Here is a 72,089-nt window from a genome sequence, read left to right on the forward strand (position 1 = left end):
TCAACATTTCACAACATAGACTCCACGAATTTATTTATCACAATTGGATACAATAGGCCAATCACCAATTACACTTACATCATAAAAATCAACCATTTTTTACATACTGCAACAGTGTTAACCGGTTAACGCTATAGGTTAACCGGTTAACGCAGGAAAATTTACACTTCCAGGCAAAACGCAACAGTGTTAACCGGTTAACGCTATAGGTTAACCGGTTAACGCAGGCAAAACTCAACATTTTTCACAATTTATAACAGTGTTAACCGGTTAACACCCTGGGTTAACCGGTTAACGCAGGCGAAACAGCAGTTCCTGCGCTAACACAAGGCAGAATGCAGAGTTTCCGCATTTTCCGCCGTTGGAGGACTTCCGGACCTCCGATTCAACTTCCGTAAAAAGCTATACGCTCAGAAATTCACAATACACTCAAACACAAATTCAATTTCAGCTTTAATACAACTTATTCAACATAATTTCTCAGCATTCTAAATCCCAATTAGGGTCAATCGACGGCTTATCACTACCCATTACATGTTAATCGATAATACCCATTAAACGACGATAAACCCCCCTTACCTTAACAATCCGGCAACTCTTCGAGCTTCAAGCTTTTCCGTTCTCCAACCTTTGCTCTACAGCTCCTTCTCTTGCCCTTTTCCTCTTTCACGATGCTTCTCTGCTTTTTCACGTAAAACCCTTCTGTTCCAAAATGAGACTCTTTCTCTTATTTCCAACTTATATATTTTCCAAATAATTATTACTCCAAATAATAATAATAATAATCCAATAATTCAACTTTATTTAATTAAATTAATAAAATAATATTAACTCAATTAAATAATTCTCTTATTTTAATCGGGGTGTTACAACTCTCCCCCACTAAAAGAGTTTTCGTCCTCGAAAACATACCTCAAGCAAATAACTCCGGATAAGACTCCTTCATCTGACTCTCCGGTTCCCAAGTCACATTGCCACCTGCTGGTCCTCCCCAAGCTACCTTCACCAAGGCAATCTCTTTACCCCGCAACTGCTTCAACTCTCGATCCTCGATCCTCATAGGTGATGTTTCAACAGTCAGGTTATCTCTCACCTGTACATCATCTACTTGGACTACATGCGACGGGTCATGAATGTACCTCCTCAACTGAGACACATGAAAAACCTCATGCAAATTCGCAAGTGACGGCGGTAAAGCGACACGATAGGCTACCTCTCCTATCCTCTCTAAAACCTGATAAGGACCAATAAATCGAGGTGTCAACTTCTTCGACTTCAAAGCCCGACCAACACCTGTTATCGGAGTAACACGAAGAAACACATGATCTCCCTCTTGAAACTCAAGTGACTTCCTCCTCTTATCATGATAACTCTTCTGACGACTCTGAGCAATTCTCATCTTCTCCTGAATCATCTTAATCTTTTCCGTAGTTTGTTGAACAATTTCCGGTCCGACCACAGCACTCTCACCGGACTCATACCAACATAAAGGTGTCCGACATCTCCTACCATACAAAGCTTCAAACGGCGCCATACCAATGCTCGAATGAAAACTATTGTTGTAGGTAAACTCAATCAAAGGTAAATAACAATCCCAACTACCTCCCTTTTCCAAAACACAAGCTCTCAAAAGATCCTCTAATGACTGAATCGTCCTCTCAGTCTGACCATCAGTCTGCGGATGATATGCAGAACTCAATCTCAGCTTAGTTCCCAAAGCCTTCTGCAAACCTTCCCAGAACTTCGATGTAAATCTAGGATCTCTGTCCGAAACAATACTCGACGGAATACCATGCAAACTTACAATCTTCTCAATATACAACTCAGCCAATTTTTCTAACGGATAATCCATTCTAATCGGAATGAAATAAGCCGATTTTGTCAACCTGTCAACAATCACCCAAATGGCTTCAAAATTCTTACTTGTCCTCGGTAAACCAGAAACAAAATCCATACTGATACTATCCCACTTCCACTCTGGAATAGCCAACGGTTGCATTAGCCCAGACGGCTTCTGATGCTCAATCTTTGACTTCTGACAAGTCAAACAGGAATAAACAAAACTCGCAATTTCTCTTTTCATTCCCGGCCACCAAAATAACTTTTTCAAATCATGATACATCTTCGTAGCTCCAGGATGAATACTCAACCCACTACGATGTCCTTCTTCAAGAATATCCTTCTTAAGTTCGGTAACATCCGGAATGCACACCCGATTACCAAATCTCAAAACACCATTCTCATCAATTCTGAATTCGCCACTTCGACCCTGATTCACCAGAGTCAACTTGTCAACCAAAAGCATATCAGATTTCTGACCCTCTCTGATCTCATCCAGAATACCACTTGTCAACTTCAACATTCCCAATTTAACACTATTGTGAGTACTCTCACACACCAAACTCAAGTCTCTAAACTGCTCAATTAAATCCAATTCCTTAACCATTAACATAGACATATGTAATGATTTCCGACTCAATGCATCAGCCACTACGTTTGCTTTACCCGGATGGTAATTCAACCCAAAGTCATAATCCTTCAGAAACTCTAACCATCTTCTCTGCCTCATATTCAGCTCTTTCTGATCAAACAAATACTTTAAACTTTTATGGTCACTGAAAACCTCAAATCTTGACCCGTACAAGTAATGTCTCCATAACTTCAGAACAAACACCACAGCTGCCAACTCTAAATCGTGCGTCGGATAGTTCCTCTCATGAACCCTCAGCTGTCTTGAAGCATAAGCTATAACCTGCTTATTCTGCATCAACACGCCACCCAAACCCAACAATGAAGCATCGCAATAAACTTCAAATGATTCCGACGAACTCGGTAATATCAGAATAGGAGCAGTAGTCAACCTCCTCTTTAACTCTTGGAAACCTCCTTCACATTTTGAGTCCCAAACAAACGCTTGCCCCTTTCTAGTCAACATCGTCAATGGTAACGCCAACTTAGAAAATCCCTCAATGAACTTCCTATAATAACCAGCCAAACCAAGAAAACTTCGAATCTCAGCAACAGACTTCGGAGCTTCCCACTTAGATACCGCTTCTATCTTAGAAGGATCAACAGCAACGCCACCTCTTGAAATCACATGACCAAGAAAACTCACCTCTTCTAACCAAAATTCACATTTAGACAGTTTAGCAAATAACTTCTTTTCTCGTAGAACTTCTAAAACCACTTTCAAATGCTCAGCATGCTCTTCTTCAGATTTCGAATACACCAAAATGTCATCAATAAACACCACAACAAACTTGTCTAGATACGGATGGAAAATCCTATTCATATACTCCATAAATACTCCAGGCGCATTAGTCACACCAAAAGGCATTACAGAATACTCATAATGTCCATACCTTGTCCTGAAAGCAGTCTTCTGAATATCTTCAGTTTTCACACGTATCTGATGATACCCAGATCTCAAATCTATTTTACTGAACACACTTGCACCAACCAACTGATCCATCAAATCATCAATCCTCGGCAAAGGATACCGATTCTTGATCGTCACTTTATTCAGTTGCCTGTAGTCCACACACAACCTCATAGTACCTTCTTTCTTCTTAACCAATAGCACTGGTGCACCCCACGGTGACACACTCGGACGAATAAATTTCTTATCCAACAGATCTTCCAACTGACTCTTCAATTCAGTTAACTCAACAGCAGACATACGATACGGAGCCATCGATATCGGTCTAGTACCAGGTACCAAATCAATCGAGAACTCCACTTCACGTTCTGGTGGTAATTCATTCACTTCTTCTGGAAACACATCAGGAAAATCACACACCACGGCTAGATTGCCAATCACCAGTTTATCCTTAGCCTCCAAAGTCGCTAACAGCATAAACAACTCTGCCCCCTCAGCTACTGCCTCATTCACTTGCCTTGCTGATAGAAACAAACTCTTTCCCTCCTCAATCTCAGGAAAGATCACAGTCTTATCAAAACAATTGATAGAAACTCGGTTAAACACCAACCAGTTCATACCCAGAATAACATCAATCTGCACTAGTGGAAGACACACTAGGTCCATCCCAAAGTCTCTACCAAAAATGCTCAAAGGACAATTTAAACAAACCGAAGTAGTAGTCACTGAACCCTTCGCAGGAGTATCAATTACCATACTACCAAACATCTCAGATATCTCTAACTTAAGTTTCACAGCACAATCCAAAGATATAAAGGAATGAGTCGCACCTGTGTCAATAATAGCTACAAGAGGAAAGCCATTAATATAACACGTACCTCGGATCAAACGATCATCTGCAGAAGTCTCAGAACTCGATAAAGCAAAGACCTTGCCTCCTGACTGATTCCCTTTCTTCGGCTTCTGACACTGACTTCCAATATGCCCTTCTTCGCCACAATTAAAACAAATCACTTCTTTGTGCTTGCAATCAGCTACTGCATGACCAATCTTACCACAGCGAAAACACCTCTTTACTTCAGCAGTGCATACATTACTCTTATGACCAGCTTGACCACATTTGAAGCAAACTATACCAGCAGGAGCACCTCCCCCACTAGCTCTCTGAGCCGGAGCAGCTCTTTGTCTCCCTTTTCCAGCTAGAACATCATACGGCTTGCCACGGTTTTGATGTTGCTTGCCTCTGCGATCACTGACAATCTTGTAATGAGCATTATTGTCTTCTTCAAATATCCTGCAGCTATCAACCAAATCAGTAAAAATGCGTATCTTCTGATACCCAACAGCCTTCTTAATTTCAGAGTGCAATCCGTTCTCAAACTTGATGCACTTCGAAAATTCAGCACCACCACCAGTGTAATGAGGATAAAATTTGGACAGCTCCACAAATTTCGCAGCATAATCAGTGACAGACATGTTCCCTTGCTTCAGCTCAAGGAACTCAATTTCCTTCTTACCACGGACATCTTCCGGATAATACTTTCTCAGGAATTCCCTACGGAATACATCCCAAGTAATGACTTCACCTGCCGCGGTCAATCTCTCGTGAGTCTCTAGCCACCAGTCATCAGCTTCGACTGCTAGCATGTGAGTACCATACCGAACCTTCTGAGCTGGAGTGCAATCCATAACACGGAAGATTCTCTCAATCTCTTTCAACCATCCCAAGGCTGCATCAGGATCATGCTTCCCTTTAAACACCGGCGGATTCTCTCTCTGAAAAGTCGCCAAGCTACGTGATCCAGCATCTCCACCAGCGTTTGGCAAGTTCTGCACAGCTTGTGCCATCGCTTGCATTGCGGCAGCCATCGCAGCGTCATTCCTTCCAGCCATTTCAACTTATCAATACAACACAACTTAACGTTAGATTAATAACAATTACACAATTGTTAGACAGTAACGACACGACAACTGGCCGGAAAGACCGACCTGCTCTGATACCACTAATGTAACACCCTTCTAAATACCCCAAATATTTAATTAAAACAACAGCATATAAATCAATATCAGAGTAATCATGCACCAAGGGTGTCACATAATACTTCACATAATTCACCGTAAAAATCAGTCATGCTCATTATTTAATTCAACATAAACACTTCTTTAAAAATTCGCAGCGGACAGAAACATTCAACATCTGTAATATCTTAAAATTAACATTTATTCAACAATTAAAACATCCCGTCCCGATGTTACATCTATCAGAGCATGACCCACTAAAACCACTCTAGACTTCAAGCACTAGCTTCTACTCAACTCACTGCTCGTTACCTGAAAAATATAACTGTAAGGGTGAGTTCCTCAATCGATATAACAAATATTATAAATCATCATGTTATGTTAAGTAACTTTACACGTTAATCACCCACATCATATCATGCATTCGGTCGCAGCATATTCAACTCAACATCATATTCAAACACAACGTAAATGCAACTCAAATGAGACTCGACTCTTCATGCATGTGGTACCATTTGGAGTAAAACTCCCAACTTAAAATCATTGCCAGTTTAGTGGGCATCAAGGCATAAGCCTTCAACTTTCAACTTAAAATTTTTTTTGCCAATCCAGGCCAACGTGGTGTGAGCAAAAGCCCCGACTTAATGCATATGAATGTATATGGCATGTACGACTTGAAAGTTCAACAACATAATAACAACGACAACATAACAGCTTTTTCAGCAACAACAACTTAAAAATCAACTTTGGCTCATCAGCCTACAACTCAGCATTTTCAACAAAACAACTTGTATTCAACTTTGGCTCATCAGCCTACAACTTAATATTTTCCACAAAAACAACTTATCAACATATTTGCATCAACATTTCACAACATAGACTCCACGAATTTATTTATCACAATTGGATACAATAGGCCAATCACCAATTACACTTACATCATAAAAATCAACCATTTTTTACATACTGCAACAGTGTTAACCGGTTAACGCTATAGGTTAACCGGTTAACGCAGGAAAATTTACACTTCCAGGCAAAACGCAACAGTGTTAACCGGTTAACGCTATAGGTTAACCGGTTAACGCAGGCAAAACTCAACATTTTTCACAATTTATAACAGTGTTAACCGGTTAACACCCTGGGTTAACCGGTTAACGCAGGCGAAACAGCAGTTCCTGCGCTAACACAAGGCAGAATGCAGAGTTTCCGCATTTTCCGCCGTTGGAGGACTTCCGGACCTCCGATTCAACTTCCGTAAAAAGCTATACGCTCAGAAATTCACAATACACTCAAACACAAATTCAATTTCAGCTTTAATACAACTTATTCAACATAATTTCTCAGCATTCTAAATCCCAATTAGGGTCAATCGACGGCTTATCACTACCCATTACATGTTAATCGATAATACCCATTAAACGACGATAAACCCCCCTTACCTTAACAATCCGGCAACTCTTCGAGCTTCAAGCTTTTCCGTTCTCCAACCTTTGCTCTACAGCTCCTTCTCTTGCCCTTTTCCTCTTTCACGATGCTTCTCTGCTTTTTCACGTAAAACCCTTCTGTTCCAAAATGAGACTCTTTCTCTTATTTCCAACTTATATATTTTCCAAATAATTATTACTCCAAATAATAATAATAATAATCCAATAATTCAACTTTATTTAATTAAATTAATAAAATAATATTAACTCAATTAAATAATTCTCTTATTTTAATCGGGGTGTTACAGTTGTCAAGAGGGATATCTAGAAATTGATGGATGAGAATGTGATCTAGATTCAACAGTCGAGAGATATAGATGATGTGAATGTGAGCATGCATGTATTCAAGACCCCTGAGCGGGTAGTTATCCAGTTTAATAGTAGCAACAACAACAATGTTAATAGATCGGTATTGTCGTTGGTTATACGGTTAGCGGGTCCTGTTCTGTACGCATCCGATAAAGCTGTGCCATATTAATACAACGCCACTATGATTGAGAATGGTTAAGAGGTTCCTCTACCAATTGCAGACCTAGTGGTAAATATTGCAGATATTGGGAAGGTGACCTATAGCGGTTGTGTGTTCGGTCCGGTATTTCCATTAGAAGTAGAAGATGTCACAACAAGTAAGAAGGCAGAGATTCCATTAGTGAATTCAGTTAGTGCTTCAATGTGTCAGTCTGGTGAATCCAGCAAACTGAAGGCTAACGATGATGATGAAGTTTTAAAGTTGATCAAAAGAAGTGAATTCAATGTGGTAGAGTAGCTGCTCCAGACTCCGTCAAAGATCTTCGTGCTGTCACTGTTGATGAATTCTGAAGCACATAGGGAAGCATTGAAGAAAGTGTTGGAACAGGATTACGTTGAGCATGGTGTGACCGTGGATCAGTTTGACCACATAGTTGCAAACATTACTTCTTGTAATAATCTGAGTTTTTGTGATGAAGAGCTTCTTGAGGAAGGCAAAAATCATAATTTGGCGTTGCACATTTGAATGAACTGTAAGGAGGACACTATGTTCAATGTGTTGGTTGACACTGGGTCATCTTTGAATGTGCTGCCAAATTCAACTTTATCTAGACTCTCCTATCAAGGGGCCCCAATGAGGTACATCAGCGTGATTGTCAAAGCGTTCGACGGTTCGCGTAAAACTGGCATCGGTGAAATGGACCTTCCAATAAATATAGGTCCGAGTGATTTCCATATTACTTTCCAGGTAATGGATATCCACCCGGCCTACAGTTGCTTGTTGGGAAGGTCATGGATTCATGAAGTTAGAGCAGTGACGTCTACTCTACACCAAAAGCTGAAATTTGTGAAGAATGGAAAGCTTGTCGTTGTTGGTGGAGAGAAGGCATTGTTGGTGAGCCATCTGTCATCTTTTACATATGTTGATTCCGAGGAGGTTGGAACTCCGTTCCAAGCCTTATCTATTGCTAACGAAATAAAGAAAATTGGGGCACCTGTGTCTTCTTTGAAAGATGCACAAGAGGCAATTCAGACTGGTAGCGTTGATCAAATGGGGTCGTATGGTAGAGATTGCCAAGAACAAGAATAAAGATGGGTTGGGATTTCAACCAGGGCCGCTCAGCACCAAAACCGAAGTTGTGCAACCAAGTTTCCACAGTGGAGGGTTCATTCATGGGAATGATCAACACTCAGTTGCCGTGATTGAAGATGATGGTGATGAAGATGAAGCTTGCGACAACTTTGTGACGCATGGCCAAACTTGCAACAATTGGGTTGTTGTTGATATTCTTGTTGTCATTCACTGTTCTAAGTAATTTGTTTTTCATTATTTAAAAAAAAATCCTTCTCCTGTGCCCAAGGGAGAAGTGAACATTGTTGGGCGTTTTCCTGATTATCATAAATAAAAGACAATTTTAGGCATCCATATCTATGATATTTTATTTTTGCTTTTTGCTTTTTCTGAAAATGGTAATCACAAAAAACATAAATAAATAATAATCTTCCATCTGCATAATATTTGGTCGCACTCCACTTCTCTAAAATCAAAATATCAAACCATTATGCGGGTTGGTTCTCAAACCCATTGAATACAATGGTCCTACTCCCTCTCCAAAATTTGATTTTCCTATGTTTAAAGCTGAGGAAGAGATTGATGATGAAGAAGTATCTGATGAATTATCTTGTTTGCTTGAGCACGAGGAGAAAACCGTTCAGCCATTTGAAGAGCAGTTTGAACTGGTCAACTTGGGTTCCGATGATGATGTGAAGGAAGTCAAGATTGGGTCTCAACTGTGTCCAGAAGCCAAGAAGGGGTTGATTGATCTTCTTTGAGAATATTCTGATGTGTTTGCTTGGTCCTATCAAGACATGACTGGGTGGGATTCTAAGATTGTGGAGCATATGTTGCCATTGAAGCCAGAATGCCCGCCGATACAGCAGAAGTTGAGAAGAACTCATCCTGATATGGCAATAAATATCAAAGAGGAAGTGCAGAAGCAGATTGACGCTGGTTTTCTTGTAACCGCCGAGTATCCGCAGTGGGTGGCCAATGTTGTGCTTGTTCCGAAGAAGGATGGAAAAGTCCGCATGTGTGTTGATTATAGAGATTTGAACAAAGCTAGTCCGAAAGATGATTTTCCTCTACCACACATTGATATGTTGGTAGACAATACAGCTAAATTCAAAGTCTTTTCATTTATGGACGAATTTTCCAGTTATAATCAAATCAAGATGGCACCTGAAGATATGGAGAAGACCACATTCATTACACCCTAGGGAACATTCTATTATAGAGTGATGCCTTTCGGTTTAAAGAATGCTGGTGCAACGTACCAGAGAGCTATGACCACTCTTTTTCATGATATGATGCATAAAGAGATTGAAGTCTATGTTGATGATGTGATTTCCAAATCAAGTAATAAAGAAGAACATGTCGAGCATTTATTGTAGTTATTCCTTCGTTTGAGGAAATATAAACTCTTCTTGAATCCCAATAAGTGTATGTTTGGTGTTTGTTCAGGTAAGTTGTTGGGCTTTATTGTCCGTGAGAAGGGTATTGAAGTTGATCCTGCCAAGGTCAAAGCAATACAAGAGATGCTTGCGCCCAAAACTGAGAAGCAAGTCAGAGGTTTTCTCGGCCGCTTGAACTATATCTCAAGATTTATATCTCATATGCCTTCCACATGTGAGCCTATATTCAAGCTTTTTCGGAAAGATCAGTCTTGTGAGTGGACTGAAGATTGCCAGAAAGCTTTTGAAAGTATCAAAGAGTATCTGCTTGAGCCTCTGATTCTGTCTCCGCCTGTTGAAGGAAGACCATTGATCATGTATCTGATTATGCTTGATGAGAGTATGGGTTATGTTATTGGTCAGCAAGATGAATCTGCAAAGAAAGAGTATGCAATTTACTACCTTAGTAAGAAGTTCACCAACTATGAGACTCCGTATTCTGTGCTTGAGAAGACTTGCTACTCATTGGCTTGGGCTGCTAAGCGTATGCGCCAGTATATGTTGAATCATACTACTTGGTTGAATCCAAAATGGATCCAATCAAGTACATTTTTAAAAAGCTTGCTTTAACTGGGAGGATTTCTCGTTGGCAGATGTTGTTATCTGAGTATGATATTGAATACCGATCTTAAAAAGCTATTAAAGATAGTGTCTTGGCTGACCATTTGGCTCACAAACCGATTGAAGATTATCAGTCAGTGCAGTACGATTTTCCTGATGAAGAGTTTTTGTACTTGAAGATGAAAGATTGTTATGAACCATTGCTTGAAGAAGGGCCAGAACCTGGTTCCCGTTGGGGCATGGTATTTGATGGAGCTGTTAATTCATATGGTAATGCCATTGGGGCAGTGATTATTACTCCTCAAGGCACTCATTTTCCGTTTACAACTAGACTGACTTTCAAATGTACAAACAATATGGTTGAGTATGAAGCCTGCATTATGGGGATTGAAGAGGCCATTGATCTCATAATAAAATATCTTGACGTCTATGGAGATTCAGCTTTGGTTGTGAATCAGATCAAAGGTGAATGGGATAAAAATAAACCCGGTTTGATACCATATAGAGATTATGCAAGGATGATTTCAACTTTCTTTACAAAGGTTGAGTTTCATCATATCCCTCGAGATGAAAACCGGATGGCAGATGTTCTTGCAACATTGGCTTCAATGATTGTGGTGAAATTTTGGATGAAGTTCAAAACTTGATTGTGATGCGTCTTGATAAGCCAGCTCATGTATTCGCCGTTGAAGAAGTCAAAGATGAGAAGACATGGTATTTTGATATCATGTGTTTCCTTCAAAGTCAGAGTTACTCGCCCGGGGCATCTTTAAAAGATAAGAAGACTTTGAGAAGATTAGCTGGGAACTTATACCTGAATGGCATGAAATGCTCCGATTTGCTTTGCATGGGTACCGTACGTCCATCCGCACTTCAACAGGGGTAACCCCTTTCTCTCTTGTTTACGGCATGGAAGTTGTGCTCCTAGTAGAGGTCAAAATCCCTTCACTGTGTGTGCTAATAAAAGCCAAGTTGACTGAAGCTGAATGGTGCCAGACCAGATATGATCAGTTGAATTTGATTGAAGAAAAAAGATTGACTTCCATGTGTCATGGTCAGTTGTATCAGCAGATAATGAAGAAGATTTTTGATAAGAAGGTCAGGCCTCGTGTGTTTAGAGAAGGTGACCTCATGCTCAAGAAGATTTTATCTTTCAAACCTGATGTTAGGGGCATATGGACTCCTAATTATGAAGGTCCATATGTTGTTAAGAGGGCCTTTTCAGGCGGTGCTTTGATTCTTACAACTATGGATGGTGGATATTTCACTCGTCCTATGAACGCCGATGTAGTCAAGAAATACTTCACCTAAAAGAAGAAAAGAACAACTCGCTAAGTTGAAAACCCGAAAGGGCGACTTAGGTAAAAATGAGTGTCTCGGTTGATTGAAAACCAATCACATTTTATTGTATTATAGTTTGATTTTCTTATTTTACTAACCAAAATACCAAAAGAATATGTGAATATGTAGTTTACTTCTTTTGTAGGAAGTGTGTGCATCCACCAATGCCTCATCAAGCTTATATATAGGGTTTGAGACCCTTAATGCAAGGAGACTAATCAAGAGATACTTCACATTATCTCTATACATTATATATGGATCCCCATGATATTCATTTATCATTTTGATCAATAATTCACCAAGAGTTTGAAGTTTGTTTGCCTTGGAAGCCCTAATTCATCTCGGTATCTTATGTGACTTCCTCAGCAAGTTTATTCATCATTTGATCAAATATTTGAAGGAATACTTCAGATTAAATCATCTTATAGATATATGATCCTCCATGAGTCCAAGAGATTAAGATAAGTTCAAGTTTGCAAGATGGTTCATGGTGGTTGACCAGAGAAAGTCAACTGGTCAAAACTGGGGTTCCCTAGCCCCTATCTCCTGTAATTTTTGGCATATGAAAATAATTCAAAGAGAAACGTTACTCCTTATGACATTCCAAACAACTTTAATGTTTAAGTCAAGAGCTAGTTTTGCTTGGAAAGTCATTTTTTATGGTAAAAGATTATAAGTCATTTTGTCTGAAACCTAGTTAGGAGGTCAACTTCCAAGGACCATAACTTGCTCATTTTTTATGACATGAAATCCATTAAAGTTTCATGATAAAACTCACGATGTCCCATATAACTTTTATTATTGGAAGATATTAAAATTCAACTTGCAAATGCATGTGCCAAGAGGAAACATTATAGGTCACTTTGGGCCATTACCATTGAACAAGTGATTTTCCTCAACTTCTAAAATGTATAACTCCTTCATGCCAAATCCAAATGATGTCCAATTTATGACCAAATTTAATAGGTGTGAAAGAGCTACAACGTTTATGAAGGAACATTTTCCATTTGAAGCCCATAGCAAAAGTTATTGAAGGTGGAAGAAGTGAACATTTGGCTTGGTGCTTAGAAAAAATTCAAATATGTTGGATTTTCCAAACTTCCACCTCAAAATTCATCATGATCCAAGCTTCAAATGGAAAACTATTCAACATGAAGGTTATTCCCCTTGATCTCACCTTTCCAAAAAGTCTAAGATCATCTCATTTGGCCAAGAATTAGATGACTTACGCATGGTTTCTCTTTAAGGCTCCATTTGGATGAATCTCATGATCAAATTCCAATTTCCATTGCATGATTACTTGACACACTTTCAGCATTGCACATGATGAAATTTGGACATTATTACATCATTTGATGGGCCTATCACACGCCCATGCAACCATGCAAGAGTGAATTTCTATTTTTGGAATTTTGATGGAAGGGTGTGAAAACCAATTGCATTGCCGATAAATAAGACCCCTCATGCAGAATTACAGACATTGCCCAAGCTTTGAACCTGTAATCCTAACCCTCACCATTAGAGGAAAATCTTGAAAAATTTCAATTAAAAATCGAGCCTCAATTTCACTTCAGTTTTAAAGTTGAAACTCCAAGAATCCAAGCCCTTCCTTGATCCATTTCACTTACTTCAAGCATCTGAAGTCAAGCCAAGGCCAATTGGAAGCAAGATTCAAACTCCCTCGAAGGTGATTTTCCAGCATTTTTATCTATTCGATTCTCTCTCAATTCTTCACCATTCTCTTTGATTTTTGGTTGGCTGAAGACCTACCAATGTAGGCAACAAGATTGAGTTGCTTTGAGGTCAAATCGAAGCAACTCAGTTCATGATCCTCAAAATTCAAATCCTTGTATCTTTTTATATACTTGGAATTGGAGAAAATTGAGGCCAGATTCGTGATCATGGCATTTTCTCTTTGAAATAGTGTCCTTGTTTTTCATTTTCCATTGAGATGAAGTTGGACTAGTCCGATGGAGGTCACCGGAGAAGATGACCGGAACCCTAGCTCCGGTGGTGTATTGACACACTTCCTGGCCATCTGATCATGTTTGGATGTTATAATCTGAGCCATTGCTTTTGAATACCACGCGTACATCATGTTGACTAAAGACTACCACAGAACACGCGCGTATGACCACCAGATTTGCCACGTCAATTAATGAGGGAGATCTGATGGCCATTGTTTTTTCTTATTTTATTTTAATTTCTGATTTTATGTTTAATCCTTTGATTTTGTTTAATTCATAGAAATTTTATTTTTAAATCAAAAAATATGGGACTTTCACCAAAAATCTTTAATAGTTTTCTCTTTCATTTTTTGAATTAAAAATATTTTTTGGATTAATTTTGATATTTTTCTTGAATTAAATGTTTTTTTGCATATTTTTAATTATTTAAAAATACTTCTGACTTTTCAAAAATAGTGAAATTTTTTGTCTAAGGTCCTTTGACCTTATTTGACCTAGGATAAATCTCTTGACCATTTATTTGGTGTTTTGAAGGAATTTTAGGTTTTGACCAAATTAAAATGCATTTTTATTCATTTTTAATGTGATTTTTAATTGTTTAATTGTTTAAAAATTATGTTGAGCCATTTTTATGGTCTTGTGATGTTTGACTTTCTGTTTGGGCCTTGGTCAAGGTTGATTTGACTTTTGTTGGATCAAAACCATTGGATTTAGGGGATTAATGAAATGTACATTTCATCTCCCAAAATGAGTGAATGGTTTTGATTTGATAAAAGTCCTCCCTTGGTCAATTTGTGTTTCTATCTTCCCCTCTTTCTTCATCTTCATCCCTATTCTTTCTCATTCCATCATTTGACCAATGAAATCTTTAATATCTTAAGGCTAATTGGTTCATCAATGACCTTGTGTCAGATGAACCAATACAAGTATAACTGAGATAGGTCCCTCCCTCTTGATCTTTTCTTTTAGTGTGTGGTATGTTTTAGGAGTTTAGTTCTTAATACCAAATATCTAACATGCATTAACACCTAAATTATTATTGCCCAGCCTCAAATAGCTGTGACTTCTATATAAGTCCAATTACGATTGCTTAACATAGAGCTAAATTTGACCCTAATGGCATAGCATTCTAGTAAGTGAGATTGTAAGCCTCCCATTCTTCATGGTATTGTGTGGAGTCTTGACCTTTTTTACTTTCATGAGAGCTAGTGGCATACTTGTTAAATTATCCAAATTGGAGCCCTTCTCATGAAAGATGTCTTGGTTTAAGGATTCATACTTGTGAATGAATGGTTGAGTGTTCTCCAAAGAATGACCTAATCAATTAAAAAAACACCACTAACCTTTACTAACCTTTGACTAATTCTTGTTAATATAGCTTTACTTTCAAGTCATTTACTTTATGCAATTTAAATTTCAGTCATTTATCATTCATTTACATTTACATTTCATTTAACTTGTTTATGTTTATGTCATTTTTAGTTTGCTTGTTTGACCCATATCTTGTGGTTGTATATATTTGTTTGTGTGTTTTGGTTTTATTTGTGGTATTAGGACCTTAAAATACTTAATAACAACAAAAACCTAAAAAATGTTTGGTGGACTGTTGATCTTGATCTGAACTCTTGGACTTAGAACTAGGCAACATTTCCTATGCAAAAAGCAATTGGCCAATGCCAACATTTCCTATGCAAAAAGCAATTGGCCAATGCCAACATTTTAAGACTAAGCTATTGTGAACTGAGCCTTCATCTGATGCAAGGCTTGGATCTTATTTGAATTCATCTGCTACTCTGTGTTTGTGCTAATTGTTATCTTGACCTTGTGTCTGATGCTTTTGCTTTGAGTTGATCAAGGAATATTTCATCTGATATATGAGAAGACAAAGAAGACTGCTAGCTTCTGAGATTGCTTGCTTGGATGTGGATATCTTTATTTGATGCCTTGATCTTAATAATGTATGGATATTGCTAATTTCTCATTGATTATTGCTTGACTCAAAGTACAAAGGGAAAATGGGTTTTCTATATGACATTCTTGTCTATTGGATTGCATCCTATTGGTCAGATCTTTTCAACTCTTAACTTTTAATTTGTGCTTAGGACAGCCTCTTCATCTCCTCCCACTTCTTAAATTTCAAATCTCTCCCTCTTTTCAAAAACTTCTTTTCTTGTCATTTTAAACTTAGACTTTGTTTAATGATTAGAAACTTTGGCCTTATGCCATTGAATTTTTAAATCTTTTCTTAATCAAATTTGTAAATAAACTTAATCATATTGACTTCAAATTTAAAAAAGACAAAAAGGACTAACAACCCCATTCAAATTTTTGGGCCATTTGTGCCCCTTTTCTTATTAAAATTTTATTAAAAGCAATTCACCAACTTGGAAATTTTTACCCTGAAGTACGAGGTTTTGATCCCTCATTTTTATGTTGGTACGTAGGCACAAGACCGAAGGTTTTGTCAAACACAAAAATATAACCAATGAATTCTTTTCTCATCCCCACACTCTATTTTTCTCAAACATCTTTTTATACCAAACACATACGCACATAAAAAAAGGGCTCCCTAGGAGTACCTAGGACACTTTGGGTGCTAACACCTTCTCTCTGTGTAACCAACCCCCTTACCTATAATCTCTGGCAGTTCATTAGTTTTTATTTGAAAACTTCTTATCTTTGGGTTTTGTTCGTAATTTTCCGTTTTCCTTTGGAAACAATAAGTGTGGTGACGACTCTGGTTTTATTGACGTCAAGTTTATCCATAACTTGATGGTCATAAATTTACCGCTACAGAATGCTCATGTATTAGGGTTATGGAAGGTGATATGAAGGTAGGGTAAATTTGAGGGTATGCTAGCGCTTGATACCAAATTTTAAAGAAAAAACAAAAATTCAAAGTGGTAACCGATTAACACAATTGTGTAACCGGTTGCATGCATAAATGTTTTGATTTTTTTAAAAACAGAATGCAAAAACATCATGTAACATACACATTAACCTCATATGTATCATGGTAATCGTGTATTGAATATATATTTAGCACATAATACACACTTAAACATGAGGAATCAAGAAGATGTACTAATCCACATTTGAATTTAAAATTAACAATTATAAAATGCAACTTAAACATGTACCTTGATAAAATTTTAGAAGAGTGTGCATGTTGTCAATGAATGAAGAAAGTTTGTGTGTTGATCAAACATCACATTCATCAAATATTCTCAATTCTCTTTGAATCTTGAAGAACAGTTCTTTTGCTAGAGATTTTTTGAAAATATTCGCCAATTGGTTATGCGTGTCCACGAAAGTCACTTAAACATCACCTTTAAGTACATGATCTCGTAAGAAATGACGTTGAATGTCTATGGCACTTGTATTATCACATTCAACGGAATGTGTCCAAGGTTCACGCCATAGTCCCAAAGTTGTTATTTTAACCAAATGATTTATGCACAACAACTTCCTGGAGCAATATATTCTGCTTCAACTATACTAAGAACCACACATGCTTTCTTTTCCGATCTCTTTTACAACCTGATTAATTTGAGTCAGAATAACCAATTAAATCACATACACTATCTTTCGGATACCATAAGCCGACATTTGTTATTCCTTTAAGGTACTTCATGATTCTCTTCACGGATGCAAGATGTTATTCCTTCGGATTTGCTTGAAACCATGCATAAAGACAAAGATTAAACATAATATCATGAAGGTTTGTCGTCAAATATAATAATGAACCAATCATACCTTGATATTTAGTGATATCAATCGAAACAGCGGATTCATCTTGATCTACATATGTTCCGAAACCCATTGGAATAGCCATTGCTTTGCAATTGTCCATATCAAATTTTTCAACAACTCTTTGCAGTACTTGGATTGGTTGATGAAGATACCATTCTTTAGTTGCTTAATTTTAAGTCCAAGAAAATAGTTCATCTTACCCATCATAGATATCTCGAAATCTCATTGCATAATCAATGAAAATTCTTCACATAGTTCTTTGTTTGTTGAACCGAATATGATTTCATCAACGTAGACTTGAACCAATAAAATATGACTTTTAATTTTCTTAATAAACAAATTATTATCAACTTTACCTTTTTCAAATCCTCTTTTATATAGAAAGTTGCTAAGCCTATCATACCATGCTCTTGGTTTTTGCTTTAAGCCATAAAAAGCCTTTTTCAACTTGAGGGCATGTGAAGGGTTCTTGAAGTCTTCAAAACTGGGAGGTTGTTTGACATAGACTTCCTCATTGATGTATCCATTTAAGAAGGCTCTTTTAACATCCATTTGGAATAACTGAAAATTTAATGAACAGGCATAAGCAAGTAACAAATGAATAGCTTCTAACCTTGCAACCGGAGCGAATGTTTCTTCAAAGTCGATTCCTTCTTCTTGATTGTAACCTTGATCCCCAAACCTTGCTTTGTTTCGAAAAATTATACCATTTTCATCAAGTTTGTTCTTAAACACCCATTTGGTACCTATGATGTGTTTACCACTTGGCCTAGGAACAAGTTCCCAAACTTGATTCCTTTCAAATTGATTTAATTCTTCTTGCATGGAAATCATCCATCAGTCGTCTTCTAAGGATTCATTAATTTTCGATGGTTCTATTTGAGAAAGAAATTCCATATTCAAGCAAGCATCCATGAGATTTAGTCTTGTTGTAACTCCTTGACTTATATCACCAATAACTTTGTCAATTAGGTGGTCACGATGGATTCTCCATTCTTAAGAAAGATCACTTTGATTTGACTCTTGTTGGACAAATTCCTCTTTGTATTCCAATTGATCATCATTGTTGATTTTGGTAACATATTCCATAGGAACTTCTGAAATATCATCATCATCATCATCACAAATAACTAAATCCTCCTTAGAGGGGTTAAATTCGTCAAAAGCAACAAGCATTGATTCTTCTATAGTTAAGGTTCTTTTATCATAAATTCTATAAGCTTTACTAGTAAGATAGTAACCAAGAAATATACCTTTGTAGAATTTCTCGCCAACCTTACCGATATTGCCTTTGTCATTGTTGAGGACAAAGCACTTGTATCCAAAGATATGAAAGTGATCAATGTTTGGCTTTCTTACTTTGAAGAGTTCATATGGAGTCTTTTTCAATATTGGTCTTATAATAACCCTATTACTTACATAACATGTCGTGCTTACTGCATCCGCCCAAAAATACTTTGGTAGACTTGAATCACTAAGCAGTGTTCTTGCAAGTTCTATTATAGATCGATTCTTTCTTTCTACCATTCTATTTTGTTGTGGAGTCCTTGATTTTGAAATATTATGAAAGATACCATGTTCTTCAAAACTCTTCAAACGATGCATTTTGGAACTCTCCACCATGGTCACTTATAATTGATGAAATTTGTAGTTATTTTTCATTGTGTACTTGCTTTGCATATCTCTTGAACGCCTTGAATGCATCACTTTTCTGCACTAAGAAGAGTGTCCAAGAAAATCTAGAAAAATCATCAACAATAACTAAAGCATATACATTACCTCCGAAACTTATAGTGGCCTTGTAGTAAACACCACATTCTTTGGTTTAAAAGTTAATTTGGTTTTCTTGCCCTTTTAAAAAGCATCGCATAATTTATCTTTGACAAACTTTATCTTAGGTAAACCAATGACAAGATCATGCTTGACTAGTTTGTTTAAATGTTCCATATGAATATGGGCAACTCTTTTATGCCAAAGCCATGATTCATTATTGTTTACCATGAGACATTTCACTTTTAAAGATAAATCATCTAAAGGAATCATGAAAATGTTATTAATTCTTTTATCTTCGAGTTTTACCTCATGAATGGCTTCATATTCAATCAAGCATACATCCTTGGTGAACTTGATTTTGTAGCCTTCATCACAAAGTTGACTTATGCTTAGAAGATTGTGCTTTAGTCCTTCAACATAAAGAACATCTTCAATGGATGTGAAAGGTGGTGCTATAACTTTGCTATGCCAAGAATATTTCCTTTATTATTGTCTCCATAAGTGACATATCCCTTGGCTTTTAGGACTAAAGATGAAAATTTGTTGATATCTCCCGTCAAATGCTTAGAATAACCAATATCGAGATACCATAGATTTGTATTGGTTTTCAAGCACACCTTCAAAAAAATAGGTTTTGTTAGGTGACCAAATTGCCTTGGATCCTTCATGATTAGTTCCTTTCTTGACCCATACATAATGTCCACTTGCCACATTACATTTCCTTACATAGAAAGCATTAGGTGTGTGACCAATTATACCACAATAGAACAAGTAGGAAGAAAATTACTTCTATATCTAAGAACATAAGATTTCTTCTTAACAAATCTTCTCCTTTTAGGAAAATGATGAACATTTTTTGCTTTGTTCACTTTCTCTTTAGTGGATTGGTATCTAGCCTTAACAAATATAGTTTTGCTAGAACCTGGTTTATCAAATTTAGAGTAACCCAATCCACTTTTATCATTAGAATATTTTTGTTGACCAAGGACACCCTCCAATATAATTTTCCCTTTTTCATATCTTTCAAGAACCCTTTTCAATTGAACGAAAGAAAGTGAGTCACACTCTTTACTTGTAAAATTATGTTTTTGTTTTTCAGCATAGATTTGTTTTTCAACTTCAAAATAATTTTCTATGGTGTTAATCTTTTTTTCAAGGGATAAAATTTGTTTATTTTGTGTTGAAACCATTTTGTACATAATTTTACTTTCATTGAGTAGTTCATCTATAGCACCTTGTGCATCATTATTATAAAGGGAAAACTCATTACTATCCTTTTCATATCCATCATCAGAATGGTGTGATGCCACCAAAGCAAGATTTGCACATTCTTCACTTTCCGAGTCGAGTGATGAACTTACTTCATTGTCATCCCATGTAATGTGGCTCTTTTAGATTTTTGTCTCTTTTCAACTTTTGAAGCCGCTCTTCTTGGTGAGTTTTGGATAACCCGTCTTTATGTGTCCTTGCTTTCCACCTTCATAGCAAGTGACATTTCATGTTGAAGTGGAACCATCCTTTTTCCTGAAAAATTTATTTCTTTTTGTATAATTCAAGGATTTCTCATTATTGCCAAATAACTTACCAAGTCTTTTCACAAGGACCATGAACTTTTCATCTTCTTCTAGAGCATCTTCTTCTTGTTCTTCTTTTGTGTCAAATTTCAAAGAAATTCCTTTGGATTTCTTCTCTTGATTTTCATGCTTTTCTATTCTTCCAAGTTCAAGTTCAGACCCTTGAAGTTTTCCAAACAAGGATGTGTACTTCATGGTAGAAAGACGTTTATTTTCTGATATTGTCATCACCTTTAGTTACCATTCCCTGGTTAAAGACCTAAACACTTCAAGATTAAGATCATCGCTAATAAAAGTCTTACCGAGAGCAATCAAGTGATTGGTAGAGTGTACATATCTCTTTTGCAATGCGAGGATTGATTCTCTAGGCTGCATTCTAAACAAATCATACTATTGACTCAAAGTATTCAATCTAGATATTTTTACTTCAGCAGTTCCTTCATGAGTTTCTACCAGTGTATTCTATATTAACTTTGTTGTTGTACATTGAGAGACACAAAAGAATTCATCCATGCTAAGGGCACTTGTAAGTAGGTTGATTGATTTCTTATCATAAAAGACTTTTTTCTTATCATCTTCATCCCACGAAGTCTTAATCTTTGTTATCCCAACTCCATTGACAACACTAGTAGTAACAAATTGACCATTTTGCACAACATCCAAAATGTCTTCTCCTCGTGCTTCCAAATGAGCCTTCATGTGAATTTTCCAAAAATCAAAGTATTCACTAGAAAACATGGGAGGTTTATTGCTGCTTCCACCATATTTGATAATAGGATTTGCGGAAGCCATATTGGATCTTTAGGAACATGTTACCTATAACCTGCTCTAATACCAATTGTAAGTGTTAAATTCACCTAAGAGGGAGGGGTAAGTATGCATAATTTTGTGTATTTTCATCGTTAGAGGCATTCCGAACCTACGATTTCGGTTTTGTAAAAACCCAAACACTAAAAAATTACAACATATGTAATACCCTAATTATCTCAAGTTAATTCACAATTTTAACACAATTAAAATATCAAATCATTAATTTAAGGTTATTCATAAAACCTTCGAAATTGCAACACTTGTGGAAAACACGGCAAGTATCAAAATTGAAAAATGAGTCATGAATAGTGCATGAAATTCATCAATAATTGTATAAAATTCTTATCATACATCACATATAATCTGAATTCACCCAGATCATACACCTTATTGGAGGTTAATGACTCAGATACCCTACCCCTCATGCATAACCCCTTATTGAATGTTATTCTCCCAAATTACCTTAAATTTCCAGCAAGCAAGCTCCCTAATCAAGTTTGGTTCGTCCCTTCTTAAGCCCTAGACTTGTTCTTCATACATTTTCCTCTTTCTCCAAAACTTTTGTTTTCACGTTCTGATCCCAAAAACTCTCTATTGATCCCTTTTTATTAGAAACCTAACCTCTTTTTAATTTGTTATCTCCACGATGTCCTCACTTTTTTTCCTATTCACCAAAATACCCTTTATTCATCTGCTAACTCTAATTTCTTCTATTTTTCTTATTTACTAACTAATTTAATTATTTAAATTACCTAAGATATTATTTAAATTCTATTTGCGTATAATTATTCTACCAACCCACCAAACTCTCCCTACACCCTCCCATGGCCCACATACTCATACAAGAATCAAATTTATTTATTTAATTAATATAGCTTAATAATTAATTAAATATACAAATTTATATATAACCTAAATTGGGGTGTTACAACTGTCTCCCACTTAAAGAATCTTGGCCCTAATGAATTACCTCAAGTGAACAGATTTGGATATAAACCCCTCATTTGGCTCTTAAGCTCCCAAGTCATGTTTCCACCAGCTGGTCCTCCAACGCTACTTTCACTAAGTTAATCTCTTTACCATACAACTTTGTCACTTCTGCATGGGTGATGCCTCAATAGTCAGGTTATCTCTCACATGTACATCATCCACTTAGATCACATGAGATGGATCCAAAATGCATCTCCTCAACTAAGACACATGAAATACATCATGAATATTAGCAAGTGACGATGGAAAAGCAATCTGATAGGCCACTTCTCCTATCTTCTGCATAATCTTGTACAAATCGATGAAATACGAAGAAAGCTTTAGAGACTTCAAAGCTTGACCAACACCAATTACTAGAATAACCCTAAAAATACACGATCTTCCTCTTGGAACTCAAGTGATTTCCTTCGTTTATCATGATAACTCTTTTGGAGACTCTGAGAAGCTCTCATCTTCTCCTGCATCACTTTGATCTTATATGTTGTTTGTTGGATGATCTCAGGTCCAATCACAATGCCATCTCCTAACTCATACCAACATAAAGGTGTTTTACACCTCCTACCATACAACGCCTCAACCGACTTCATTCCAATGCTCGAATGGAAACTGTTGTTGTAGGTAAACTCAATCAACGGTAGGAAACTATCCCAAGAATCAACTTGTTCTAGTGCACAAGCTCTCAATAAGTCTTCTCAGGATTGCATAGTCCTCTCGGTCCGACCATTCGTCTGTAAATGGTAAGCAAAACTCAAATGCAACTTTGTACCTAATGCCTTCTGCAAACTCTCCCAGAATCTTGACATAAACCCCGGATCCCTGTTACATATAATTGTTCGCTGTGAATTTTGGCGAACAACCTCTGGTTTTCCAAAACTTGTAGAATTGGGTTACTTGCAGGATCAACCACACAAATCCTAGGACATGTACAAATCTAAATAACTTCGTAAATCTCTAGAACGACTTTTGTACTTTTCATTTGGCTTTATAAAGTTTTTATGTCGAAAAGTGTTGATTAGAAATGTTTAAATAGATGTAAACTTGACAAGATAGGATAAATGGTAGAAAATAATTGACGAAACAAAAAGTGTCGAAAGAAGAAATGCAGAAAGATAATTGACTAGTAGATGTAAAGAGAAATTAGTAAAGAACTTTAAACTTTATAAAATAAAACTTTGAAAGAATTGGTGTTTGTTTACACATACATGTTCCAAATATAACTCTTTTCTCTCACACGGGTACTTTGAGTATTTTTCAGGAATTTTGTACAAGTAATTTTTCACACTTTTTCTGATAACAACTATCCTATTTATATACAAATAAAACAACTGTTACTAACGAACAAATCCTAAAACTGTGACACTTGGCTTTCTTCCTTTCGCCAGATGCTTCCACGCGTCTTCTTCCAAACGTCACAACTCTTTTGAATTTGAAATTTACACTTTACGTCGAAATGACGTCTCTCTCCAGGCTTTGTCGAATTTTCGAAATACTATAACATCCTCCATGTCTGTCAAAAGCGTCTTTCCATCTGCAGATATCTTGTCGAAATGTCGAAGCTTCATTTTTGTCGAAATGTCGAACGACACTTATCAACTAAACTGTTTATCCCATGGCGTCATTTGTCGAAAGAACCATTTTGCATACTAATCTTATGGCGTCAAAAACGCATGTATACAAATTGCCCCCCAGCAAAGATGTTTCGACCGTTTTTTGGAGAAACAGTCATTTGTTGTCAACCAGTGTTTTGATGCCATGTCATTTAATTTTATTAATTCCAAGTTTTTGTAGTCTCAAGTTCCAATATAGATTCATCATGAAACTTTCTCCAAAATGTCACGTCTAGCCCACGTTCAGAGTCTACTTCCATCATTTCCTAACATCATGGTTTCTTTTCAACTTCCACCTCTTCAACATCACCATGAAAATCGGGCACGTGTCCCACTATCATCATTAATATTTTAAAGCGTTTTTCATCATCTTCCTCCTATAAATACCCATAAACCTTTTTCCTCTAAACTCTTTTAACGCTTCAGCTTACTTTTCTTCATACCCATTTCTTAAGCTTTCATACTCCCCTGAGAAAAAATTTCTAAGTTCTTCCTAACAATGGATCCTCAAAAACCTTCAAGCAGCAAACATTCCAAGAGGAAACAAGATCCAACTTTCTCCCTTGTGCACGATTTAAAAGGACCAATGACTATTGGAAATCAACAGTATGTTCCAAAACCTCCAAATGAGAAAGAAAAAGAATGCATCTATAAATCCCAGGTATTAATCCCTGTTCTTATTTCTGGAAACTGTCATGCTACGTTAGGTCCCCTTCCAAATCCAGAGATTAAACCAGAACGTTTAAGAGAATTTTTTCCAACTTATTTCCATACAAAACCCATAGGCGCTGGAGTGAAACCTAAGCCTAAGGAGAAAATTGTAGAACAAAATGACCCATCGAGTTCGACGGATGCTGGAGAGTTGAACTTAAACTATTTGAATTACAACAGGATATTTAGAACCTGTCCATGGTCGAAAGACCCCTCTGACTACTTATCTTGGCTAGATAAAATCGAAAAGGTTAAAGGGGATTTTTGGAAAGAAGTAGGCATTTTCGACCTTATTCAGTTGTCGAGAGTAGGACCCAATATCTGCCCAAATATGCTTTTGGCTTCTCTCTACTTCTGGGATAGTACTTACAACACCTTTCACCTCCCTTGTGGGATGGTTACGCCCACTCTTTTCGATGCAGCAGCCATTGTTGGCCTTCATCCCAATGGTATAGATTTCGACCCTACTGTCTTAAATGAAGATACCATCGCTTTCGAGACTAGCCTCGCCCCATACTCTTTATTTACATCCTATTATCACGACAAGAGCACCACTGAAGTTTCAGATGTCGAACACATAGCTTTTCTAACTCTGTGGCTATCCAAATATGTGTTTTGCTCTCGTTCCCTCCAGGTTGCTAAGAGGTTCATCACCATGGCCAATCAGCTTCATGCAGGCACAAAACTATGCTTGAGCGAAATGATTCTGGCAAACCTTTATGAATCTCTGAGTGAGAGCGTACATCTTTTGAAAAACGCCAAAACCCAAGGTAAAATCAACATATCAGGACCTTTCTGGCTCTTGCAATTATGGCTCAATGCCACATTTGAAGTTAATCTTCCTGTAGCACCAGAAGTAGATGAAGAGGAAGTGAAAAATAGGATTGTCGAATGGCCAAGGTTGGTGCAAATAACGCCAACTGATGAAGGGATTAGCCTTCGACAAGCTTTCAAAAGCTATGTCATGATGTTTGCCAAGAGGTATCAGTTTACTTCGACCATGGCACCTTTTGCTGATAGAAAAATTGGACCTAAATGGTTTACCCAACAGCTGCCTTTTGAAATGCAGAAGGATGAAAATATATTTCTGAATGTTTGGGAATCATTTTTAACCCCTAGGCTCCTTTTTTTTATCGTAACACCACTAAAACTCAAATTGCCTTGATAGTTTATCAACCCAACCTTGTTTCTAGACAGTTTGACCTGATCCAGATAAAACCTCGACCTATATTCCCCAAGAAAGGATCCATCATCTTCTACAACTCTCTTCATACTGAAGGTGAGGGCAAAGAACTGTCGAAGAAACTGACTGATGACTCTCTCGACATCCGACCAGTGATCTTCCGACCATCATTCCTATGTACTCCTGAGTTCGATGAATGGTGTAAAGATTATTATTCCAACAGATTTTTCGACGTAGCTGCCTTTACTACACATTTAACAAATGCCTTCGCTTTTGTGCAGGATCGGAAGAAAAAAGGTATTCAAAGACACATTAGAGAAATACAGAAATTTCAAAAATATTTCGAAACTGTGTATAGACCTGATGATCTTAGTCGAACCATACACGAAGCAGCAGCAGAATTAAAACGTAAATTGACGGAGAAGTTTGAAAAATTGTCATTGCCTTCAAATCTTCGACCAGAGGCGCGCTATGACCTGGCTTTCAGTTGTCATCCACCAAAGTTTCCTCCTTTGCCAACTGCTGAATTTGGCGTGGCATTTAGCCCTCCATTTCTAGATTGGTTCGTTTGTGGGGATTTTATGAAAATTCTTCGTCAACAGTACCAAAAACCTGCTGAGCGTGTGGTTCCGACTAAGTATCATCTGGACGAATACCAAGGACACCTTCATATTGGAATAGAACACGTTCGCGTGGAAGATCCCACTCTTGAAGGTGTTCACAGAAAACATGATTTTTTTTCTTTTGTTATTCTAACTGTATTATCATGTGTTTCTTATATTCGTTTCTGAATCTCCTTTCTTTCCTTGGCCGTGAGGATTCCTGCCAAGAAAACTTCTGTCGAAGCATCGCCAAGTGCTGCTAAGAAACATTCGACAAAGGTACAACACATCACTTCTTCTCATTTATTCCTTTCCCTTTTAAGAAACTAACTTGGTTTTGGTCTGTATGACTAGGTAAGTCGAAAACCCCCAACAATCCACAAGAGAAAGAGTGAAGAGGAGAAAGAAGAGGATAATGTTCTTAATGAAGAATCTGGTGACGAATCTCCAGAGCTAATCCCCCCTCCTCCTTAGAAGAAGAAACTTACAAAGGTCTCTTCCCAAAGATCCATAGTTAAATCAACCAGGAAGGATTCTGCAAGTACTCCCACTACTAAACTTCAGTCGAAGGACACGGAGAGTGGGAGATCTAGCTTTAACACTGGGATTCCTGAGGTGAGTCTTTATTTCGAATGTATATATTCACCTTCTTTGCATCTTTTTCTTCTAAATCTTAGAATTATTTTCAGGGACAAGTGGCTGTCGAAAGAACACCTGAGAAAATTCTAGAGGAAACAGTCCCAGAAGAAGATATCCCCACAAGTGATCATGACATGCAAACTGTAGCAGAATTCGACGCTACAGTGGGTGAAGCTTCTGAAGATGAATCTCCTCCTCATCCAGGATTAGGTGCTGCAACTCAGGGTGATGATACTGACATGGGAGCTGGGGTCAAAGATGATCATGAAGACGAAATTGCCCAAGATGGGGGAGACCAGTCGAAACAAATGGAGGCTGAGCAAACTTTAGAGCGAAACACTCCATCTGCTCTTGACCAGACCCCGAGAAGTGGCAAATCAACTGGTTCGACTAGTTTCTCTCGCGAGGAGCTTGAAAATCTCAAAGTGCAGAGACCCTTAGAGTATCTAAAGGCTATGCTTAGTACTCGTTTTAATTTTCAAGATTCTTCACAGAGCAGTTCGACTACTTCTGGGGCCACTTCTGAAGCACCCTCTCTTGGCAACATGTTGACCAAGATCAAGGCGAAGATCCTTGATGTTGATTTGTTCAAGGTCTTGGAAGAAAACGCCCTTGCCCACATTGAACTCAAGAAAATTCTGAAGCAAGTCAATGTCTTGGAAACTTTTGCTAAGGTTGGCAGTTTTGTGATGGAGCTGACGACCCTTATTGACTTGGCAACTGCAGACCTTCATCGTCAAAGAGATCTTACCCAGCAAATCTCCTCAAAATCTGAAGCTCAAACTGCTGAATGGAACGTTGTTGCAACTTCGACTGACAAAGTTTCAAAGCTTCAGCAGCTTTTTGAAACTTACATCAAAGAAGTCGCTGTTTGTGATGATAATATCCAGAAATGGGAAAAACAAATAGCAGCACTTCAAGAGAAGATCTCTCAAGAGAAAAAACGTAAGGCATCTATACAGCAACCTAAGCAGACTGAGATTGACGACGAACTGAAGGCGGGTATTCGACATGCAGAAAAGGGCCAGCAACTTAGTCAAGAGATTGAGACTCTCTCTACTCACAAAAGTCTTTGTGACCATCGACTCCAGTTTCAGAGGAAGAAATTCTCCATGTTGAAAGAAACTTTTGCTAATCTTAATCTGTACTCGAATTAATTTTAACAATTCTCAGCCCTTTGAGGCTTTCTCTGTAATAACTTTAGTGCCATTTTTACTTGGCAGGGCTATCACATTAATGTGTTTTACAATTATTCGACTGTTATTTTTACTTCCTGCAATATTGGCTTATATTTTTTTAAATATTTACCATTTATCTTTAGGATTCTCTCATCCTTCCCTATTTCTTCAATCTCATACGCGCCATTTGAAAACATTTTCAAAATCTGGAAAGGTCCTTCCCACTTAGGAGACCATTTTCCCATTAACTTATCTTTTCGATCCATAGGAAGGATTACTTTCCAAACAAGATCACCAATTAAGAAGGTCTTGAGTTTTACTTTCTTATTGTAAAACTTTTCGACTCTTTCTTTTTGTCTTTTTATTAGATCTAGCGCGCGCAGCCTTTCTTCGTCTAGATCAACTAATTCATCCATCATCATACTCCAATATATATCTGATGGAATTTCATGGTGCTTTTGCACTCTAACTGACTGCAAATATATTTCGACTGGTAAGACTGCATCATGTCCATAAGTCAACTTAAATGGAGTCAAATTTGTTGCTTCTTTTGGAGACGTTCGACAAGCCCACAAAATATGATCTAAAGTTTTATGCCAATTTCTAGGTTTTTTCCCTACATGCTTCTTGATCAAATTTATTACTACCTTGTTGGCTGCTTCAACTTGCCCGTTGGCTTGAGCATAGTAAGGTGTCGAAGTAAGGAGTTTAAAACCTGTTTCTTGTGCAAATTTCTGCATGTTTTTACCAGTGAACACAGATCCTTGGTCTGTTGTTATTGTTTCAGGTATCCCAAATCTGTAAATTATGTACTTTTGGATAAAATCTATGACTGCTTCTTGATCCACATTTACCAATGGTATAGCTTCAATCCACTTAGTGAAATAGTCTATCCCAACTAAAATGTACCTTTGCCCTTTTGAAGAGGCTGGTCGAATTTCACCAATCAAGTCTAAAGCCCATCCTCTAAATGGCCAAGGCTTTATAATTGAATGCAACTCGCTTGCAGGAACATGGGGGATGCCTGCATGTACTTGACATTCCTGACATCCTTTTGCAAATATGACACAGTCCTTCAGCATTGTTGGCCAATACATTCCTTGTCGAAATAATAACCTTTTCATTTTATGACCTGCTTGGTGTGCGCCACACGCTCCACTGTGCACATTTGACAAAGCTATGTAGGCTTCATCTTCACCTAAGCATTTAAACAAGACTCCTTCTGCAGTCTTTTTGAACAATTCGTTTCCAAAAAGTACATAACTTAAAGCTCTGTATTTTACCTTTCTTTCTACTTTCTGATTTGGGTCTTGTAGATAATTTTTGATAGGCTTTCTCCAGTCTGTAATTCCTGAATCATCTATATTGAATATCTCAAAAATTTCTTCGTCACCGTATCCTAATCTTATCGACTCCAAGTCTGATGGAGATAACTTGGTGGATACGACTCTCCCTCTGACTTCAATAGCTTCTTCTAACTTTTCCTTCGACACTTTGTATCCAGACGCTAGTTGAGAAAGATCATTCGCCTCTTGATTCTCCAGCCTGGGAATGTGCCTAAAGGCCACATTGTCGAATTCTTTGAGAAGTCTATTGGCTATTACAAAGTACATGATTAAATTATCCTTTACACATTTATATTCTTTAGCCAACTGCTTTATCACTAGTTCAGAGTCACCCATTATTTCGACTCTTGTTGCCCCCAATTTCAACAAGATTTCAAGTCCAGCAATCAAAGCTTCATATTCTGCTTCATTATTTGAACACAGACTTTCAACTTTGTACTTGAATTTTGTTGGAATTCTGTCAGGAGAAATAATCAACATCCCAACGCCAGTTCCATTTCTATGACTAGAACCGTCGAAATACAGTTTCCAAGGTTCTAATTCGACATATTCTACATCTTCATCTATAGAATGGTCAACTATAAAATCAGCAACCACTTGTCCTTTCACAGCCTTTAGGGGCAGATATTTCAAGGAGTATCCTGTTAATGTTAAAGCCCATTTTCCAATTCGACTATGTAAAATAGATTTAGACAACATATATTTTATTACGTCGAAATGGGAGGAAATATATGCATCAACAGGTTTTATATAATGCTTTAATTTCATACAAGAGAAATATACACATAAACATAGTTTTTCTATAATACTATATCTAGTTTCAGCATCGTTCAGGACTCTACTGAGATAATAAATGGCCCTTTCGACACCATTCTCATCTTCTTGACACAACATACTTCCTAATGTTTTGTCTGATGCCGAAATGTACAATCTCATACTTCTTTTTCTGCAAGGGGACATTAGGATTGGGGGATTAGCCAGGTATTCCTTGATTTTGTCAAAGGCCGCTTGCTGTTCTTGCCCCCATGCAGAGTCTTCCTTCTTTAAACGAAGTAGAGGAGAGAAAGCTTGCGTTTTTCCACTAAGGTTGGAGATGAACCTTCTGAGAAAGTTGATTTTCCCTAGCAGAGACTGCAACCCCTTTTTTGTTGATGGCGCTTTCGCCTCCATTATGGCTTTGGCTTTGTTTTCATTTATTTCGATCCCCTTCTTGTGGACCACAAAACCTAAGAAATCACCCGCCTGCACACCAAAAGCACATTTAAGTGGATTCATTTTCAAACCAAACTTCCTCATCCTTTCAAAGGATTGTCGAAGATGATCTATATGACTTTTTCCTGAAACGGACTTAATTACGATATCGTCTATGTACACTTGCATGAAAGTTTCAATAAAGTCATGAAAGATGGAATTCATAGCACGTTGGTAAGTTGCTCCAGCGTTCTTTAGACCAAAAGGCATTACTACCCATCCGTACGTTCCTATTGCTCCAGGACAGCGGAATGTCGTTTTAGGAACATCTTCTTCAGCAATAAAAATTTGATTATAGCCAGAGTATCCGTCTAACATACTTAAGTACTCATGGCCTGCTGCAGCATCTATAAGCATTTCTGCCACTAGCATAGGATATTCATCCTTTGGGGTAGCCGAATTTAAGTCTTGAAAATCAATGCATACCCTAAGTTTTCCATTTTTCTTAACTACAGGAACAATATTTCCAATCCATTCGACATACCTGGTTGTGCGGATGAACTTGCATTTTAGAAGTCTTTCGACCTCTTCTTTTATTTTCGACAGAATTTCTGGTGCGAAACGTCGTGGAGTCTGCTTTATTGGCTTCTTTCCTTCCATTATTGGTAGCTGCAGTTCGACCAAACTTCTGTCTAGACCAGGTATCTCGTCGTAATCCCATGCGAAGCAGTCTTTGAACTCTTTCAGCAACTGGACTATTTCGACCTTGAACTGGGGGTCCATTTTTGCGCTTATGTAGGTTGGTCTATTTTCTGCCCCCACTCCTAAGTTTATTTCTTCTAATGGATCCTGCGCCACCATCTTCTCGTTAGTTGACACTGGATCTTTTTCGAACCCTAGAGGTTCGTCGTCATAAATGGCGTCAAGCTTTTGGTGTTGCCATTCGCCCATTTGGTTGTTATCATGATCTTCTGCAACGTCTCTTTGGGGACATTGTTTGTTGAAATTTTCTTCGTTGGCTTCGACGGCCATGTATTTTACTTCAGCCTCAAGGGCCTCTTTGAGTTTGTTTTCGGCTATGTAAGCCGTAATTCTTTCGAGCGTTGATTCTTTACTCGTCATCGTCAAATTCACTTCCCCATCCTATTGGCGCTATATGAGTAGTTCCCCACATGTAAGATTCGCCAATTACTTCTTTGTCCCACTGGAAACCATGTGTAGGATGAAGGTACATGGACCAGTAGGCGTTGTCTGTTGCCTTTAAGTCGAATTCGGTTGGGCTGCATGGAGGTATTTGAGCCAGGTTCTTGTCGAAACTTTAACTGTTGACATTGTTTATCTCTATCATGAAATAGCTTTGATCAGCCTCAATGTTTTCGAAGATCCCGTCTAGCCTCCATATGGCTATTCGCTGATGCATTGAAGAAGGTACGGCTCCTACGCCATGAATCCACTCCCTTCCAAGCAGTAGGTTGTAGTTCGCCCTTGAAGCAATGACCATAAACATCGTTGGCCTTGTTATGGTTCCAATAGTCAAATTCACTTGGATGACACCCATAGTGGTTCCTACTTTCCCTTCATAGTTTGACAGCACCATGTTGTGAGGTTTTGCGTCTGAATCATCTTTCCCAATCTTCTTCAGCATGAAATGAGGCATCAGGTTCACTGCTGCTCCGCCATCTACCAGTATCTTGTTCACGCCAACATTCTCCACCTTTCCTTTTATGAACAAAGGCTTCAAATGTGCTTTCATGGAATCATCTGGCCTTTCGAAGAAAGCGTTCTGCTCTTCGACGCACCCATTGTTCATCACGTAGTAGCAGACGGACTTGTGTGCCATTGTTTCCTCTTCCATTTCATCTTCTTCGTCTTCGACCTCCATGACTCTGTCATAATCTCTAGGGAGAACAGAGACCACGTTGCAGATCACATTAAAGGATGCTTCTGAGTCAGATTCGAAGTTGTCAGTTATTTCATCGTCTTCCTGCATCTTCTCTTTCGACGCCACTGGTTTGACGATGCTACCAGGATTGATCTGGAGGGAAGTCTCTTTTCTGCTCATTATCTGACGATTGTTACTAGACTCTGCTTTATCTTTGTTGTCAGTGTCTTTTCCATTCACGCTCTTTTCTGCAGCCTCCTTTTCTGCCCTCTTCTGCCTCTGGAATCTTCTCCATTGGGATCTCGACATAGGGTTTTTTCCTTTGTAGTTTTCTGAAGGATATGGTCTTGGCTTGTGCTTTTCCATTTCCTTCTTGCCTTCCATTGAAGCGCCTCTCTGAACCTCGAACTTTCCCCATTTTTTCTGCCCTTGGGCATCTCTAATGGGTTGAACCCATTTGTCATCCGTTGCTTTGTTTGATGGTTTATAGGTGTTATGGTGTCTCTCTCCATGCCTCCACTGGTGGTGATCACTTCTCCTTGGGTCATATCTTACTGTCCCCCAATTCTCTTTCCTTTTGGCTTTATCCACTGCTTCCAGGTTGGTTGCTGCCTTCCTGTCGAAGATTGCACTGCAGCGTGGGCATAGCATTACTTCGGTTTCCATCCTTTGGCACCTCTTGATGAATTCTATTAGATTTTCTTCCTCTTTGGGATACGCCAGCCTTTGGTACTCCTTTCGATGACGATCTTCACCCATCTCAGCTTGATCTCCCTGAGATACTTCCACCATGTTTATCCCAACATTTCGTTCGTCAGTAATGCTTAAGTCGTTCATTTTCTTGATGAGTCCTTCTTCTTCGACTTCGACACCACTTGGTATCTGGTCCGACTCCTTTTCTGGGCAGCAGCACCAAGACATGTTCCTGGGACCATGTTTGCAACAGCATTTGTTCCAATTTCTTTTGGGGTCTTCCATTATTCTGCGCAGGATTCCACTGGTCATAGGCTTCGTAGGACCATTCACAACTTCTGTTTTGATTCTTGTGACCTCTTTGCTGAAAGGTCCCATGGTGTTGACGCAGTTTGCGGCATCACCTGTCTTTGTTTGATCAAAATCAAGGCCTTCAGTAGCCTTGTTTTTAATAGTGAGGTCTTCAGTAACCTTCCTTTTTATAATAGGGGGATTCTCAATTGTTTCAGATATTTTTTCATTGTTGTCTGAAGGAACATCTCCCCAACCGCTTGGTTGGATTGTGTTGATGTCGATCTGAGAACTTGCCGGCGCATTGTATTTCACGAGATAATCGTACTTCCCACTTGGTTGTCCCAAGCAGTCCCAATTCTCGTCCTGTCGAACCAAACCATCTTCGGCAGTATTGTCACTGTCCTTTTTGTCGAAACCTTCAGTAGTTTCCATCTTATTTTGGTCGTCAAAGCCTTCAGTAACGTCAACTTCGTTCTGGTTTGCGAGATCATCAACAATCTCCACCATGTTGATATTTGTGTCGAATTCTCCAACAGCTCCCATCATTTCGAGATTGCCATCAGGAGCAATTTCGACCTCCACCATGTTCACAATGGATGGTTCAGCGTAATGGGCTTCGACTGGCTGCATGGGATTCGAATCGATCCTCATCTGTTGTTTTGGCTTATCACCAAACTTCAGCCTTCCGTCACGGATAGCATTTTGAACGAGATCCCTGAAAAGGAAACAGTGAGACGTTTTATGGCCCAGAAAATTATGGTATTTACAAAAACCTCTCTTTTTCTGTTGTTCCATAGGCGGTTCTTTAGCGCCTGGTGGTTTTATTAATTGACCATCTTTAACCAACAAATCAAAAATTTTGTCACATTTGGTGATGTCGAATGTATAAGTTCTTTTGGGGAACTTATCATTGGTTTCGACTGGGTTTCCGTTCGACGGAGTTAGTACTTTACACGAATAAGGTGGGCCTTGTTTTAATTCTGCTAAGTCAATCTCTTGTTCGTCGAAGTTACTTGGTTCGTTTTCGTCGTACTCATCATCTTGGCGAACCCCTACGTAGGCCACCCTTTCTTTTTTATTCTTATTTGCTCTGAATTTTTTGTCCTTTAACCTTTCGACTTGTCTCACCCTATCTGCTAATTGCGCCATATCCCTTAGATACTGGGTGTCTAGTTTCTTTCTTATAGAATAATCTAGTCCTCCTGCGGTCATTTCGACTAACTCATGCTCTGGCACCGGAGTGAAACATCTAGCCTTTAGCAATCTGAACCTATTTAAACAATCATCTATTGGTTCTGAGTGTTTTCTCTTAACACTGGCTAATTCTTTCAGACTAATTTTTTTTTGCCCCATGTAAAATTGTTCATGGAACAACCTTTCTAATTGGGTCCACGTATACACTGAGCCTGCGGGCAAAGATGTAAACCAAGTAAAAGCGTTTTTCGTCAAGGAACTGGGGAAGTATTTTATTTTCAAATTTTCATTACGGGCTATCTCCCCTGCTTCGATCAGATAACGTGCTACATGTTCTATGGTGGACTCACTAGTATCCCCTGAGAACTTGGTGAACTTAGGGACTTTCCACCTTGGGGGCAATTCCTCCTGCAGAATATATTCCGACAGTGGGGAAGCGTAACTGGGCCTTTGTAATCCCATGTTCACCCCATTTTGTGCCATTATCGTTTCGACCATGGCCGCTAAATTGTTTTCGACAGGAGGGTTATTATACCAGATTCGCTGTTGCAACACAGCATCCGCGTCTTGGACTCTCTGGATTACTATCCTTCTAGGTTCTTGTGAAATAGGGACTTCGACACGAGGCTGTTCGACTACATCCTCTTGGTTTCTGACGTTTGTCTGAGGATTGTCTAACGGTATTTGGTTTATCGTAGGCTCTTCCTGGACCGCTACCACTGGGTTATGCACCATTTGTTCTCTATGTCGAGTTTGAGGGACCCCAAAAAAGTCAGCAATGCGCGTCATCTGCGCTGCCAACAATTGGTTTGTTTGGGTGGTGTTTTGTATTAGAGGATTAAACACCGCTCCCATTTGTTGCGTCAACATTTGGACCATATCATGATTACTCTCGTCCATTTGTTGTCTAATTACCTGGGCCGAATTATTTGTTATCGGCGGCACGTAAAGTGGTTGTTGATTTAGTCTACTCATGTTTCCGCCATATCCTGACCCTTGTAAAGGTGAAGACGTATTGGCCAGAGAATCAGAATACACTACCGGGGAACTGTGTAGATTTGCCATTACCGAAGTTGGCATTCCAAATGGTTGTTCCCTACCAGGCAAAGGCATGGTGAAATTTGTCACAAAAGGCCTAGAAGTGTTTCCCATAGGAGGGGGTGTCCCAACAGGCATTTGTTGCACCCTAACGGACGAATTAGGCGCGTTTTGCGATATTGAAACCGCTGGTATTGACCCTGTTGACGAAGGCATAGCCTCTGACACAGGGACTGGTCCTACATTGCCTCTCGTCGAAGGGATAGGGTTGGATACTGGTATGGCTTCACTTGGATTAGAATTATTTGGATTATTTGGCTGACTCGCCATTTTCCTTACTCTTGTTCTTTTAGGTCTTTCTACGTCAGATACGGCTAATTTACCGCTTCTTAGTCTCATACAACGAAGAAAAAAAACCTTGACTAACGATTATCTAAGTTTTAGATTTCTGCATTGTCCCACTGGGCGTGCCAATTTGTTCGCTGTGAATTTTGGCGAACAACCTCTGGTTTTCCAAAACTTGTAGAATTGGGTTACTTGCAGGATCAACCACACAAATCCTAGGACATGTGCAAATCTAAATAACTTTGTAAATCTCTAGAACGGATTTTGTACTTTTCATTTGGCTTTATAAAGTTTTTATGTTGAAAAGTGTTGATTAGAAACGTTTAAATAGATGTAAACTTGACAAGATAGGATAAATGGCAGAAAATAATTGACAAAACAAAAATTGTCAAAAGAAGAAATGCAGAAAGATAATTGACTAGTAGATGTAAAGAGAAATTAGTAAAGAACTTTAAACTTTATAAAATAAAACTTTGAAAGAATTGGTGTTTGTTTACACATACATTGTTCCAAATATAACTCTTTTCTCTCACACGGGTACTTTGAGTATTTTTCAGGAATTTTGTACAAGTAATTTTTCACACTTTTTCTGATAACAACTATCCTATTTATATACAAATAAAACAACTGTTACTAACGAACAAATCCTAAAACTGTGACACTTGGCTTTCTTCCTTTCGCCAGATGCTTCCACGCGTCTTCTGCCAAACGTCACAACTCTTTTGAATTTGAAATTTACACTTTACGTCGAAATGACGTCTCTCTCCAGGCTTTGTCGAATTTTCGAAATACTATAACATCCTCCATGTTTGTCAAAAGCGTCTTTCCATCTGCAGATATCTTGTCGAAATGTCGAAGCTTCATTTTTGTCGAAATGTCGAACGACACTTATCAACTAAACTGTTTATCCCATGGCGTCATTTGTCGAAAGAACCATTTTGCATACTAATCTTATGGCGTCAAAAACGCATGTATACAATAATACTTGAAGGAATCCCATGCAAATTGACAATCTTCTCAATATACATCACTGCTAACTTCTCCAACGGATGATTGAGTCGAATTGGAATGAAATAAGTTGATTTAGTCAACCTATCCATAATAACCCAAATAGTATCATAACCCTTCGCTGTCCTCGGCAATCCCGACACAAAGTCCATCGGAATGATGTCCTATTTCCACTCAGAAATAGACAACGATTGCATCAAACTCTACAGCTTCTGATGCTCAACTGTTGAGTTCTAGCAAGTCAAATACACATACACAAATTCAGAAATCTCATTTTTCATTCCCGGCCACCAAAAGATCCTCTTCAAGTCTTAATAAATTTTCGTAGTATTGGGATGAATACTCATACCACTTTAGTGTCCTTCCTCAAGAATAATCTTCTTAAGTCCAGGAACATCAGGAACATTAACTCTACCTCTAAATCTGATCACACCATTCTCATCGATTTTGAATTCACCATCTTTATCGTGATTTATTAGAACTAATCAATCAACCAATCTCAAATTCATCCTCTAACATTCTTTAATCTCTTCAAGAACACTATCAGTAAGCTTCAACATACCTAGCTTCACAAACTAAACTCAAGTCTCTAAATTCTTCGATCAAATCTAACTCTCTAGCCATCAGTGTCGACATATGTAACATATTCCTGCTCAACACATCGGCTATGACACTAGCTTTATCATACTGGTAACTCAAACCAAAATCATAGTCCTTCAACAACTCAACCCATTTCCTTTGTCTCATATTCAACGCATTTTGATCGAATGGGTATTTCAGACTCTTATGATCACTGGACACTTCATATCTAGTGACAAACAAATAATATCTCCAAATCGTAAGTTCAAACACAATGACTACCAGCTCCAAATCATGCGTAGGATAATTATTTTCATGAACTCTATGTTTTCGCAAAGCATAAGCCCCAACTTTTCCATTCTGCATCAATAAACCACTCATACCCATCTTAAAAGCATCACAATAAACGATAAAAGATTCAGATGGACCGGCAGAATCAACATTGGAGTCGACGTTAACCTATTCTTAAGCTCTTGAAAACTCTCTTCACATTTCACATCCCACACATACGCCTGGCCATTCCTAGTTAGCCGAGTTAACGGAAGTGCCAACTTAGAAAATCCCTCAATGAACTTTCGAAAATAACCAACTAATCCAAGAAAACTTTGAATTTTGGTGATATACTTTGGAGTCTCCCACTGTAACACAACCTCGACCTTCGAAGGATCAACAATAATACCCCCACTAAAAATCACATGACCAAGGAAACTCACTTCTCTTAACCAAAACTCACATTTGGACAATTTAGCATATAATTTCTTCTCTTTCAATAGTTTCAATACAACTCTCAGATGTTCGACATGCTCTTCATTAGTCTTTGAATAAATTAGAATATCATCAATAAATACTACCACAAACTTATACAAATACGAATGAAAGACTATGTTCATATATTCCATGAAAACACCGGAAGCATTAGACACACCAAACAACATCACTGAATACTCATAATGATCGTACCTCATTCTAAATGCAGTCTTTGGAATATCCTCAGCCTTCACACGAATATGATGATATCCCGATCTTAAATCAATCTTGTTGAAGACATAGGAATCTACTAATTGATCCATCAAATCATCAATCCTCAGAAGCGAGTACTTGTTCTTGATAATGACTTTATTCAGTTGTCAGTAGTCAACACAAAGACACATACTACAGTTCTTCTTCTTCACCAATAACACTGGTGCACCCCATGGTAAGACACTAAGCCGAATAAACTTCATCTCAAGTAAATCTTCTAGGTTCTTCTTCAACACACTCAGTTCTGCACCAGACATCCGATACGGAGCCATTAATAACGGGCTCGTATTAGTCACCAAATCTATAACAAACTCATATTCGCACTCTGGCCGCAAATTGATGATGTCTTCAGGAAACACTCCTGGAAAATCACACACCACAGAAACTCACCAATCACTACTTTACTATCAGCCTTCATAGAAGCTAATATCATAAACATTGTAGCATCATCCTTCGCAAACTCATTCACTCGCTTAGTATATATGAATAACTCATCACTTGCATCAAACTTTGGAAATAACATTGACTTGTCGAAAACCATCACTCTTGCAAACAACGACACGACAAAGCAAATCTCCATACCTGAAATATCTCAGAGAAGTAGAAGCTTCTCCCTCACTTGTTTCAATCTCGCTCCTACAGGAAAATGATTAGAAAAACAAATAAGCATCGACAGTGTTTCACACACATGTCACGTACTAGAGAATAAACAACATGTCAAAAACCTGTCCAGCCAGACCAACCTACTCTGATACCACAATTGTAACACCCTATTTTCCCAATGCATAATTATAATTAAAATCATATTTTTCACAACATTCACACATAGGATGTTACACATCTAGAAACACACACCTGTTGATCATGTAACACTTAATTTAAATAAACATACAACACCTGTCATCACATGCTCACTTTCACTTAGGGTATCATAGCAGCAGAAATACTCAATTAAAACACACCAATTTAAATCTCATAAATAAATCTCATATCATAATTAAAAATATCAACTCGCAAGTCTTCTCCAAATGCTTATCACACTAAAATATAAAACACAAAATTATACATTGTCTCTCAGAAATCTCAACCTAAAACAAAGAAAACGCTCCCCAGTGTTACATATAAGAGCATAACCAAAGCTAAGATAAAGAAACTAAAAGAAATAGCTCCAATAACTAACTTACACTCACAGGGTCGACTCTACTATTAAGTATCTGCATGATGCCCATGTAAAGGCAACATTCAAACAGAAGGGGTGAGAAATAACATTCAATAATAACAAGCATATATTTCAAGGTAGGATATCAACACATAGCATAATCTACACAATCTCAAATCACAGTATATCAATTACATTCTCACACCCAAGGCACCGACCAATCACCAATTAACAAATATTCATATAAATCATTATACAATGAAACTCAACTATGCAACTCTATGCATATGCATGTGGTACCAACTCAACATTTGGTTCTTTCAGGAACCAAATCCCCTCTCTAAACCCATGAGCCCCCTCTCTAAGCTCCAATCCCTCACTATGAGATTGGGACAAGCCACTAGTCCCCTCTCTAAGCTAGCAGACATACCTCTAGACATAACTCATATGATACATGAGAATAATATCAAATCAACGCATTAAGTACATCCTCTGATACTAACATAATGTATTGACATATCAGTTAATCCGCTCCTAGGATTACATCTCAACCATAATCACAAAATGTACAATATCAGATTAATAGTGCAACTCAAGCATACACTAATTCATCTCAATCAAATTATATCTCAAACATTTAATAATATAAAAAATATAACTCAAAATAATCCATATCCACTCTCAATATAATCCACATATTCAACATTTACATCGTTAACCAATTTTAATTAACATTCTCAACATCATAATATCAATACAAGATAACATCAAGAATTACACACAATTATCATCAATTATGTGAGCAAATTCTTTACTTTGAATAAGTTTTGAATGATAGCAAATTGTGTGATCATTGTCTAATTGTTGGTTGTGCATTATTTTACATGATTCATTTATGTTTTTAGCCTATACTATTGTTTCATGTCTATACGTAAAGATCCACATTGATACATCTCTTAAAAGAACTCAAAAAAACTATTTTGTGTCAGTATGTATCAATACATGTTCATATGCATCGATCCATAAATTTGTTGTAAATCACAAAATGTTTTTGCTTCAGTATGTATCGATCCATACGAGTCTTGTATCGATACATGGTCAGTTAAAATGCTCTATGTATCGATCCATACGAGTCTTGTATCGATACATGCTTAGTTAAAATGCTCTATGTATCGATACATACAAGCTTTGCATCGATACATGCTTACATTAATTCTCTAAAATTAATCAAAGTTACAGTATGCATCGATGCATAACCTTTTGTATCAATGCATAAGTCTGTTTTGTCCACTAACAGCTTCTGTCTTTCATATATAAGAAGTATTGTGACAGCAGTGCAAGGTACGAATTCAGAAGAGAAAAATAGTTGAACACAAGATCAAAGGAGTGTGTAGCAGCAATTGTTTTTTAGCAGTTAGAAACCTGAAAGAGACTTCATCTTCTTCATCTTCTCAATCTCTTTTCTTCAAGAACATCAACACATAATCATTCTTGTTCTTTGGATTAAAGGATCAACGAGATAACGTTTAGTGGTACGATCAAGGATCTAGCTGAGGTGTTCAGTGGAACGATCGAGGATCTAGCTGAGTTGAAGGTTAAAGGGGGTTTCGAGGAAAAACCAAACGGTTTGTCCTTCAAGAACTGGAGTGTTCTTGCGGGTTTGTTAGTCACGTTTGCAGAACAGATTCAGCCGTAGCGTAGGGTTTGGAAATTGGGTGATTTCGCAAACAGGTCGTGGAACCGGTGAATTGTTTGCAATTCCTTGCAGGAAATTCTTGATCGAGCTCAGATCAAGTGGAACTTTGATACAAGAAGAAGTTCTTGGGATTTAGAATTCTGTCTTTGTATTGTAACCTTGTATCAACGAATTCGGCATTATTGATAATTACAGTTCTCAATTTCATTTGAAATTGAGAGGGAGACGTACCAACACGCGAGGACGACAGTGGGGAACTTCCTTACCAAATCTCTGCGTATCATATTCTTTCCTTATCTCTCTTTACGTTTTCAACAGTTTTGTAATTTCAGTTAGTGTGTTGTGACTGTACTTTTCGCGATACAATAGTGGCAAGAAAACTTCTTTAACTAAAGTCCACCATTGTTCATCATTGATCAACATACACACCAATTGTTTGACAAAACTGTCAGCTGAGTTTTATTCATTGGAATTAGGATTTAGTGATAAGTGCATTCAATTTGATAAGATTTTGGTGTTAATAATTTCGATCGTTCTAATTCAAATCCAGCAATAAATTCGCGTGTCCGGTTTTCTAGTAGCGGTTCAGAATAGACGGAAGTCGATTCGGGACTGTAATTTTCCGCTAAGTTTCAATAACTCTGATAAGAATTTTAAATCCGTTTATTTTAAATAGGTGGTCTATTCACCCCCTTCTCGATCACTAGCCACACCGTCTAACAAGTGGTATCAGAGCGCCGGTTCGCTGGTGCTCTGTGGCTGCCTGTAACGATATGGATCCTGAACCAAAGGGGGCGTATAATAGAGCGCCGATTTTTCAACGGTGAAAATTACGGCTACTGGAAAGACTGCATGCGAGTTCATATAAATTCTGTTGATAGGCTAGTATGGGCTGCCATTGAAAATGGTCCTTTTCAAATTACTATGACAAATGCGGTTGGCGCCATAGTTCCTAAACCAGAAGCTGATTGGAATGAGAAAGATGAGAAAAAGTGGTCGTGCGATTGGAGAGCTCGAAATATGCTAATTTCAGCACTTGGTGTTGATGAGTATTATCGGGTATCCCATTGCACGACAGCTAAAGAAATGTGGGATGCTTTAGAAGTTGCCCATGAGGGTACTACTGAAGTAAAACAGTCCCGTATTAACACACTCAATCAAGAGTTTGAGCTCTTTCGCATGAAACAAGGAGAATCTATCTCCGACATGCAAAAGAGATTCACTCATCTCACTAATCGGTTGAATGCACTTGGAAAACCGGTTTCCAATGAAATAGCTACTAATAAAATTCTGAGGTGTCTTAGCAGGGAATGGCAACCTAAAGTAACAGCTATCAAGGAAGCCAACGATCTAACGACACTTACGATTACAACTCTGTTTGGAAAGCTGGAAGAACATCAGCAAGCATTAGAAAGTCTTGAAAAGTTTGAGAACAAAAGTAAGAAGGAAAAGGAGAAGAAGAGAGACAAAGAGGGAGAGAAGAAGCCAATAGCTCTTGTGGCCTCTAGCTCTAAGTCCTCACGAAAAGAGCAAAGTGACAATGATTCTAGTAGTGACAAAGATTCGGATGATGAGGAAATGGGACTTTTTGTAAGGAGATATAATAGATTCATTCGAAAGAATGGAGTCAAGCATTCCAACAAAAACCTCATGAAGTTTCGAAGACAATCTACAGATTCAAAACAGGAAGAGAATAAGAAGAGTAGAGGAAGAGGATCTTGTTTTAATTGTGGTAAATCTGGACATTATAAAACAGATTGTCCTATGAAGTATAAGGATCAAGGAAAAGCTCCACCAAAAGGGTACATCAAACAAAGAAGAGCTTACATTGCATGGGAAAGTGATAGTGATTCATCAAGCACACAAAGTTCAAGTGATAGTGATGAAACAGCAAATCTGTTCCTTATGGCTCACACCAAAAATTTGTCCTACCACAAGAAGAAAATCAATGATAAAAAGGTAAAACAAGCCTATTATAATAATTTCTCTTCTATGTCTTTTTCTGAACTGAAAATAGCTTTTGAAAAACTGCATAACGAAGCTGTAGATGCTTTTAAAAGATTATCTTCCGATAAACAAATTTTTTCATTTCTGGAAGGTAAAGTATACAAAGATGAAAAAGATTTAGAATGGTTAAAAGCTAGTATTGCAGAAAATTCAAAAATTATTGACATAGATGGATGTAGTAAAGTTAGGTATTGTGAAGCTTGTCATATTTGGCAAAAAGAGGTAAACACTCTCAAGGTCAAATTGGAAAAAGCTTTACAACCTAAGGTTACTTATGCCATTGACTCTAGGTTGTTTAAGAAGTCATTAAATCCACCATATGCAAAATACTCTTTTATTCCAAAGGATTTAATGAACAAGAAGAAACAAACACATCATCATGGTTTATGTCATTATTGTTGTCATGCTGGCCATACCATTGAGAAATGCAAGTTTAGGAGATTTCTTGTTCCTAAAGGTATTTATCAATGGAAGCCAAAAGGCAACCATGTGAGCACTTACCCACTTGGACCCAATGAAAATTGGGTACCAACTTCTCTCTTTTGATATTGTAGGATGAGTGCCTTGCTTCCGTAGATAGGAGATGGTTTCTTGACAGCGGTTGCTCAAGGCACACGATGTAACACCCTTCTAAAATACCCCAAAAGTTAAATTAAAACATCAAAACAACAATCAGAGTAGATATGCAATTTAAGGGTGTCACACTTGACACTTCACACCGTTTTCCAAAATATCCTGTCATGCTCATTTATTTAATCAAAATAAAACATTTGCATAATTCGCAGCGGATAAAGTCTAACAACAATGCAAAACATGTAACACATTACATGTAAACTTGTTCAACAATCATCAATGAAAAACAAGTAAAACATCCCGTCCCGATGTTACATCTACCAGAGCATGACCCACTAAGGGACTACACTAGACTCCAAGGACTAGCTTCTACTCAATCACTGCTCGTTACCTGAAACATAGTTGTAAGGGTGAGTTCCTCAATCGATATAATCAGCATTATAAATTATCATGTAATGTTAAGTAAGTTAACACATTCAATCACCCTAATCAGATCACACAATCAGTAACGGCAATGTCAACTCCAAAATAATACTCAACACAATCACCAAAATAACATGTATAATATTGGAATACATCCATTCATATTATACGCCATACATACATACATTATGCAATGAGACTCCATGCATGCGGTACCGACTATTCGTGAACATGTAGTTCAACCTCACCGATCAAATCCAGATACGGCTACCAAGCTCACTAGTCCCACTCATTTGAGACCTAGTGACTCACTCACTAATTCCTCACCATGGGAATTAGCTACCACCCCAAGGGCTATGATATGCACGCTAATCACCTAGCATGCAAACATCAACAACAATCCACAATACTCACTCACTAATTCCTCACCATGGGAATTAGCTACCACCATAAAGGCCATAATATGCACGCTAACCCAACTAGCATGCAAACATCAACAATCCACAATGGACACATGCTCACACTCTAAGCCATAAAACAGTCCATTCCACAATTGCATACATAATACATACATTCACAGCATTATGCATATCATCATACATCATCAGCATATTATCACAAAATCATATCATGTCATGCCAATTAATAATCACAGTATTAGCACACTCTACTAATACCTACACTGCTCAAAGCAACGGGAAATGATCCCTACTATATCATACATCAGCTAAATTACATTACTCAGCTGAACAACCAAAAAAACTGCACAACAACAGCTCAGAAAAATCACAATTCTGCCCATACGCGTATTGCCTAGTCCCATACGCGTATGGCCCATCTCCTGACCAAATCCCATACGCGTAACACCATCTCATACGCGTATGCTACGCGTAACACCTCTCCCATACGCGTACCAACAGAGACAAAACTACGTTAGAAATATCATCTTCTTCATCCATACGCGTATTGCCTAGTGCCATACGCGTACCAGACCATTTCATACGCGTATTGCCTAGTGCCATACGCGTATGACCAGAAATCAGATTTCCAGATCTGCTATGGTTTTCTCTACCACGAGATTCCTCAAATCCAACCTCCCACAGTCCAATTTACACAGTATTCGTTCATATCATCTAACACGAATCATACCCTATTCGATTTCACAAATTCTAACATTATTACATCTAATTCCTACGAATTCCCTTCAATTATAATCCAAATTTCGTTCATCCAATATTTCACAAATTTCAGCATACATCATTCTAATCAGAGTCAAATCAATGGTTTATCACTACCCATTACATGTTAACCCATAATACCCATCAAACGACGATAAACCCCCCTTACCTGAGTTAATCCTACAATCCTTTAGCTTCGAGCTCTCCCTCTCTTCAACCCTTGTTCTCTGGCTCTTTGCCCTTTTTCCACTTTCCTGTCGCTTTTCCCTTTTCACGTGAAAAAACCTTTCTTTACCAAATGGAACTCTTTATATATATTCCAACTTTATTATTCCAATAATAATAATTCCAATAATAATAATTCCAATAATATTCCAATTATTTAATTAAATTAATAAATATACTATTAACTTAATTTAAATAATTATCTTATTTTTATCGGGGTGTTACAACTCTCCCCCACTAAAAGAGTTTTCGTCCTCGAAAACATACCTCAAGTGAATAACTCAGGATAAGATTCCTTCATCTGACTCTCAAGTTCCCAATTCACATTGCCACCTGCTGGTCCTCCCCAAGCTACCTTTACCAAAGCAATCTCCTTACCCCGCAACTGTTTCAACTCTCGATCCTCGATCCTCATAGGTGATGTTTCAACAGTCAGGTTATCTCTCACCTGTACATCATCTACTTGGACTACATGCGACGGATCAGGAATGTACCTCCTCAACTGAGACACATGAAAAACCTCATGCAAATTCGCAAGTGACGGCGGTAAAGCGATACGATAGGCTACCTCCCCTATCCTCTCCAAAATCTGATAAGGACCAATAAATCGAGGTGTCAACTTCTTCGACTTCAAAGCTCGACCAACCCCAGTTATCGGAGTAACACGAAGAAACACATGATCTCCCTCTTGAAACTCAAGTGACTTCCTCCTCTTGTCGTGATAACTCCTCTGACGACTCTGAGCAATCCTCATCTTCTCCTGAATCATCTTAATCTTTTCCGTAGTTTGTTGAACAATCTCCGGTCCAACCACAGCACTCTCACCGGACTCATACCAACATAAAGGCGTCCGACATCTCCTACCATACAAAGCTTCAAACGGTGCCATACCAATGCTCGAATGAAAACTATTGTTGTAGGTAAACTCAATCAAAGGTAAATAACAATCCCAAGCACCTCCCTTTTCCAAAACACAAGCCCTCAAAAGATCCTCTAGTGACTGAATCGTCCTCTCAGTCTGACCATCAGTCTGCGGATGATATGCAGAACTCAATCTCAGCTTAGTTCCCAAAGCCCTCTGCAAACCTTCCCAGAACTTCGATGTAAATCTAGGATCTCTGTCCGAAACAATACTCGACGGAATACCATGCAAACTTACAATCTTCTCAATATACAACTCGGCTAATCTCTCTAACGGATAATCCATTCTGATCGGAATGAAATGAGCCGACTTTGTCAATCTGTCAACAATCACCCAAATAGCTTCAAAATTCTTAATTGTCCTCGGTAAACCAGAAACAAAATCCATACTGACACTATCCCACTTCCACTCTGGAATAGCCAACGGTTGCATTAGCCCAGACGGATTCTGATGCTCAATCTTTGACTTCTGACAAGTCAAACAAGAATAAACAAAACTCGCAATTTCTCTTTTCATTCCCGGCCACCAAAATAACTTTTTCAAATCATGATACATCTTAGTAGCCCCAGGATGAATACTCAAGCCACTACGATGTCCTTCCTCAAGAATACTCTTCTTAAGTTCGGTAACATCCGGAATGCACACCCGATCACCAAATTTCAAAACACCATCCTCATCAACTCTGAATTCACCACCTTGACCTTGATTCACTAGAGTCAACTTATCAACCAAAAGCACATCGGATTTCTGACCTTCTCTAATCTCATCCAGAATACCACTCGTTAACTTCAACATTCCCAATTTAACACTATTGTGAGTACTCTCACACACCAAACTCAAGTCTCTAAACTGCTCAATTAAATCCAATTCCTTAACCATTAACATAGACATATGCAATGATTTCCGACTCAATGCATCAGCCACTACGTTTGCTTTACCCGGATGGTAATTCAAACCAAAGTCGTAATCCTTCAGAAACTCTAACCATCTCCTCTGTCTCATATTCAGCTCCTTCTGATCAAACAAATACTTTAAACTTTTATGGTCACTGAAAACCTCAAATCTTGACCCGTACAAGTAATGCCTCCATAACTTCAGAACAAATACCACAGCTGCCAACTCTAAATCGTGCGTCGGATAGTTCCTCTCATGAACCTTCAGTTGTCTCGAAGTATAAGCTACAACCTGCTTATTCTGCATCAAAACACCACCCAAACCCAACAATGAAGCATCACAGTAAACCTCGAATGGTTCCGACGGACTTGGTAATATCAGAATAGGAGCAGTAGTTAACCTTCTCTTTAACTCTTGGAAACCTTCCTCACATTTTGAGTCCCAAACAAACGCTTTCCCCTTTCTAGTCAACATCGTCAACGGTAACGCCAACATAGAAAATCCCTCAATGAATTTCCTATAATAACCTGCAAGTCCAAGAAAACTTCTTATCTCAGAAACTGACTTCGGAGCTTCCCACTTAGATACCTCTTCTATCTTAGAAGGATCAACAACAACACCACCCCTTGAAATCACATGACCAAGAAAACTAACCTCTTCTAACCAAAATTCACACTTGGATAGTTTAGCAAATAACTTCTTTTCTCGTAGAACTCCTAAAACCACTCTCAAATGTTCAGCATGCTCTTCCTCAGATTTCGAATACACCAAAATATCGTCAATAAACACCACAACAAACTTGTCTAGGTACGGATGGAAAATCCTATTCATATACTCCATAAATACCCCAGGCGCATTAGTCACCCCAAAAGGCATTACAGAATACTCATAATGTCCCTACCTTGCTCTGAAAGCAGTCTTCTGAATATCCTCAGTTTTCACACGTATCTGATGATACCCCGATCTCAAATCTATTTTGCTGAACACACTCGCCCCAACCAACTGATCCATCAAATCATCAATCCTCGGCAAAGGATACCGATTCTTGATCGTCACTTTATTCAGTTGCCTGTAGTCCACACACAATCTCATAGTACCTTCTTTCTTTTTAACCAATAACACTAGTGCGCCCCACGGTGACACACTCGGACGAATAAATTTCTTATCCAACAGATCTTCCAGCTGACTCTTCAATTCCGTTAACTCAACAGCAGACATACGGTACGGAGCCATCGATATCGGCCTAGTACCAGGTACCAAATCAATCGAGAACTCAACTTCACGTTCTGGCGGTAATTCATTCACTTCTTCAGGAAACACATCAGGAAAATCACACACCACGGCTAGATCGCAAATCACCAGTTTATCTTTAGCCTCCAAAGTCGCTAACAGCATAAACAACTCTGCCCCATCTGTTACTGCTTCATTCACCTGCCTTGCTGATAGAAACAAACTCTTTCCTTCCTCAATCTCAGGAAAGATCACAGTCTTATCAAAACAGTTGATATAAACTCGGTTAAACACCAACCAGTTCATACCCAGGATAACATCAATCTGCACTAGTGGAAGACACACTAGGTCCATTCCAAAGTCTCTACCAAAAATACTCAAAGGACAATTTAAACAAACTGAAGTAGTAGTCACTGAACCCTTCGCAGGAGTATCAATCACCATACTTCCATGCATCTCAGATATCTCTAATCTAAGTTTCACAGCACAATCCAAAGATATAAAGGAATGAGTCGCACCTGTGTCAATAATAGCTACAAGAGGAAAACCATTAATATAACACGTACCTCGGATCAAACGATCATCTGCAGAAGTCTCAGAACCCGATAAAGCAAAGACCTTGCCTCCCGACTGGTTCTCTCTCTTCGGCTTAGGACACTGTGGACTGATATGACCCACCTCTCCACAGTTGAAACAAGTCATAGTCTTCAACCGGCACTCTGCAGCCAAGTGACCACCTTTGCCACACTTGAAACACTTCCTCTCAGTACTGGTACACTCATGGATACGATGTCCAGCCTGACCACATCTGTAACACTTAGCAGGGGCACTGGAGTCTCCCCCACTAAGCCTCCTCATCCCACTCTGCCTCTGGAAACCTTTGCCAACTGCATACGGTTTTCCACGATCATTCTGATTCTTGCCTTTCCTATCAACCCTTTGCTGATAGCTCTCCGCTCTGGCCTTGGTATCCTGTTCAAAAATCCTGCAACAGTCCACCAAGTCAGAAAACACTCTAATCCGCTGATATCCAATAGCCTGCTTGATCTCAGGACGCAACCCGTTCTCAAACTTCACACATTTCGAAAATTCCCCAGTAGCCTCATCATAGGGAGTGTAATACTTCGACAGCTCTGTGAACTTAGCAACATACTCAGTAACAGACCGGTTGCCCTGCTTCAATTCTAAGAACTCCATCTCTTTCTTTCCTCTGACATCCTCTGGAAAGTACTTCCTCAGGAATCTCTCCCTGAACACCGCCCAAGTGATCTCAGCACTCCCAGCAGCTTCCAACTCAGTGCGGGTAGCAACCCACCAATCATCTGCTTCCTCTGACAGCATATGCGTACCGAACCTGACCTTCTGGTTATCGGCACACTCAGTCACTCGGAAGATCCTCTCGATCTCCTTCAACCACTTCTGAGCGCCATCTGGATCGTATGCTCCCTTGAACATTGGAGGATTGTTCTTCTGGAATTCACTCAGTTGACGAGCAGCTCCCAATCCCACAACATTCGGATTCCCTCCAAGTACTCCAGCTAGCATACCCAGAGCCTCAGCAATCGCAGCATCGTCTCTACCTCTTCCAGCCATCTCTATTCTGAAAGCCCAACAAGATAAAACAATAAGTACTGATAGGGTTACACAACACCTATCCCGTACAGGGAAACAGAATAATTACGACTCGACTCGACCGACTATGCTCTGATACCACTAATGTAACACCCTTCTAAAATACCCCAAAAGTTAAATTAAAACATCAAAACAACAATCAGAGTAGATATGCAATTTAAGGGTGTCACACTTGACACTTCACACCGTTTTCCAAAATATCCTGTCATGCTCATTTATTTAATCAAAATAAAACATTTGCATAATTCGCAGCGGATAAAGTCTAACAACAATGCAAAACATGTAACACATTACATGTAAACTTGTTCAACAATCATCAATGAAAAACAAGTAAAACATCCCGTCCCGATGTTACATCTACCAGAGCATGACCCACTAAGGGACTACACTAGACTCCAAGGACTAGCTTCTACTCAATCACTGCTCGTTACCTGAAACATAGTTGTAAGGGTGAGTTCCTCAATCGATATAATCAGCATTATAAATTATCATGTAATGTTAAGTAAGTTAACACATTCAATCACCCTAATCAGATCACACAATCAGTAACGGCAATGTCAACTCCAAAATCATACTCAACACAATCACCAAAACAACACGTATAATATTGGAATACATCCATTCATATTATACGCCATACATACATACATTATGCAATGAGACTCCATGCATGCGGTACCGACTATTCGTGAACATATAGTTCAACCTCACTGATCAAATCCAGATACGGCTACCAAGCTCATTAGTCCCACTCATTTGAGACCTAGTGACTCACTCACTAATTCCTCACCATGGGAATTAGCTACCACCCCAAGGGCTATGATATGCACGCTAATCACCTAGCATGCAAACATCAACAACAATCCACAATACTCACTCACTAATTCCTCACCATGGGAATTAGCTACCACCATAAAGGCCATAATATGCACGCTAACCCAACTAGCATGCAAACATCAACAATCCACAATGGACACATGCTCACACTCTAAGCCATAAAACAGTCCATTCCACAATTGCATACATAATACATACATTCACAGCATTATGCATATCATCATACATCATCAGCATATTATCACAAAATCATATCATGTCATGCCAATTAATAATCACAGTATTAGCACACTCTACTAATACCTACACTGCTCAAAGCAACGGGAAATGATCCCTACTATATCATACATCAGCTAAATTACATTACTCAGCTGAACAACCAAATAAACTGCACAACAACAGCTCAGAAAAATCACAATTCTGCCCATACGCGTATTGCCTAGTCCCATACGCGTATGGCCCATCTCCTGACCAAATCCCATACGCGTAACACCATCTCATACGCGTATGCTACGCGTAACACCTCTCCCATACGCGTACCAACAGAGACAAAACTACGTTAGAAATATCATCTTCTTCATCCATACGCGTATTGCCTAGTGCCATACGCGTACCAGACCATTTCATACGCGTATTGCCTAGTGCCATACGCGTATGACCAGAAATCAGATTTCCAGATCTGCTATGGTTTTCTCTACCACGAGATTCCTCAGATCCAACCTCCCACAGTCCAATTTACACAGTATTCGTTCATATCATCTAACACGAATCATACCCTATTCGATTTCACAAATTCTAACATTATTACATCTAATTCCTACGAATTCCCTTCAATTATAATCCAAATTTCGTTCATCCAATATTTCACAAATTTCAGCATACATCATTCTAATCAGAGTCAAATCAATGGTTTATCACTACCCATTACATGTTAACCCATAATACCCATCAAACGACGATAAACCCCCCTTACCTGAGTTAATCCGGCAATCCTTTAGCTTCGAGCTCTCCCTCTCTTCAACCCTTGTTCTCTGGCTCTTTGCCCTTTTTCCACTTTCCTGTCGCTTTTCCCTTTTCACGTGAAAAAACCTTTCTTTACCAAATGGAACTCTTTATATATATTCCAACTTTATTATTCCAATAATAATAATTCCAATAATAATAATTCCAATAATATTCCAATTATTTAATTAAATTAATAAATATACTATTAACTTAATTTAAATAATTATCTTATTTTTATCGGGGTGTTACACATGACCGGTGACATATCGCTTTTTATAGACTTCAAAGCAAAGAAGAAGGGATATGTTACTTATGGAGACAATAACAAAGGAGCTATACTTGGCAAAGGTAGTGTAGGTAATCCCTCTACCACTACTATTTCTGATGTCCATTTAGTAGAGGGGCTTAAACATAATTTGTTAAGCATAAGTCAATTGTGTGACAAGGGTTATAAAGTTTCTTTCACAAAAACTTGCTGCATAATTGAACATGCTGAACAGAACGTTGTGTTTAAGGGTGTAAGAGTAAACAATATCTATATGCTTGACCTTTTTGATGTATCTTTAACAAGTACTAAATGTCTAGTTACCTTGAATGATGATTCTTGGCTTTGGCATAGACGTTTAGCGCATGTTAATTTCGATTTGCTAAATAAGGTTGTATCTAAGGATCTAGTAGTCGGTCTTCCAAAAATAAAATTTTCAAAAGACCACCTATGTGACGCGTGCCAAATGGGAAAGCAAACGAGGGTCTCTTTTAAATCTAAAAATGTAATTTCAACTTCACGACCCCTTGAGCTTCTCCATATGGATCTCTTTGGACCTTCTAGGACAAAGAGCTTAGGTGGAAATTATTATGGTTTTGTAATCGTTGATGACTATTCTAGATTTACTTGGACTATATTCCTTCATAGCAAAGATGAAACTTTTTCCGCTTTTAAGAATTTTGAAAATCTGTCCCAAAACAAAATGAATTCCAAAATAAATACAATTCGTAGCGATCATGGTGGTGAATTTCAAAACTATCACTTTGATAAGTACTGTGACAAGTATGGTATTGAGCATAACTTTTCAGCTCCTCGAACTCCACAACAAAATGGCGTTGTGGAGCGTAAAAATCGTGTTTTAGAGGAGTTGGCAAGAACAATGCTAAATGAGGGTGGATTACCAAAATACTTTTGGGCTGATGCAGTTAGCACAGCTTGTTATGTTTTAAACAGGATCTTAATTCGTCCTATTTTAAATAAAACCCCTTATGAGCTTTTAAAAGGAAGAAAGCCAAACTTGTCACATCTTCATGTATTCGGTTGTAAGTGTTTTGTTTTGAATAATGGTAAGGAAAATGTTGGGAAGTTTGATGCAAAAGCGGATGAAGGTATCTTTCTTGGATACTCACAATCAAGTAAAGCATATAGAGTATATAATAAGCGTTTACTTACTGTTGAAGAATCTGTCCATGTTTCTTTTGATGAGTCTTATCCGAAAAGTGTCGGAAAAGGTATTTCTTTTGATGACGCAGGTGTATCTACAGAAGACATACTCAAGGAAGCTGTTAAGGAAACTGATCAGTCCAGAACAGTTGCCCATGAGAAGGAGGAAGATACTAGTCATGAAGAAGATGAGGAAGAAAGGACAGCTGAAGTGAATGACCTTCCACTAGCTTGGAAATCTTCAAAAGACCATCCTATTGACAACATCTTGGGAGATATTTCAAAGGGAGTAATGACTCGTTCTAAGATAAGTAATTTTTGTTCTCACTTCGCGTTTGTTTCACAAGTAGAACCTAAAAATGCCAAAGAGGCCTTGATTGATGAATGTTGGCTAATGGCCATGCAAGAAGAGCTTAATCAATTTAAAAGAAATGACGTTTGGGAACTTGTCCCTCGTCCGCGAGATCATCATATCATAGGTATTAAATGGGTTTTTAGAAATAAGCTTGATGAAAACGGAGTGATAACTAGGAACAAGGCACGTTTAGTAGCACAAGGGTATAACCAAGAGGAGGGCATAGACTATGAGGAAACTTATGCTCCAGTTGCTCGCCTTGAAGCTATACGTCTCTTGCTTTCCTATGCATGTTCTAATGATTTTAAGCTTTACCAAATGGACGTAAAGAGTGCGTTTCTAAATGGTTTCATAAATGAAGAGGTATATGTCTCACAACCTCCTGGTTTTGAGAATGCTGAAAATCCAGATTATGTTTACAAATTAAAACGAGCTTTGTATGGTCTTAAACAAGCCCCTCGGGTTTGGTATGAAAGGCTTAGCAAATTTCTAATTGATCATGGATATTCAAGAGGTAAAGTGGATAATACTCTCTTTATTAAACACAAGGGAAAGCACATTCTTTTAGTTCAAGTTTATGTAGACGATATAATTTTTGGTTCAACTAACATACACTTGGTCGAAGAATTTTCTAAGGTTATGCAGGGTGAATTTGAGATGAGTCTTATGGGGGAGCTGAATTACTTCCTAGGTCTTCAGATAAAGCAACTTGATGAGGGTACAGCAGTATGTCAAACAAAGTACTGCAAAGAACTACTCAAGCGCTTTGGAATGAACGACTCAAAATCAATTGACACCCCTATGCCTACCAACGGAAATCTAGATAAAGATGAGCATGGTAAGAGTGTAGATGTCAAAAAGTTCAGAGGTATGATTGGATCTCTTCTGTATCTTTCTGCTTCTAGACCTGACATCATGTTTAGTGTTTGTATGTGTGCACGATATCAATCAAATCCTAAGGAATCACACCTAAAAGTTGTTAAGCGTATATTTAGATATCTTCATGGAACATCTAAATATGGGCTTTGGTATTCCAAAGGAAGTGATTGTAGCTTAGTAGGTTACTCCGATTCTGATTTTGCTGGCTGCAAATCAGATAGGAAAAGCACGAGTGGTACATGTCACTTGTTTTCAAACTCCTTGGTAAGTTGGCATAGCAAAAAGCAGGTATCTGTGGCTTTGTCAACTGCAGAGGCTGAGTACGTTGCAGCCGGTAGCTGTTGCGCTCAGATTTTGTGGCTAAAGCAACAACTACAAGACTTTAACATTCAACTCAAACGTATTCCAATAAAATGTGACAACACTAGTGCCATCAACCTTACTAAAAATCCTGTTTTACACTCACGCACTAAACACATAGAGATTAGACATCACTTTCTTCGCGATCATGTTGAAAAAGAAGACGTTGTATTTAAGCATGTTGATTCTAAAAATCAGCTTGCTGATATTTTCACTAAACCTTTGGCAACGGAACCATTCTTCAACATTCGTCGCGAATTAGGGATCTTAGATCTCTCTCCATTGTTGTCTTAAGCATGTTTGTTCTTATTTATATCATGCCTCACCTTGGTTGATGAGATTTGCTTTAGATTTCACTTATTCCTCACAAGGCTACACCAACAGAGGTAATATCACTCCTTTCTATATCTCTTTTAGAACTATGTGATTGTGTATGTTAGAACAAAATTCCTCACTCTCGTTTATGTGAATTTCTTTGCATATATTGTTTGAACATTAAAATCTGATTTGTGAATCATACTTGGGCATAATTATCATGACATACTTCATAATGCATATCCATATTGCATAAAAATTAATTAAAATTTGGTTTGGCATCAGTATGTATCGATACAAACATGTATGTATCGATCCATGTCTTCTTCATTTCAAATCTGTCAAAATTGGTTCAGTATGTATCGATCCATCCGTCGTTTGTATCGATACATAGACCCTTTAAAAACAAAAATGTGTGACATGGATCGATCCATGGCCATATGCATCGACACATACTGATTGATATTTGGATTAAATGCATTCTTTTCTCACTCATGGATCGACACATCAGCAACTCTTATCACATCTCTTCATAAACTTGGTATCAGCAGTTCCCATACCTCCCAAAACCTGCGGCTAACCCTAATTTCCTTCATCATCATTCTTTCCAAAACCCTAAATTCATCTCACTTTTCTTCAATATTTCATCACCATGCCTCCAAGAACCATTCCAGCTAGAGCAAAGGGAAAAGGAAAAGGAAAGGAACCGGTTGGCACTTCCCAGCAGTTACCAGAAATTCCTCCAAATGCCTTAGATTTGCTTCATCCTGCTATTGCTACTGAGTTTGAGGATTCCTTCAAGACAAGGTTAGTTATGAAACCCCATGTTTTCGATAAACATGATGCTATTCATCTGCATCTCAATGATGTGGTTGAACTCCTTCATGCACAAAAACTTGGGTCATTTTTGTCTACAAAAAAACCAGTCATGAATAGTGCATGAAATTCATCAATAATTACAGAAAATTCTTATCACACATCACATATAATCAGAATTCACCCATAGCATACACCCTATTAGAGGTTAAGGACTCAGCTACCCTACCCCTCATGCATAAGCCCTTATTGAAGGTTATTCTCCCTGATTACCTTATATTTCCATCAAGCAAGCTCCCTAAAAACTTATGTTCTTCACTCCTTGAGCCCTATACTTGTTCTTCACACTTTTGTGTCTTTCTCTAAAACTTATGTTTTCACGTTCTAATCCCAAAAACTCTCTATTGGTCCCTTTTTATTAGAAACCTGACATCTTTTTTATTTGGTATCTCTATAATGTCCTCACTTATTCTCCTATTCACCAAAATACCCTTCATTCCTCTAATACTCTAGTTTCTTTTATCTTTCTTATTTACTAACTAATTTAATTATTTAAATTATCTAAAATATTATTTAAATTCTATTTACTTCTAATTACTTTGCTAACCCACCAAACTATCCCTACACCCTCCCATGACCCGCATACTCATACAAGAATCAAAATTTATTTATTTAATTAACAACTCAATAATTAATTAAAGACTTAAATAGTCTTTTGGTGCCTATAAGTTAGCGGATTTTTAATTTTGGTCCCTGTAATTTTTTTTGGTCTGAGTCCCTATATCTCACTTTTGTGTTGGTTTTAGTCCCTAAAAGCAAAATCCGTAGGAAAGTCCACAGGAAAACTGCGGATTTTGACTTTAGGGACTAAACCCAACACAAAAAGTGAGATATAGAGACTCGTACAAAAAAAACATTACAGGGACCAAAATAAAAAACTCGCTAACTTACAAGGACCAAAAGTGCATTTAAAACTTAATTAAATATACAAATTCATAAATAATCTAAATTAGGGTGTTACAACACGCATACACTATGTACTTTTTGGGACAATATAGTGGCGCCCACCATGGGGTCCGGTAAAACTAACCTTGGTCACACCTCCTTTTAACAAACAACATCTTTCACTCCGACCCTATCATCCCCTTTTTTCCTTTCTCACAGGAGATGCATAACAGGGTCCTAAATCAGACACCAAGCACCATCTCTGGAGGTATCTCTAATAAAATGACCACTCCAGGACCACCCAACAGAGATATGTGAGGCAGGTGCTTGCTGCAAACATCATATCCTCTAGTTTTACTAAGATAACCACATGAGTAACCAGGGCTAACATCATTTTCTATAAAGAAGATGCCCTAGGCTTCAATCCTCATGACGATGATCCCTTGGTCATCAATGTCCAGCATGGCAACTAGGATATCAGGTGCATACTGATAGACCCAGGTAGCTCAACTAATGTCCTGTTCTGGGATGTCTTCCAGAAGTTACAACTGAATTTCGATGACGTATAGGGGTTCACAGGCTCCCTGGAGGGTTTATTAGGGGAGCAGATATAAATAATGGGTTATGTGACCTTAAAAACCATATGCGAGGAGGGAGAGGATGCTAAAGCTATCAACGTCAACTAACTCATCATCTACACCATGTCTCCCTACAACATCATCATGGGGAACCTGGCTATCAACGCCATAATAGCGGTCATATCCATCCGATACTTAACCTTGAAATATTTTCTTCTAGATAGCTGAGTGGGCACCATTTGGGGAGATCAATAAAAAGCTCCCGAATGTTATATAAGCATCCTGGAGACAGCCAGAGAAGAGCTTCCATCGATTGATGTCCATCCCTCTGAAGTTCCAAATACTAACTTTGAGGGTTGGGACCCCAGATTGGGCACAAAGACGGAATGACTCACGCCCATAGAAGACTTGAAGGAAGTCCAAATATGACCTCACTCATATCAAGTCATAAAGATAGGCACCTCTTTGTATGAAAGGGAGGAGCAAGAGCTAGTGGACCGACTCAAATGAAACATCGACTTGTTCGCCTTGGCCCCCTCAGACATGTCAAGTATAAACACCAAAGTCGTGAGCCATCGTATTATCATTCATCCATCATTCATACTAGTGGCGCAAAAAAAGCGGAAGGCGGGCAAAGAAAATAGGGTCTCCATTGATGAAGACATAGAAAAATGCCAGATTCATCACTGAGACAAAGTACATCCCTTGGCTGGCCAACATGGTCCTGGTGAGAAAGGCCAATAACAAATGGCGCATGTGTGTAGACTTCACAGATCTGAACGCTACATATCCCAAGCACTCATACCCGTTGTCAGATATCAACTGCCTGATTGATAGATCCTCAGGATAATGAGTGTTGTGTTTCATCAATTCCTACTAAGGATACAACAAATTAAGATAGATCCATTGTGTAACACCTCAAAATTTGCCCTCCTCTTCTTGGGACTAGTTTAGCATATTGCATTTCATATTTTAGGGCATTAGGCATGTACATGTTGCATATCATTTGAAATAAGACAAGTCATCCTCCTAAGTCTTTCTCAGAAGATAAAGAGGTTGAGAGATTCAAGCCTGAGGGTCTTGTTGAATTGATCAATCACCTGAGGGTTTGTGCTTCAATTAGGGTTTCTAGAGGTTGAGTATTATCTTGTTGGCAAGGATATATCACCATCATCATGGTTTTATCATCACCAAGGGGTTCATTGTTCATGATCATGTTTCCTTAGGATTAGGGTTTTGACCTCTGGTCAACCCTAATCAGTGACTTCTATTCCAACCAGGGATTTTCAAGGAGATGAGGTTTTTTCTTGAGAAGGAGATCATCATATGATTTTATTGGGCTTGTAAAAGCTAGGGTTTCATTTTGGAGCCATTTCATCAAGTGGTTGAGGCTCAAAGTCATCTGTGCATGTTCAAGTCATCTAGGGCTCATAAAAGTCAATTGTGCAAGAATTGAGGGCTAGGAGGGGGAGAAATGAGTTTCAACATCTCATTCATGTTCAAAAGAGGTTCATTTGTCATTACAAACATATATCTTGAAGAATTTGAGGTCAGATCAAAAATTTCCCAAAATGGAAAGTGACCTGTAATTGAAAGTTTCCAAAAATGGAAAGGTTTTGGACCAAATTCAACTTGATTTTACATCATCAAAGAAGCTTCAAATGAATTTTTGTCCAACATGAAAGTTGAAGATCTCTCTCTCTCTCCCATTTCCAAAAAGTCCAAGATCATGAATTTATGATGAATGGTTGAGGAGATATGATCAAATCATTGTCAAGTGTGCATGGAACTTCAAAAGGGCATAACTTTTGACTCATAACTCCAAATTGAGTGCTCCTTTTTGCCAAATTCTTCTCATGACATGAACTTTCCAAAACATTCATCACATTGCATGAAAATTCATCTTATGATCATATGCATATTCATGCTTATTTTGGAGGGAAAATGCTAATTTTGAAATTGGTACATCATGGGAACAAATCACCATTGCCATTGTGTTAATTGGAAGTTTTTAAGTGGAATTGATCAGCCATATAGCATTGTTCACGTGGGATTGCGCTATGCACCATGCAAAATGTCATTTTTGGCCAAACACCTTATTTTCACTTAATCTCAACTAAACATGATTAATTTTGATTAAGAGTGGATTAACACGGAGTATATATACATAATCATAACAGAATTTGAGAGATTTCACCATTTCTAGATCTAGAACTTTTTCCCTCTATTTTTTTCTCTCAATCATAATTCAAATTTTCTCCACATAACCTTGCTATATTCTTCCATATTCTTGTTCTCTGGTGTGGATTTAGTATAGATCAAGCCTTGGATCATCAAATTTGGACCAGAATCGTGCATGTGAAGCTCAAGAACATAGCCATGGCAGTTGAGATTTAAGCTAGATCTATACAGTTCCAAGCCTCAATTTCTTCATCAAACTTCATAGCAAGTGATCAGGAGTGTGTTGCAAGCTTGCTAGGCCTTGAAACTGCAGATTCCAGAAGTTGATCTTCAAGAGGTCACATTTTCGATCATCTTAATTCTCTGTTTTATGTGCATGTTAGTGTAGATCTTATGTTGCTGATAATTCTAGTGAAAATTTCGTGTGATTTGGTGGCTTATTGACTGAGATATGTGAGATTGAAAGTTTGAATCCAAAAATGTTTGTCTTCGATTCTCTTGATTTAGGAAGAGTTAGGCTTGGATTTTGCTTGATCTGAATTCCTTGTTGAAAGAGCGTTCTAATGATATAAAGATTTCGTGTTTCTGGAAATTTTTTCACATGAGCTTACTGTTCCTTCACCGTCTCCACGAAGGAGACGGTTGTTTCCTCTGCGAGCTAAAGTGCGCTCCGCCTCTGGTTTTATGTTAGGGTTCCATCCCAGTCAGTGCCACATGTGCGCCTATTTGGCCAATTGATTGGCTGTGCTTTCGCTGACTTGCTCGCGTGGCCATTGGATGCGCTGACTGTAGCGCCACTTCATTAGTAAAACTCAGCGTTTTGGTACATGCTCCCTCACTTCGATTCTGGCTGAGAGCAAATTTCAAATTAATCCATATTTATCTTTTCCCTCCATTTCATATACATATTTCATTTTAATTCAATTTTTTTCCAAACTTCCAAAAATCATAACTTATTGAAAATAGCTCCAAATTGAATGCAATTTTTTGCCAAATGTTCATTAAAATGTCTAGTATTTTATCATGTGATTTCCCTGATTTTATCCCTTCTGGAATTTGATTTGTGTTGGATGGATTGATCATGTGTGCATATGTGACATTGCCTTGTTATTTCCATTGTGAAATGCTTGATATTAATCCAATTGCCATGAAATTTTGTGTGATGGTTCTTAACATGTTGATTGACATTTTAGGCTTGGTTTGGTATTTTTCTCATGTTCCATCCCTGTTTTATGTACATGTTTGTATGGTGTGACAATGTATGTCACACAATTGGATGTCCTATTTGATCATTTTCATTTCCATATCAATTGATCTCTTCTGTTACAATTTTTGGTATGCTAATTGTGTTTGATGTGTTGAATGCTCATGAAAATTTCTAGAATTGTTTGAGCCATTTCTGATTTAATGTGCATTTTCTCATCTTGTATGTCCAATTGATGATCATGTTGTGTGCATTGCCTTCTCTTGGTTGAATGATAACCTTGCTTGATGATTTTGATTTGGTCCTTTTTAGGACATGTTCATGATTGATTAAGGATGATTTATGTTGAGTTTTAGCTTCTGTTTTGAAGTTTTTCTTCACCTTTGACCCTAGGCTTTGCCCTAGGCGTTTGTACTCACATTTGAGTTGTGAATTTCATGTTCAAGCATCCATCTCCATGATTGATGTTGCTTCTTCATTTGAGCTTGGCCATTTGTTATTGTTTGCTAACATTTGTTTATTTTGTAGGATTTGATGATAATTCACTTGAGTGTTTGCCTTATGGCTTACTCATTGTGCATATTGGATTTGTCTGTCTGTTGAGATCTATTGACTGTTGTCTGTTTGTCTGAATGTAAATATTGACTGTTTTAGCTTTTCTTACAGGTACTTTAGCCGCTTTAACTCATTATTTGAGTTGCTTTGCTTGGCTTGTGGTTGCATACCACTTAGGTAAATCCCTGATCTCCATGTAGTCTGGAAGACCTGTCATGTTATTTTGGCAGGCCCCTGTCTGAAGCCCTCCTTAAGAGGCAATGTTTGTGGTTGCTTATCTTTGTGCCTTGTACATGTAAAGACCTCCTAAGTGAAGAGGCATTGGCAAATAAAAGGGATGTGTAATCCATCCCCTGCTATTCAGTTGTGTCTTTCATCTTGCTCACACCCTGTGTTGATGCACTTTGAATAAAAAAACCAAAATCTTGTTGTGTCAAGTCATGTGGAATAGAGTCCCACATTCTGGACTCCCACACATTCTTTGATTCAAGCTCACCCAGGCCCGGGTTAAGAGCTATGAGGCATAACCCTCATCTCCATTTCATCTGCTCACCCTAACTCTCAATGTTAGAGGTTAAGAGCCTGACCACCCATTCCAGTATTTGGCTTGTTTGTCAAGGTCAATATGACCCCTTGACTAAAGCCCAACCTTGTTTGAGCCCCCTTGGTTGTGTATAGTGTGTGCTATTTGCGTTTGATGTTTATCTGTTTTGCTTCTCATCTCTTTTCTGTAGGAGTCGTATGATCAACTTTCAAGGAAGTTGAACGTACGTAGAGATAGACTTGAGTTGACTCGCTGCCTGTGTGAGTCAAACTCTTGTTAGAAACCTCAACCTAGGACTATTGTGGATTACACGATAACTATTAGGCTCGAGTCAGTCTCCCTTTTAGTTTGTCATTTCCCAGTCTCTAGTTAGGATAGAAATTTTTCCCCTGTTCAGGGGAACTACGTCGCCCTGATCCTCATACCAGATGAGGTACGTAGGCAGGAGATCGTGCGAGATCTCTCCGGGCGCCCTTTTTCTTTTTGTGTGTGTGTTTTGCTTGACAGCTATTAGGTCCGAGTTCCCGACTCCCTTCTAGTCTGTGTGTTCAACCTTTTTCTTTTTCAACTCTTCTGCTTTGCGTGTGTGTTTGGAGTCCGATGTAAGCCCAGCGATTGGCATTCGGTTTCCCGCTTGTGTTTGTTTGTTTGTGGAGTTGGATGTAAGACCAGCAATTGGCATTCTGATTCCAGTTGTGTGTTTGTTCTGATGTCTCAGCGTCTTTGTGTGCGTTTTGTTTCGGCGTGCATTAGCCGAACTACGGTAGCTCTGATTCTCATTCCAGATGAGATACGTAGGCATAGGATGCGATATCCTAGCGAGCCCCGTTCCCCTCTTCTCCCATCTGTGTTTTATTCTAGTGTGCGTGCATTCTTTTGAGCAGTTATTTGGCAACCTTATTCTATTCTTTTGAGCGTGGATCCCGTCGAGTACGACGAACGTGAGGGGGTGCTAATACCTTCCCCTTGCGTAACCGACTCCCGATCCTTGTAATCTTCGGTCGTAAGACCATTTCCTTTCCAGGTTTACTTCGAGCGTTTCCTTTCCCTCTTTTGGGATAAATAACGCACGGTGGCGGCTTTGTTTGTTTGCTTTTTCCCGCCGGTTGTTTTTCGCGGATGCGACAGCTGGCGACTCTGCTGGGGACTAAGAAGTTGACCTCTTGCTGGTCCATCTTCCCTAAGCGAGTCATTCCTAGCGCTCTCTAGGATAGTTTTGGTTGTTTTTACTGCTTTATTTATTGCATTCAGGATAATTATACTGTGATTATATACATTTGCATATGTGTTTGCATGCATCATATTATCATTGTGCTGGACTCTATACAGGTTGGTTCCTCTGATTTGGGGGTGGGTGTTCTGAGTGGGGCCCAATACCCAGGCCCGAGTATACACCTAGGATTAGCGTGGTCTCATGTCTCTTCAAATGTTGTACGACATGATGCGGAGATGTGACATACCACAGCCGGACGAGGTTCATCTGAGAGAGTCCTTCCGGGTGGAGTTATTCCACTTAGGTTGGGTTATCTCATCTGAGCTATTGACTTCGGTGACCGTTCTTTCCCGGATCTTTGGTTTAGACGATCTTATGAGAGCTACAGCGGCACACCCGAAAGGGAAAACCCGTTGAGTATCTTGTCCGATTGTCGAGACCATTATCCGCCTTAGGATGACCTGATTAGAATTCACCTATGAGGGGAGGGTTTGATCTTACAGATGCATGTTCTGATGGTGACTTTGATGGTGACTAATGGTTCAGATATTGATCAGAGTCCTGTTTATAAGTCGGATTTATGGATGTTTATTTCTGAGACGTCGGAGTTCTGTCCACGGTATTTATCAGTGGGGATCCGTTTATTTCAGGATTCCCTGGGTTGGTACAGATGATTTTTGTTGTTATCAGATCAGTGGTTCTCCAGTGATGGTGATGATATATCCTTCAGTTCCGTTTATTTTGGAACCTCTCAAGTTGGATTTAGGGTTACACAGTACCTCAGATGGTTGTGATCAGTTCAGAGACCAGGGCTTTAGTACAGTTGATGTTCAGATGACTTGGAGGATGGCACAGTGCATTGCGTTCATACATCAGCATCATTCCCATTTTGCATTTATCCGCATCTAACACATGTTTATCCATATGCAGGGGACATTCTTGATTGAAATCCTGGTTGAGAGACTTCTTTGTTCCAGACATGAGGACCGGCTTGAAGGACGATGTTGTCTACAGTTTCTTCGACCCAGAGATTGGTGTGCTGAGAGATATGATAGCATTGATTACACCTGACCGTGTGGGGATGTTCCGTGAGGCATACGGTGGTATTCTGAAGTTGGTTTTCAGGCTCATAGACAGTGATAGGAGCACCATCCATACTCTTCTCCAGTTCTATGACCCAGGTTTGAGGTGCTTTGTTTTCCCAGATTACTTGTTGGGACCTTTGATGGAGGACTATGCCAGTATCCTGGGTATTCAGGTCAGAGATCAGATTCCTTTCTATGTCACTAAGGGGGAACCTGATGTTGCTGAGATTTCTCGTGCTCTTTATTTGAGCCCAGAGGTGATTAAGGGGGGTTTGAAGGAGAAGGGAAAGTTGCCTGGTTTTCATCTGAGTTTCTTGGAGGCTAAAGCCAAGGAGCATGCTGTTGTGGGTAATTGGAGGACCGTTTGTGCTTTGATTGCTGTGAGCATCTATGGGATCATCATGTTCCCTAACCAGAAGAACTTTGTGGACATTAACGTTATTCGGTTGTTTATGCAGAGGAATCCTATTCCTACCTTGGTTGGGGATGTCTATTACTCGATCCATAATCGGAACGAGAAGCGGCGTGGGGGATTGATCCGGTGTTGTGCTCAGCTGTTGTACAAATGGTTCATGGGGTATTTGCCTTCCAGAGGTGCATTTGCCTTTCTTGATCCTACTGTCAAGTGGTCAATCAGTTTGATGGGTTTGCGAGCCAGAGACATAGCTTGGACTCACAGTGGTATGGCTGGACGAGATTTCATTTACAGTTGTGGGAGTCTTCCCAATGTGCCTCTTATAGGAGTTCAAGGTTGCATTAATTACAACCCGGTGCTTCTTAGGAGACAGATGGGATTTGCTGTGGAGGGTCCTCCTCTCGGGCGAGAGATTCAGGAGTCTTTCTACTTCCCAATTGAGGGTAATCAGCCAAGGTTGAGGCAAGTGTCTGATGAGTGGCGTGACATTCAGAGGAAGGGCAAGGTTCCTTTTGGCAAGGTTAACAGCAGGTCTTTTCCTCCGTTTGATGATTGGCTTAGGAAGAGGATTGAGCTCACGCATCTACCGTTTCCTGGAGGTGATCCTTGGTATCCTTTGATTGAAGGGCCATGTTCTTCTGTCAGCATGGAAGAGTTCCTTGAGATGAAGAAGGCCAGAGATCAGTTGCAAGCAGAGAAGACTGAGTTGGAGGTGAGTGTTGCTAGGATTCAAATGGCTAATCAGGAAATCAAAAGGAAAATGGAAGACCAGGATAAGAGACATGCCATGGAAGTGAAGCGCTTTGAGATAGACACTGCCTATTACCGCAAGATCAGCCAAGCGTTGGAGTCATCTACAAAGGAGCACGACATTACCAAGGGGAAGCTAGCTAGAGCTTTGAGGGATATTGAAGATGAGAAGAGGAGACAGGTCCTTGTGAAGAATCAGAGAGATGCCAGAGTCAGAGTTCTTATCGCCGAGTGGGAAGCAAAGCTGAAGATTAAGGAAGCAGAGAACACGAAGATTATTGCTGAGAGAGATCACTATCTTGCTGAGAGGGATCATTATTTCCGACAGATGAAGATTCACCAGAAGGAAGTGGGGAGATTGCAGCAGGAGAACATTGAGCTCAGGTTCACCATGAAGTTTACCGGGATGGTTGATGATGTAGGGCCTTCTGTGGGACCTTCGTCAGATTAGACCTTTCTTATTTGTGTTGGATTACCGTCAGGCCTGTTGACGGAATTCACTTGCTTGTATTTCCTTTCTGTTTCTGGAGAATTGTAATTTGATTTGTGTCAGACTTGATGTATGACTCTCGCACATATTGTGCACTTTTGATATACAGTGGTTATTTTCATTCTGTGATTGATCTTCAAGCCTTATTTGCTTTGCTTCACTCACACAGTACACACATGGTTGGGTAATATCTTTGCTAAATCATATATCTCTGCTCGGATTGGCAAAATCAGATGATTGACATCAGAATGTTGCTGGCAAATTATTCTCTGTCTCGATGAAGCTAGGATCGAAAGACAGAGTGTTCCTCATATGGATAGACATTGCATTCATGCATGAATCATAATAACTTGTCTTCTATTTTGTAGGTGTCGGTTTCTAACGTGCTTGATTGTTACAAGAATCATTGCTCGCGCACGTAGAATCATTCCTTTGCACGCAGCACGTTCACACAGATACCCTACCAGACGCAACACATCTAGGATGATGGATCTACCCAACGCAGATATTCTCGAGCTGAAGGAGAAAATGAGTGAACTGATCAATGTCATGCAAGGGTTCGCCGTGGGACAAAAAGCACTTGCTGATAAAGTGGAGAAGCTCGAGCGGGCTTCAGCTGCCAACAGTGGTAACAATCAGGAAGGAGTGTCCAACAATGGCCTTGGGGGTTCTAGGGATGGAGGAGATCTCAGAAAGAAAACTACTGCTGGTGTAGTGATAAGTAATGGGGGTGGTTTCGGTGTTGCCACAGGCAGTGGACCAGGTCCGATGGGTAACAATCTGAAGGATAGCCTGTTTCCTCTTTTCTTCGGGGCTGAGGAGGATAGAGAGGAAGACAAAGAAGCGGATCAGTTCTCCATGTTGAATGAACAGTTCGGGCAATACGGTGTCCAACCACCAAACAGAGAGATTCAGGTGTTGGCGGAGAAAATCAGGGCTCTTGAAAGCTATGCTACTCCGGGGGTTGTTAACATGTCGAACATGGGGCTTGTTGAGGGGATTGTGATTCCACAAAAGTTTAAAGCGCCCTCGTTTGACAAGTATAATGGGAGTTCTTGCCCGGAAACTCATCTCCAGGCTTTTGTCCGAAAGATTTCTGCTTATACAATGGACCAGAAGCTTTGGATGTACTTCTTCCAGGACAGCTTCTCTGGTGGGTCTCTGGAATGGTATACCAAGCTGAGAGCATCGGATATCAAGAGCTGGCAGGATCTTGGAGATGCTTTCTTTAAACAGTACCAGTTCAATGCTGACATGGCTCCTAGTCGTACCCAGCTGCAGGGTATGTCTCAGAAGCCAAATGAAGGGTTTAAAGAATACGCACAGAGATGGAGGGAGTTGGCTACCCGAGTTCAACCTCCGTTGGTAGATCGGGAGATGTCTGATCTGTTTATGGGTACCCTTCAGGGGACGTTTGCATAAAGAATGGTGGGATGCCCGGTTACCAACTTTGCAGACATAGTGGTGGCAGGGGAAAGAATTGAGAGTTGGCTGAAGATGGGGAAGATCCAGGGAAGTGCTTCATCGTCTGGATCGAAGAAGCCCTTTGGTAATGGCCAACGTAAGAAGGAGGGTGATATGAGTGTCGTGTATGCCCAGAGGGGACAAGGTAGGGATCGTTACTACCAGCACACTGCTACGGTAACCATTCCTACTGATAATCAACAACAACATCAACAACAACATCAACAACAACCGCAACAGCAACGACAGCCATTTCAGCAGAGACCGCAGAGGGTCGGGTATCAAATGAGAGGACGAATGGCTGATCGTCAATTTGATAGGCCACCTGTGACATACTCATTCTTGTTGAAGAAGTTGAAAGACTTGGGGTTGGTTCAGTTGAGGACTTTGGCTCCGTTGAGACCTGACCAGAGGCCTCCCAACTATGATGAGAACGCCAAGTGCGAATTCCACTCTGGTGCCCCTGGACACAATGTGGAAAATTGTAAAGCATTTAAACATGTGGTCCATGACTTGGTGGATTCTAAGGCTATCAACTTCGCACCATCTCCAAATGTTAATGCTAATCCCATGCCTGCGCATGGTCAAATGGGGGTGAATGTGATTTCTGAAGATGGTAGAAGAATTGGGTTGACAGAGGTAGACCAGTTGAAGACTCTGTTGGCTGAGGTCAAAAGACAATTGTTGAAGAATGGGGTCTTCCCGGGTTGTGATGACTGTTGTGCTGCGTGCACTGTTGCTATCAATGGGTGTGTTTTCTTGAGGGAGGCTGTCCAGAAGATGATGAATGAGGGAAGCCTCAGATTTGAAAAGATTGATTCGGGGAAGGAGGATGTCTCCACCATAACCATTTACTTCGACCCGGTTGATTTGTCAACGCTGGCAGATGCGGCTCCGGTTACCATCACGGTACCTGGACCAATTCCTTATGACAATGACGACGCGGTGCCGTGGAATTATGGTGGAGAAGTCTATTGCAATGGGGAAAAGTTGGAGGATCAGACTGCAGGTGAAACCACCGTTTCAAAGGTGGATAATGCCGGACCCAGTGGTTTCACTCGCAGTGGAAGGTTGTTTGCACCGGACGCTTTGAGGAATGGAGATGGGGGAAAAGAAAAGAAAGATAAGGTCGAGGCTTTAGCCAGGGCGAGAGGGAAGCAGGTGGTAAGCGAGGTTACTCCGGTGGTGACACCGGCGCCTGGTGGGTCGGAGAGAGAACTTGATGATGAAGCTGAAGAATTTTTGAGAATCATCAAGAAGTCAGAGTACAAGCTTGTTGACCATCTGCAACAGACTCCATCCAAGATCTCAATCTTGTCTTTGTTGCTGAGCTCCGAGGGGCATAGAGAGGCTTTGTTGAAAATACTGAAGAGAGCATATGTTCCCCAGGAGATAACAATCAATCAGTTGGAGACGGTGGTGTCAAATGTCAATGCCAGCCATGGGCTGGGTTTCACTGATTTGGATCTGACTGTGGATGGGCGGAATCACAATAGAGCATTACACATTGCCATGGAGTGTAAAGGAGCGGTGCTTTCGCACGTGTTAGTGGATACCGGCTCATCGCTCAATGTGTTGCCTAAGAAGGCCCTGACGAAGCTGGACTGTGAAGGGCTAATCTTGAGGCCCACAGACTTGGTTGTGAGAGCTTTCGATGGTTCTAAGCGGGCTGTGTTTGGGGAAGTGGAGCTCCCACTGAAGATCGGGCCTGAGGTGTTTAAGTCTGTATTTTATATCATGGATATTCAGCCGGCATACAGTTGCCTGTTGGGTCGCCCATGGATTCATGCTGCTGGAGCAGTGACTTCGACTTTGCACCAGAAACTGAAGTACATCTAGGAAGGGCAGGTCGTCACAGTTTGCGGAGAGGAAGACATCTTCGTCAGCCACCTATCATCGTTCAAATATGTGGAGATGGACGGTGAAATTGTTGAAACACCAAGTCAAGCATTCGAAACCGTCAAGGTGGAGAATGCTATTTTTGCTAAAGAGGAGAAACCGTCCATTTCTTCGTATAAGCAGGCCGCTGAGGTGGTGAAGAATGGAGAAGCTCCTGGTTGGGGAAAGATGATGGACATCGCCGCCAAGAAAGACAGATTTGGGGTTGGTTATCAGCCGGGCCGAGGCTCGTCTGGGCAGAACAGAGGACATCGTCCGCCGTTCACGTTCACCAGTGCTGGAATGCTGGATCCAGATCACATCTGTATGGTGGGTGAAGAAGTTGACAGTGACTGTGAGCTTGATCAATGGATAAAGCCGTGCGTACCAGGGATGGAATTCCAGAACTGGAAGGCCAAAAATATCATCACTGTCACTCTACGTGAAGAGTAATATTTCCTGTTTTTCAATTTTGTCTGCATGAAAGCCATACGTTTTGCCCGAAACGTAATGGTTCATTGTAAGGGTCACCTCATGTTTCATTTTGCAAAATTTGCATCAGTAATAAATGGATGTTTTTCTTTAAAAGCGGTGTTCCCTGTTTTTCATTTATTTTTGCAGTTTAAAAACAAAAATAAAAATGGCAATGTTTGTTTTCATTTTTCTTTTCATTTGCTTCGATCCGGTTCTAAAGCAATGCATGAATCAACATTCATGCAGATGCGATCATTCTCCGGATCTCATTGATAACAATCCTGTTACACCCTCATATGACTTCGACAATCTGATCTATCATGCCGAAGAAGAAGGCGAAGAAGATTGTGAACTGCCGGAGGAATTAGCCAGGTTGTTAAAACAAGAGGAGAAGGTGATTCAACCGCATGAGGAGCAAGTTGAGATTGTGAATCTGGGTACCGAAGAGGTTAGAAAAGAAGTGAAAGTTGGGGCTGCTTTGGAGGCGAGTGTTAAGAGCAGAATGGTAGCCTTGTTGAAAGAGTATGTGGATATCTTCGCCTGGTCTTATCAGGATATGCCAGGGTTGGATACTGATATCGTTGTGCACAAGCTACCGTTGAGAGCAGATTGTCCTCCAGTGAAGCAGAAGTTGCGCAGAACTCGACCTGAGATGGCCATGAAAATTAAAGAGGAGGTTCAGAAGCAGTTGGATGCTAGTTTCCTCGCTGTCACTAATTATCCGCCTTGGGTCGCGAATATTGTGTCGGTGCCGAAGAAGGATGGGAAGGTGAGAATGTGTGTGGACTACCGGGATTTGAACAGAGCTAGCCCGAAGGATGATTTCCCATTACCTCACATCGATGTGTTGGTAGATAATACAGCTCAGTTCTCGGTGTTTTCCTTCATGGATGGCTTTTCTGGCTATAATCAAATTAAAATGTCGCCATATGATATGGAGAAAACAACGTTCATCACACCGTGGGGCACTTTTTGTTATAAGGTGATGCCATTCGGTCTCAAGAACGCCGGTGCTACTTATCAGAGGGCTATGGTGACTTTGTTTCATGATATGATTCATCATGAAATCGAATGCTATGTTGATGACATGATAGCAAAGTCCCAGACGGAAGAGGGGCATCTGGTAGATCTGGCCAAGTTGTTTGACCGGCTGAGACAGTTCAGACTGAGGTTGAATCCGAATAAGTGCACTTTCGGAGTGCGGTCCGGTAAATTGCTGGGGTTTATTGTGAGTGAAA

This window comes from Lathyrus oleraceus, chromosome 7 (genome assembly GCF_024323335.1).
Source record: "Lathyrus oleraceus cultivar Zhongwan6 chromosome 7, CAAS_Psat_ZW6_1.0, whole genome shotgun sequence".
NCBI lineage: Eukaryota > Viridiplantae > Streptophyta > Magnoliopsida > Fabales > Fabaceae > Lathyrus > Lathyrus oleraceus.